Source organism: Canis lupus, chromosome 3 (assembly GCF_011100685.1).
Source record: "Canis lupus familiaris isolate Mischka breed German Shepherd chromosome 3, alternate assembly UU_Cfam_GSD_1.0, whole genome shotgun sequence".
NCBI classification, from domain to species: Eukaryota; Metazoa; Chordata; class Mammalia; order Carnivora; family Canidae; genus Canis; species Canis lupus.
Window position 1 is genome coordinate 23,388,461 of NC_049224.1, and position 72,089 is coordinate 23,460,549.

The following is a 72,089-nucleotide window of genomic DNA, read 5'->3' on the forward strand; positions in this document are numbered from 1 at the left end:
GGATCAGTTTGTTGATATTCATAAAATAACTTGCTGGAATTTTAATTGGGATTGCTTGAATCTATAGATCAAGTTGGGAAGACCTGATATCTTGCCAATATTGAGCTTTCATATCAATGAGCATGAAGTAGCTCTCTATTTATTTAGTTGTTGTTGTTGTTGCTGTTTTTAATTTCATTTAACAGAGTTGTGTAGCTTTCCTCACATAGATTTTGTACATGTTCTATTATATTTAAGCCTAAGTATTTCATTTTGGGAGGTTGAAAATGTAAATGCTACTGTGTTTTTAATGTCAAATTCTGCTTCATTGCTGGTATATAGGAAAACACTTGACTTTTGTGTATTAACCCTGTATCCTGTGTATCTTGCAATCTTGTTCTAATTACTAACTAATTCCAGGTGAGTTTTTTTTTTTGTCAGTTCTTCTGGATTTTCTGTGTAGATGATCATGTTATCTGGAAAAAACAGTGTTATTTCTGCCTTTCCAATATGTATACCTTTTTTGTTTGGTTGGTTTTTGTGTTTTTGTTTGTTTGTTTTTGCCTTACTGCATTAGCAAGAATTTCTGGTATGTGTGGAAAAGGAGAATCGAGCAAGTCATTTTTGTCTTGTACTTTATCTAATGGGAAAGCTTGGAATGTCTCACTATGAACTATGATGTTGGCTGTAAATTTTTGTTAGATGTTCTTTATGAAGTTATGAATGTTTCTCTCTAGTCTTAATTTACCGAGAGTTTTTAGTATGCATGGATGTTGGATTTTGTTAAATATTTTTCTATATTTACTTAAATGATCATGAGATTTTTTTAGATTTGTTGATAGATTATGTTAATAGATTCTTTTTATAAAAGAATTTAAAAGATTTTGTTTATTTATTCATGAGAGACACACAGAGAGAGACAGAGACATAGGCAGATAGAGACTCAGGCTCACCACAGGGAGCATGATGTGGTCCTAGATCCCAGGACCCTGGGATCATCACCTGATCAAAAGCAGATGCTCAACCACACCCACCCAGGTGTCCCCATGTTAACAGATTCTTGAACATTAAACCAGCCTTCCATACCTGGTATGAATTCCACTTGGTCATGGTGTTTAATTCTTTTTATATATTTTTGGATCTGACTTGCTAATATTTTGTTGAAGATTTTTGTGTCTCTGTGAAAGAAAGATACTGATCTCTAGTTTTCTTTTCTGGTGATGTCTTTGCCTGGTTTGGTGCTAAAGTAATTCTAGCCTCATAGAAGGAATTGTAAAATAATCCCTCTTAATATCTCTCGAAAAGTGATTGTAGAGAATTGATATAATTTCTTCCTTAAGCTTTTGGAGAATTCACCAGTGAACTCATTTAGACCTGGCTATTTCTACTTTAGAAGGTTATTAACTATTTATTAATTTATTTAATAGATATAGGCAAGTTCAGGCTATCCTTGTGTGAGTTAGGCAAATTAGAGTTCTCACAAAAATAACCCATTTATCTAGATTATTAGATTTATGGCTATAAAGTTTGTAATTGTATTCCTTTATTATCCTTTTAATGTCCATGGACTCTATAGGAATGTCCCATCTCTCATTTCTGATGTTAGCAATTATGTCCTCTTTCTTCCTTAGCCTGGTTATATAGAAGTATATTGATTTTATTGATCTTTTCAAAAACAAGCTTTTGGTGTTGTGCATTTTCTCTATTGATTTCTTATATTCAATTTCAATGATTTCTGCTATAATACTTATTTCTTTTTCTCTGCTTAGTTTGGATTTAAGTTGTTCTTTTTTTTTTTTCTAGTTTCCTAGGGTGAAAACTTAGATTATCATTTTCAGATTTTTATTATTTTCTGATATATGTGTTCAGTGCTATAAATTTCCCTCAAAACACAGTTTTTATAGCGTCCAATACATTTTTATGTTCTCATTTTCATTTACTTCAAAACAGTTAAAATTTTAAGATTTCTACTTTGATCCATGTGTTATTTAGAAGTGTATTGTTTAATCTCCATGTATTTTGGGATTTTTCCAGTTACCTGCTGTTGTTGAATACTGGTGTAATTTCTTTGTGGTCACAGGGCAGACACTGCATGATTTCTATTCTTTTCAATTTGTTAAGGTGGATTTTATCTCCTGTAATGTGATGTACCTTGGTGAATGTTCCATCTGAGCTTAAAAAGAATATTAACTCTGCTTTTGTTGGATGAAGTAGTTAATGAATGTCAATTATACCTAGTTATTTTATAGTATTGTTGGGTTCAATTATGTTTTTCCTTTCTGTCTGCTGGATCTGTCCACTTCTAACAGGAGTGTTGAAGTCTTCAACTATGACGGTTGATTTATCTAGTTTTCCTTGTAGTTCTAGCACATTTTGCCTCACATAATTTGACCATCTATTGTTAGGCTCACACATGTTAAGAGTTATTATGACTTCTTGGAGAATTGAATGTCATCATGTAATGCCCTCTTGTTCCTGGTATCTTTTTCTGCTTTTTCTGAAATTAATATAACTACTATTATATTTTGATTAGTGTATCATATATTTTTGTCCATTTTCTTTTAATCTGTATGTGTCTTTGTATTTAAAAAGGGTTTCTTGTATACAATATATGATTGGATATTGTTTTTTGATCCACTCTGACATCTTTGTCTTTTGATTTATGCACTGAGACCATTGACATTCAAAGTAATTCTTAGTATAGCTGGATTAATATCCACCATGTGTGTCTTTTGTTTTGTTTTGTTTTGTTTTGGTTCCTCTTGTTCTGTGTCCTGTCTTTGTCTTCCACTCGTTTTCCGTGTTGTGGTTTTAACTGAGAATTTTATATTCCATTTATTCTCTTCCCCTACCATATCTGTTATATATCTTTTTTTTTTAAAACTTAAGTGGTTCTCCAGAGTTGGCAATAAGTTCTTTTTCCTTTAAGGATTGATTGATTCATTCATTTTAGAGAGAGAGGGGGGCAGGTGCAGGGAGGGGCAGAGGAAGAGGGAGAGAATCTTTGAGCAGACTCCCCACTGAATGAGGAGCCTGAGGCAGAGCTCCATTTCAGGGCACTCAAAATCATGACCTGAGCTGAAATCAAGAGTTGGACACTCAACGGACTGAGACATGCAAGTGTTCCCAGCAATAGATTCTTAATAGCTAATCCAATTTCACTTTCAAATAAAACTGCTATAATTCACAGGTAATGTAATTTATAATAACAAAATAATGATAATTATTTCCTCTTGTTTTTTATATTACTTCTGCCATTTATGTCATTTACATATAAGCATACATAAGCATATATGTATTTCACTTATATGTAAGCATGTATATTTAAGCATGAGGATGGTTAGAGTGGAACGGAGTTGGATATTTACTATCCCCCAAGTTATTTAGGCTCTGATAATACAGTACGTTAGTAAAATCTTTTTAACTAGTTTTCCCTGGGGCAGGCTTTGTTAAGAATAATGGAGTGCTTTGGAGTATTTCAAAATGATTCCTTCCAAAAAAAAAAAAAAAAATGATTCCTTCCCTACCACTCCCCCACCATCATGGCTAGCAGGAGGGGATTTTTCTTCAGTGTTTCTTGTAGGAACCTAATTGAGCTTCTAGAGGTAAACTTCACAATATTTTGGCAAGTTTTCCGAAGTCTGGTTCCCCCTGGAGTTTTTAATTCTCAGTATTCACATTGAGTCTCCAGTAATTCAGTAATTAGAGTTCAGTTTTCTTCCCCAGACATTGGTTCCTATGACTGCAAGTGAGTCTCTACCTTGGTAAGCTGTGGCTCTTTGTATTTGCCTGTTTGTCTCTCTACTCTTGGGGGTCAGTGTTTTGCCCTGTCTTCTTCATCTCTTCTTTTTGCCTTTCTCTTCCTTCTTTCACTTAAAGAGGAGTTGTTATTTTTCAGTCTCTTCAGCTTTTTACTTGGCAAGATGAAGTGGCAACTTCCAAGCTCCCTTCTTGTTGAACTGGAAGCTGGAAGTTCATTATAATTTTATAGAAATATTTTTTTGGGGGGGTTTGAATAACTAGTGTGGAATAATGATGAATCATAATTTCAGATTCTCTTCTCCTTCTCCTTTTTCTACTATAGTTCATCTTTCTATTCAACCAGAGGGTAGAAAAAAGTGGCATATATAACAATTGTAAGGCATAATTATAATAATAATTAACTTTTGAATACTTTACTATGTGTATTTTGCTTATATTTTTTACCATTTGGTCTTTACAGCATCTTATGAGGTGGGTCTTTTAATTCTTAAAGATATAAAAACTGAGGCTTAGATAGTTAATTATTTTGCCTAAGTATACACCACTAATAAATTATCAGCTTTCTAACCCTAACTCTATTCTTGCTTCTCCAATTACATCTACTGACTTCATCAAATAACTTTCTCTTTTGATTAATAAATTTAAAATTCTCATTAAAATTAATCAAACTCTCATCTTGATGGACCATGTTGGAACAGAAAATTTCTCTCAGGTCTGGGAGAAATTAGATTTTTACAATGATTTTATTTTATTTTTTTACCAGTTGCATTTGACTCCTTTCTAATGCCATAATAATTTTATCAAAACTATCTGAAATTTAAATTTTGCTTGAAATATTCAAGCTTTATTTTAACATTGGTGACTCTATCTTAAATCATACAATCTTATCATCATAGGAAGAATCCAAATTGGATTTCATTTTAAGTGTACTATTAAAAAGTGTAGTTAAATTTTTATAAACAGTTGGATAACATTTCAGGAGACATTCTTATATCCTACTTCTTCAAGTGTCAGTTTTAATTTATCTAGCCTCAGTTATGGCAGGTATTTTTCTACTGTTACTTACTCTCTCCATCTTCCATTGGAATAGAGCCCCTCAATTTTTATCCTGAAGACCACATTGCCCCAATTCCTTTGCAGCTAGACATCTCCTGAACAATCAGTCATTAAAAACAAAGTGTTCTTGCTTTTGCAGTATAGTGACTTCCAGAAACCATTCTCAGCAAACAGCTTGCCTTAACTGTTCCTTCTGCCCTGATGCTTAAGATGCAGATGCTATTGTCTTTGACCTGAGGTGAAGGTGATACAATGAAATAATAGGGGTGTTTGAATCCCTGACATTATAGTGCAACCTACAAGCCCTAAGTTTGTTTGGCTTTTAATTGAGAGGGGAAAAAATCTTTATTTACACTTATGTTAGACTTTTTAAATTTTCTTTAATTTTGTCACAGTTTAACCTAATATAAACTGATTTAAAACAAAAATGCTTCCTCTGCTCTCACCATCTTACTCACCCATATTAGAACTATTATTTCTAATTAAAGACTATGTTTTCTTTCACTCTGCTGTGGAATAACTCTACAAAATACACCACCAAACTACATTTTTATTTTTAACTAGCATAATCCTGGGAAAATTCCTTTCTTACTAAATTTTAATTTTTTGTGTAGTCAATGAACTAGGAGATTCTTGCCTGTGTCTTGTCTGGTGGCTTTCCTCCATCCAACACTTAACCACTCTTGATCAAGAATTTTCTCAACAACATCAGGACACTCTGGGAAAAATGCCAAGTAACTGTGAAATTACTTCTATTGTAAGAAAATCTCAAAACTACTTCAGATTTTTAGGGTCTGCTATAAAATGTTGACCAAGCAACCTCTTGCACACATGGATTGGGTTAAATTAGGCTGTTTAAAAGGATTGACTCTCAGCCTCTATCTGCTTTGGGCTCAAGTATGCTAGATTCCTTTAGAATTCACAGGATATTAATTAGGCTGCAGGCCTTCTACATTAAAAAGAAAAAAACAAAATGCTAAAAAATGGTATCTTGATTATTGGCTTAGAGATACTGTAAAGAAGGTGAAATTTAAGTTTAAAATCAAAACATCTTAACTTTTCCTTAAATGTATACAGTGCTATCTGGTGGATGTGGAAACAAGTGCTTTTACTTCAAAGAGACAGTTTTATGTGTCTTTAAATTCAAAACTCCCTATGAATTGAAGGGGAATGTCAGGAGAATGCATCTGTTTAGCAACTTGCAGCTGGGGGAATATTCCTTAGGAATACTGCATTAGCATCAAAATGGCAATGCACAGATTGGAAGGATATTATAATGGTTCACAAAGTCTCACCCTCCTTCACTTAAGAACATGAAGGCAGCACCAGAAGCCATCTGGATTGGAAGCTGTTGGTTGTCTATGTTCTGATATTACCGGTGCTGACTGCAAAGCAGAAAGGAAAAAAAAAAGGGGGGGGGGGGGGGGGAGGTTCCCTGTATATACCTTCCAGCTGAAGGAAACACGGAACTTGACAAGTCAAGAGAAATAGCATTGAATTATAAGGATTCAAAGCCTACTTAATAAGTAACTGGGATTAGTGTTCTCTCTTCAGTATATTACCTTGAGTTCAGGGCTCCATTTGTGGAAGAGAAATGAAGAATAAGAGAAGCTGCTCAGTAAATGATAAAGAAATAGAAAATAAGAAAAAAAGCCTCGAGCCCAAGGCAAGGAAGTTGGCTTAAGGCTAAATCATAACTTCCTTTTCATAACCAGTGAAAAGTATAAAAGCCATTTCTCAGTGTCTGTATGTATAAAATGGACGAATGTTATGCCAAGCTATACATTTATAATCAAAGATAAATGTGCTGATAACATGATGGTACTGAGGCCGATAGCACTTTGCAAAGCAGAAAAACACCTTTAATTAAGAGCACTGTTAAATAAATTAGGTTAGTCTAGGAATATTGTCCGTCTGCAAATCACTGTTCTCTCTTCAAGTCAGTGCATTTATTTATTCAGTGGGGAGCAAATACCCTTTATCTTTCTAATTACATAGTGAAAATAACAGAATCTTGGGGGCACTTTTTTAAGAATCTAAGCTATATTCTATTAACTGCTTATTCTTACAGATTTCATAAGTATGATATATATATGACTTATAAGTTTAAGGTGCACAGGATAATTCTTTGGCTCTCAAATATTGCAATTATTGCAATAAATTTAATTAGCATCCTTCACTATACCCTTCTGATCCAGCTCCCAGTATGCTTTGTTTTAACCAAATATACTTCAATCCAGATAATTCTGGGTCACTCTCACCAGAAAAAAAAAAAAAAAAAGCACTCTCTTCCCACTTGAAGATCAGGCTGCAAAATAATACAAATAATAAATCACATTATTTTAAATAATCATAACTGACATTTTAACGGAGATTGGCAGCTTATGGTGTGCTATCATTTGCATTATCTCCTTTGATTATAGGCTGGTGTGCCACAATGTGTCTTGCATTTAATAGGAATTCAGAAAATATTTCTGGATTGATTAACCATATTATCTTCTTGCTAATGCAAGCAGTGAAATGTTCAGTAACCCTGGTTACATTATTACCTCAGCTGTCTGGTCCATCGTGATCATTTCCACAGGGAAACTGCCTCCAAGTACAAACACTACAGCTTTCCTGAAAAGGAGAGAAGATTTAGCCTGGCAATTAGACAAGGGTGTGGTTTTTCTGTGTGGTACAAAGGCAAAAACTGCTGCTTTGTTTACCTGGTGTACCAAATTCTACACCCACAGCACTTTGAAACCATGGCTTGTCCCATTAATATCCCAGTCACAGTGATTTGTTCTTACAACATTTTCCATCATGCTAAGCAATACTTAAGTGTGCTTTGGCATCAGATTGCTTTTGGGTTTTGTTCCATAATGTTTTCATTAAATGTGTATGCTAAAAGAGGAATGAGTCAGGGAATAGAAATTACCATTGGAAAATTGTAGCCAGGCAGGCTTCATAAATAATGCTTTGTTTTTGCTACTGATGTCAATCCAGCCAAGCCTTTCAATGCCTATCTTTGTTATTCTGAATGCTGCAGTTGCTAGCACCAGAGCTTGATCTCTCTTATTCTCCCTTTTTGTAAGAAAACGCAAATAGGATTGCAGATGAAACCATTACTGAAAATCAAAAATATGTTTTGCTCCAAGAAGAGAAGACCTCTAGATAGAAGTAGATGCAAAATGGAGCAAATTAGAAGTTTATTTACTATTACCATAATAAAAAAGAAGAGAAAAAACAGAAGTGTAAGCTAAGTGGAATGTTAGCCTTACAAAATGTGGTAAATGAGTTTCTAGTCCTTGTATTCATATAGCTAAGAAATACTACTGACAACAAAAGGTCTGTATTGTATCTTTTAGGAATGTAAACTTCCATACCAAAAACAAACAAACAAACAACAACAACAACAACAAAAAAAACCCACCTCACAAGAAATATGGGGAATTACATTAAATAATGTGTCTAGTTTTCAGGTACTTGTACTATGTCTTTTAATCATGATACTGGGAAAACTTTCAATAGGCTCCTCCGACAGACACCTAGGGTACTCCTCCGAGTGAGTTATATCCTTGTATGATTCCTTCAACTAGAATCCAGGCTTATAGGTAATAGAATGTGGCAAAGTTATAAAAAATTATTATTATTATTATTATTTTACATTTTGTAACATAAGATGCCACCTTAACCGACTAGACCAAGATACTCCTACTGGCCTTGAAGAAACAAACAGCCATGTTAGTAACTGCCTCGAAGGAAGAGCCATGACAAGGGCCTCTGGGCAGTTTCTAGGACTTGAGGAAGTCAAAGCCAACAGCCAGTAAAAAACTAGAGTTTGCAGATGCAAGGAAATTAATTTTATCAACAATTTTAAGGAGCTTGAGAACAGATTCTTTATAAGTTGCGCCTTTAGATGAGAACACAATCTGGTAAAAATCTTGACTGTAGCCTTCAGAGATGGAGCGGTGCACCCAACTAACCTATGCCTGGCTCAGCCTGTAGAAACTGAGATAATAAATGTATGCATTTAAGTGTGTAACTGTATGGCAATTTGCTAAGGGCCAATAGAAAATTAATATACCTAGTGTCATCAAATTGAACAGAATTATAACATTTTTGAAGCTTTTATTGTGTGAGAGAACATCGAAGTTCTACTCTTAGTGAATTTCTATTATACAATAGCGTGTTATCAACTATAGTCATCATAGGTGACTATCTATCATGTAAAACTAAAGTCACATAGTTTTACATTAGATCCTCATACCTTATTAACCTTAGAGCTGAAAGTTTATACCCTTTATTAACCTCTCCAAATTTTGTATCACACTCCCCCACAACCCCACCAGCTCCTGGTAACCAGTTTTCTACTTTCTGTTTCTCTGAGTTTGGTTTTTTATTATATTGCCCTTGTAAGTGATACCATGCAGTGTTTGTCTTTCTCTGTCTCATTTCACCTGGTGTAATACCTTCCAGGCCCATCTATATTGGCTCAAATGACAGAATTTTCTTCTTTCTCATGGATGAATAATAATCCGTTGTATAAATATACCACATCTTCTTTTTTATCCTTTCATCCATAATGGATACTTAGGTTGTTTCCATATCTTGTCTAGTGTGAATAATGATGTAATGAACAAGAGATTGCAGATATCACAATATCCTGTTTTTATTTCCTTTGGATATATACTCAGAGGTGAAATTGCTGGACCATATCATAGTTCTCTTTTACCTCCATACTGTTTTCCATAGTGGCTGCACCAATTTACATTTCCACCAACAGTGTACAGTGGTTTCCTTTGCTCTACAGTCTCTACACTTGTTAACTAATTTTAGCCATTTCAACAGGTATGAGGTGATAGCTCATTGAGATTTTAATTTGCAGTTGCCTGATAATTGGTGATGTTTATCACCTTTTCATGTACCTGATGGCCAAGTGTATGTCATTTTTGGGAAAAGGTCTATTCAATTCTGTCCATTCTTAATTGGATGTTTTTTTTTCCTATTGAATCATAAGAATTCTTCGTATATTTTGGATCTAACCCTTACATATGATTTGCAAATATTTTCTACCATTTAGAACAGTTGCCTTTTCATTTTGTTGATGATTTCCTTTGCTCTGAAGAAGCTTGTTAATTGGATATAGTTCCACTTTTTTTTTTTTTCTTTTGTTGCCCTTTGCTTTTGGTGTCAAATCCAAAAAAATCATTGCCAAGACCAATGTCAGGGAGCTTATCCCCTATGTTTTCTACTAGGAGGCTTATGGTTTCAGGACTCACATTAAAGTCTTTAATCCACTTTGATTTGATTTTCGTGTGTGGCATAAAATAGGAGTTCAGTTTCACTTCTTTGTGTGTGACTGTCCAGTTTTCTGAACATCATTTATTAATGGACTATCCTTTTCTCATTTTATATCTTTAACTCCTTTGTCATAAATGAACTGACCATATATGCAAGGGTTGATTGCTGGACTGTCTACTCTGTTTCATTATCTCTGTGTGTGTTTTCATACTAATGTCACACTGATTATTACAACTTTCTGATATATTTTGAAATCAAAAAGTGTAATGTCTCCAGCTTCATTCTTCTTCAAGATTGCTTTGGCTGTTTAGGGTCTTTGTGGTTCCATAGAATTAAAACAGTTGTAGTACCTGTGTAGACCTGCTACTGCAGAACAGAAAAAAATTGGTGAATGGTCTTTCCAGAATAAAATGAATGGTATCATCTTTGAGATTAAAGATGATAAATTTAAAGAATTATTTATAAGTTTCCAGCAATGTTAAAGTATTAACAGATATATATTAAATAATAGTGATGTAATATTAGTATTTTGAAACTATATATTACAAATCTATATTAAAAAAAGAAAGTAATATAAACTCCCAGGTGTTTGAAACACCTGACTAAACCTAAATCTGCAGAATCTTAAGACTAAATACAGATGCATAATAACTAAGGAAAAACTACATTTTCTTCAGTAAGAATTAGAAAAACTCACTGAGCAAATACTCTAAGTTCCTGTAAAGGATAAAGCATTAAGGATTTTGCTTTAAATTTTCATGAAATAGAATTTGGCTAGACATGGGGAGGAAAGCCTACTGACAGTAATATTTGCTAAAAATTGTAGAGCTGCTCAAGAGGTTGAAGAATTACTCTCTATTGAATGAAAAATGAATCAGTTACCATATATCTTAGATGATACATGAATCCCTTTCAGCTGCTCCAGGGACCTGAAAGCTCTTTGGTTCTCCTAGGGCTGAAGATTAGCCCTAGCTGTAGGCTCAGGGAGAACAGGTGAGAATGGGGTGCTCATATGGAAGCAGGGGATCCTCCTTGTTGACACATACCTTGGATGACCTGATATAGCAGAGCTGGGGCTATGGTGCCAATGCCTGGAGACATCGGGGGCCTGTGCTTCTCAGGGCTACTGGACATAAAAAACATGAGCTGGCATCTCACTGCTTTAGCCCCTTTTATTTATTTATTTAGCAAATAAATAAATAAAACTTTTTGGTGAAAAATTTCAAAACATACTTAGAAAAAATGGCCTTATCTTGAATACTTGAAATTTTCAATTGCCTTTGTTTTTTTAAGATTTTATTTATTTATTCATGAGAGACACAGAGAGAGGCAGAGACACAGGCAGAGGGAGAAGCAGGCTCATGCAGGAAGCCGGATGCAGGACTTGTCCTGGGACACCAGAATCACGCCCTGAGCCAAAGGCAGACACTCATCCGCTGAGGCTTCCATTTGTCCCTTCAATTGTCTTTTTAATGAAGATGTTTCTTTTATGGAACTTTTGTGTTTATCTATTGAGAACACTCCTGCCTTTGAATGACCTGGATGAGTTTCTCTTTCATAGCCTCCTTATCCTCCTCACCACCTTGATTTCAGACTCTATCTCTTGTTTTCTTAGCTCTGGTATCTCGGATAAATTATCTGTCCCATTTCTCTTTTCTTGAGTACTTCATCTGAAAATGGGGATAACATCTCACAGAAATGTCAGGATGAGACAAGATCATAAATATATACTACTCAAATTTTTCATCCTTTTTTTCTCACATAAATATACAGGTTTAAATTATGATTATGTTCAACTAAAAAGGTCCAAATTTTAAACCCTAAAACTTTCCATGACAGGGACTCCAGTTTTCTTTCAGGAGTAAAAGTCTTACTGCACCAGAGTAAATGCAATAAAATATGAACTCTCACATATTTTTCACATTGACATCTTTTTAACTTTTCAAGGATTACTTCTATGCCTAAGGAAACTGCTGTTGACCTTTGCTTGTACCTTAAATTTGCAGGTAAAGATTTGGAAGGTCAATGGTCTTTTATTTTTCCTTTTTTATTTAGCCAGAGAACAATGTAGGGACCTAAAAGTGGTAAAATATCAGAGCAGATTAAAGTGTCTGATATTGCTCTGATGTGCTGATTTTCACAAAGCCAACTTATGAAGCACTGTATTTAGTTGAAAGACTAACTACATCCTCTCTTCAAAGCACTCACTGTCCTTCTGATCACCTTTCATTCTCTTAAACAGGAGTTTGCATAAGTATATCTTTTAGTAATATTTGAGTTTACTATACTTGGTTTTACTCTTTCCATTTTTATCATAATGCTGAGATTGAGACTAGACAGTAAAAATCTTTTCTCCAAAAAGTATAAAGATAAGTAGACTGTTATCAACCAACTAAGTTATAATGTAATATCGGATAAGGTAATGTCCTATGTGAGTAGAAAGTTTTATATTATGGGTTCAGATAATGAAGATTGACAAAGCACTTTTCCAAGATGTAATTCTGATTAGAGAAGATGAGTAAAAATTAGTGTTTGAAGCACAGTAGAGTTTCCTGAGAACAGTCATCCCAAAACACGAATAAAATTCAGTTTGCACAGTGGCTCAGGAACTTTTCCATAACTTCACCCCATGAAGCTTGATTGACTTCTTTTATCTGGCTGTGAATATATGCCCACATAATTTCTCTAGTATAAGCAAAAGAAGAAGAATGCAATTTGGAAATATCTTTGTTTTATATAATTTAGAAGTAATCTGTTTCTTACTCTTAAATATGGCCTCTCTAATGTTGAAGTTTGGCATGGACAAGAAGCACAAATAGGGAATGACAGAGAAGAAATTGCTCTTTGCATTGGACATGGCTGTGATTTAGATAAGGAGGAAACGAAACACCCTGGAAGTACTTCAAGGCTAAAATGACAAAGCTAAAATTCTGACTGGTGATACTACTTCCCCCAAATCAAAACTTGCTTTGTTGTCAAACCTTTCAGTCAATAATTCTTTTTTTTTTTTTTTTTTTTTTATATTGAGACCATCTGTTTTTCTGGCATTGATTTGACCATTTTTTCCCCTACAAAATAAGCATGTTCAAATTTGAAAAACATTCTCAAGTTCCTTAAAATCTTTTATTCAGCACATCTTTCAATCCTTTATCCATTTTCTTATATGTGTCGTATATTCTTTGGTAGCTTCATTAGTTTCAAATTTATCCTTCTAGATATGAATCTTATTTCCTAATTAAAGGGGATATAAAAAAATAAAAAACAAAGGGGATATAAAAGAGAGAAAGGGGACGGAAAGAGAGACAGAGAACTTGTGATTAGTGAGATGAGCAAAGAGTGGAAGATAAGGTCTCTCTCTTTTTTTAGTTTGATATATTATTTGTAGTAAACATTTAATTCAAATTCTAGTTGGAGGCGAATGACAGTGAATAACAACTGCCAGCAAATGGAAGGAAGTAGAAAGAAAACATGAAAAAATAAGAAAAAGAAAAAAATCAGACTGGCAAAGAAGAAGGGAGGAAAGAGGAAAAAAAGAAAGCTAGACAGTAAAGCAGTAATATCTCCAACATTTGTTGAGGGTTATTTCTGTTCTGATCACTTAGTGATCAAAACAGTCCTGGAAGTGCTGCATCTTTAAATTTTGTAGATCAAGATACTGAGTCTCAGAGGTTTAAATAACTATTTGGTGAATTTGCAATGACATGGATGGAACTAGAGAATGTTATGCTGAGTGAAATAAGTCAATCAGCGAAAGACAATTTCTATATGATCTCTCATATGTGGAATTTAAAAAAAAAACAGGATCATAGGGGAAGAGAGGAAAAAATAAAATGAAATCAGAGAGGGAGACAAACCATAAGAGACTCTTAATCATAGGAAACAAATTGAGGTCACAGGAGGGGTGGGTGGTGAGAGTATGGGGTAATGGGTAATGGGCATTAAGGAGGATACATGATGTAATGAACACTGGATGTTATATAAGATTGATGAATCATTGACCTCTACAATACATTATATGTTAATTTATTGAATTTAAATTTAAAAATAACTATGTGGCAAAACCAGTACCTGCAGATAGGACTGTCTGATCCCAATGTATTGGAATGCTGTCATTAATTACAGCGTATTGGCTCTTTCTGGTCTGTTACAATTTGTGGTTTTCTCAATAATCTTTTCCTGATTTTTGTGATAAATACATTTCATAATAAACAAAATTTGGACAGAGTGAAGAACCACATAGCTTCCAGGAATAAGGAATAACTGCCAAGATACATTAATGTATGGTTGACCTTTCATGTAATCCTGAATGTAAGTTTATGTAGAATAACAGCCTGATTTTAAATTCTTAAGCTTTAAGTTTAATAAACATAAATACCCTTTCTCACCTAAACATATGTCAGTAATTCTAGGAAAGAATTAAATTTTAATCACTTGATAGCCCTGAAAGTTAAATTATCTAAATATAAAGAATTTATTATAATTAATATGAAGACAATTTAATTATGATAGGCCTTTTCTAGGCATCCAGAGAATATATTTAATAAACGTTTAAATCACAGGGCAGGGCAGCCCGGTGGCTCCGCAGTTTAGCTCCACCTTCAGCCCAGGACATGATCCTGGAGACCTGGGATTGAATCCCACGTCAGGCTCCCTGCATGGAGCCTGCTTCTCCCTCTGTCTGTGTCTCTGCCTCTCTCTCTCTGTGTGTCTCTCATGAATAAATAAATAAATAAAATTTAAAAAAAAATCACAGGGCAAAATTAAAGCATGCAATTGGAAATAGACATTTCAGAAGTCCATAATAAATTCAGCTTTTGAGAGTCACACAGCTGTCTCTATGTGCATTAAGCAATGAAGAAAGATTAAGCAAGAATTTATACGATAAGTCAATCTCTAAAGATTTCATGGAAGGAGTTTTGATAAGCATCCAAGGTTTCTGAAAGTTATTAGAATTTTATCTCAGACCAAATAAATTTTTAGTCAAAAAATAAATCAGTGTCCTATGAGACTAAGCTCTTATATATAAATTGGGATAAGTCTTACTGATAGTTGGGATGACATATATTTTTTGTATTGGTAATCATTCATTTGCTTATTAACTACTAAGTAACTACTAAGTAAGCAACTAAGTACTAAGTAATTACTTAGTAATAAATTACTAAATCCATTTGCTTATTAACTACTACTGTAACTAGCATAAGGCTTGGGCAATGAAGATAGAGATATTAGTAAGATATGGTGACTTCCTCCCAGATGGCATAAATCTTATAATAGACATGGCCATGTGGAAAACAATTACACTTCTGAGAAGTAAGTGCTAATAGAGGATATGAATAAGATCAAATTTAGAGGATGGACATTTCTACCAGAAGTTATGTTTGAGGAAAAAAGCATTAGCCAGGAAACAGTCTTCAGAAGAAATGCCATTTTAGCAGAATTTTGAGTATATTATTTGGATAAAGTAGGTTTTATCCAAATTCTTAACTGGAAGACCCTTCATTGCTAGGTGGTAATTCTCAAAATTTGTTCTTAAAAGACATAACTCCTGTTTCCCCCAAGAACTGCAGGTTGGTATTCTGGCAAATACTTTAAAAGCTGTTTTATTGTTTGTTTGTTTTAAGGAGGTGATCTAATATTTGTCTTACTTTCCATGAAAAAGCCATTTTTTTCTTCAAATGAGATTTCTTTTTGTAAATAATCAAAAATTTTAAGTGATAGGATTATTCATTCACTATAAACTAAACCTCTGAGGCAAAAGGTACTCAAAAGCCCTCAGCCCACAAGGAATTTCTGATCCTAGCATTTTCAAGCAGTTTTTCACTTTCCCAAGAAAGAAGCACGCTGACCTGCCCAGATATCTGTTCAGCCTTACTTAGCTTTCCAAATATCCCTACTTCATTCTTTCCACTAAAAACTCATCTTCACTCCCTCAACCTCCATGTCTCCCTAGTTGACACCATATTTTTGTCTCTTGAAGCTTATTTCAGCTAAAAGACTAATGGAACTTTTTCTGTAATGGCTCTCATAACTTTATGCAGTTTCTGCTTCATATAAATTCAGCTAGACTGTCTGAGCTTGTACGTGTGATTCTGGATCCTTGAACTTCCAGAGACTTTTCCCCCTCCTTTTATTGATTGTAGATACATGCAAAACAGTCTTTAGCATAGCTATAAATGCATCTCAGATTGTATTCTTCTGTAGAATTATATCTTTTAGCTTTATTTTTATTTCATTGTTATTGCTACAGGGACACTATAACAAAGACATATGGAAGAATTTTTTCAAACTATAAAGTATGAGTTAAAGAAATTCATTTTAGCATAATAAATCGTCAAAAGAATAAACTGAGTAGCAATTGTGGAATTTCAGAATGATTAAGTTTAATATCATACCTTCCAACCTTTATTATATAAATAGAGAAACTGAAGTTCAAAGAGTCTCACTACCCAAATTTTTATTCAGTGTTATTTCTTTTTATTTTAAACTCGGTAATTCTGTTTAAAGCATGATTTTTACACTTTCACTAAATATGTTTAATTTTGTAATCAAATTTTTATAGCAGAGTTGATATATTTCCCCCTGAATTATTATTATTATTTTTTTAGGTTTTATTTCTTTGTCAGAGAGAGACAGCAAAAGGAAAGACAGTGGCATGCAGAGGGAGAAGCAGGTTCCCCGCTGAACAAGGAGCCCAACCCTGGACTCAGTCCCATGGTCCTGGGATCATGACCTGAGCCGAAGGCAGACGCTGAACTGACTGAGCCACCCAGGCATCCTTCCCCCTGCAATTGTTTAAAGTTTCATTTATTGGCTAAAAACAAAAGCAAAATCACACACACACACACACACACACAAAAGCTCCCAAAATATGTGATCTTAAAGAGCAAATAGAATTATTTTTTTTCCTTTTTATAATGAATTAAGCATCTAACTTGAAAGTAGATAACTTATTAACAACCTCATGGAGAAAAAATAATAAGCAAAATGTTCAAAGTTTATATATCAATAGTCTGATAATTAGGGTTCCTCCTCATTAGTTTTTTTGTTGCTTACGCAGGAAGACTAAAGACGGTGTTTGCTTTTTCCTATTCCAAAAAGGAATTCAAAGTAGTTCATTAAAAGACACAGAGAAAGAACATGTATGAAGAGAGGAAAGCAAGATTCCAGGGAAGGTGAAGGGAAAATTACAGTGAAGTCATGATAAAGCAAGCTCACGTACTGCATATTGTAACATGACTTACTGCTCTAGTGGAAAACAAGACTTCTGACCTTCTTTTTTCCACTTTTTGTAACATTTATCCACTCACAGGTAGAATGACACCAGAGTGTAGTGCAGTCCTACAAGCAATATTCCTAGAGTGAACCTTCTGCTACATTTATTTTTAAAAATTTTATACCACATCTTCTTTATCCATTCATCTGTTGATGGACATCTTGACTCTTTCTGCAGTTTTGGCTATTGTGGACATTGCTGCTATGAACATTGGGGTGCAGGTCCCCCTTCGGGATCACTACATTTATAACTTTGGGGTAAATATCTAGTCATAGAATTGCTGGGTCTAGGGTAGCTCTATTTTTAACTTCTTGAGGAACCTCCATACTGTTTTCCAGAGTGGCTGCACCAGCTTGCATTCCCACCAACAGTGTTAAAAGGGTCCCCTTTCTCTGCATCTTCGCCAACATTTTTTGTTTCCTGATTTGTTAATTTTAGCCATTCTGACTGGTGTGAGGTGGTATCTCATTGTGTTTTTGATTTGTATTTCCCTGATGCCAAATGATGTGGAGCATTTTTTCATGTCTCTTGGCCAGTTGCATGTCTTCTTTGGAGAAATGTCTGTTCATGTCTCTGCCCATTTCTTGGCTAGATCATTTGAGTTTAAGGTGTTGAGTTTGATAAGTTCTTTATAGATCTTGGATACTAGCCCTTTATCTGATAAGACATTTGCGAACATCTTCTTTCATTCTGCCAGTTGTCTTTTGGTTTTGTCACCTCTTTTCATTGCTGTGCAAAAGCTTTTTATCTTAATGAAGTCCCAATGGTTCATTTTTGCCTTTGTTTCCTTCCCTAGCAAGAAGTTGCTGTAGCCAGAGTCCCAGAGGTTGCTGCCTATGTTCTCCCCTAGGATTTGGATGGATTCCTGTCTCACTTTATGTCTTCATCCATTTTGAGTCTATCTTTGTGTGTGGTATAAGAAAATGGTCCGGTTTCATTCTCCTACATGTGGCTGTCCAGTGTTCCCAATACCATTTGTTGAAGAGGCTTTTTTCCAGTGGATATTCTTTCCTGCTTTGTTGAAGATTAGTTTTGACAGTAGAGTTGAGGGCCTATTTCTGGGTTCTCTGTTCTGTTCCATTGATCTATGTTTCTGTTTTTGAGCCAGTATCATACTGTCTTGATGACAACAGCTTTGTAATATAGCTTGAAGTCTGGCATTGTGATGCCATCAGCTTTGGTTTTCTTTCCTTAAAAAAAAAAAAAAAAAAAAAAATCTATCATCTATCTGTCTATCTATCTATCTATCTATCTATCTAAGAAAGAAAGAGAGAGAGCACACACAAGCAGGGGGAGTGGCAGGAGGAGAAATAGGCTCCCCATTGAGCAGGGAGCCTGATGTTTGAAAAAAACACAACGAAATATTATAACTGTGAATGAAAACTCAGATCAGACAAAATGGGTTGGGAGGGGAGATTTTTCTCTTTTCCTTGTGACTAAATTCCCCTTTTCATTGTAAATGGGAAAGGAAACATTTCTACCTAAAAACTCTTAGCTTTTCTAACCTCATTTAAGCACCCAGAACTGAAAAACTCTAATTTTTACACCTTGCTCTAGTTGTCTTCAATATATTTATTGGGTTTTTTAAAAAAATAATTTATTTGACAGAATGAGAGAGATGGAGGGAGAGAGAGCATGCGAGGCAGGGCAGGGGGTAGGGTAGAGGGAGAGAGAATCCTTGCCGACTCCTTGCTGTCCAGGGAGTCTGACCTCTGCAAGTGTGTGTGTGTGTGTGGGGGGGCTCCATTCCAGGATCCTGAGGTCATGACCTGAGCAGAAATCAAAAGTCTGATGCTTTTCTGCTTATCTGCCTGACCGACCCAAGTGCTTATATTTGAAGTTTTTATCAGCTAAGGAGATAGGACGTTGATTTAAGCACCTGTTAACTCTGTTTTCTGTAAAGTAAGATGTTTCATGGATTCTGTGGTCCTGTAATGTTGTTAGGGGGCGTTACCTATCTCACTTCTTTAAAAATGAGTTATTTATGATCATTTATCTCAATATTTTTGTAGAATACAAGTGTTTAGATTATTTTAATATAGAAATTTAATTTTTCCTTAGATTCATTAGAAAAAAAAAGTAAGTACTACTGGCCTTTAAGAAGATGGAAGCAAATTTTCTATTTGGTTTTGGCTATGGAAATAGCTATCAAAATCTATTTTGAAAGAATAACAGAAATGAATTTTTGATTTGGAAAAAAAAAAAAAAAAGAACAAGAGAAAGTGCCGCTATGTAAATGAACGTTTAGTGATTGAATCTATCAAAAGAAGACCATGGAGAGCATTATTTGAAGGATCAGGAGCCAAATGGGAATCAGATTATCACCATAGTGACCATATAATCAAGATATATGGTCACTTTAATTATAACCCTGCCTTGCCTTCACTTGAATGAATTACACCTTTGCTGATTCCTAAGAACTACACTTGTTCTTCTCCCAGCATCGAAAGGTGGGAACTGACTTCATCAGAAGACAGCATCTTTCTAGTCAATCACAAAGCAAATATTACACATGCTTCTCCCACATGTTACAAAAAGTAACTATGAAAGCTAAAAATGTCACTCTATGTATGGTAATTTATTATAGTAGCCCCAAGCTACTTGGAATTAAAGCTTGATACAATAGCTTAAAAATCTTAAAAATATTATCTCTCATGAGTACATGGATTGAATGGGCTCAGTCTGGCAATTCTTGCTTGGGATCTTTCATGAGGTTACAATCAGATGGGCTGGGGTTTTAGAGAACTAGAAGCTTAACCAGGCTGGACTCCAGGATGGCCCGCTAACATGGCGGACCTCTTATGCTGGCTACAGGCTGGCAACTCAGCTAAGGCTATAGATTAGAGCTTCTTCATGTGGCTTGAGCTTTTCACAGCATGGCAGATGAATTCCAAAAAGTGTCCCAAAAGCATCCCAGATTGAGCTTTCCACAAGCCCTCAATTTAAAGCTGTAACATTCACTATGACCTCACCTCAGAAGTTCCAGACAGCATTCCATTTTATTCTATTGGGCAGTGAAATCAATTGCAGTCCAGAGTCAAAAATTAGTGAATTAGTTTCTACTTCAAAATGGGAAAAGAAACAAAGTATTTGTGGCCAACTTTAATCTTCCACACCAGGTTACACTTTTTAATTTTTAATTGTAGTGTAATCCCAACATTTGGGTCTAGTCCATTTTCTTTTATAATATACTATACCATACAGCCTGTTCCAGGAACTTGGCTCCTTGATTTTCCCTACACAACCAATACGCTAAAACGTCCCTTCAAAACCTAAAATGTAGTCTTCAGTTTGTCACTTCTGGCAAATTCCTATTTAATTAAGTCTTAGGACACAGTTTCTGTCCCTGCTTTTCCATTAATCTTTTCTGTTTTAGTCTAGACCAGTCACATCCTCAGTGTGTGTGTATACTAGCAAGGGGAGCCCATTTGAGACTGAGACCTGGAGTAGATACGGCAACTGGGTGAGAAGCTGTAATCGTCTCTGGCAGTAGCTGGCATCAGCCTTCCGTTTGCTTACTCACAATCCCTTCTCCTTACATTAATATTGCAACACGCTAAGTGGCTGGGCATCTGTCTTACTGTTCAGAACAACCTGATCCACTGCCATAATGCTTGTGGATCAATATACACTGTGGCTTTGATCTTGCTGCTTACTAATGGAATCACTTCTACTTTGTGGCTTGTAGTTATGAGTCTCCACCTAGCCTCTCCCCTTCTGCTTTACTGGTAGACTGATACTTGATAGTAATAGCACTGTCATCAGTGCCAGCTTCCAGAGGACAGTTTCTACTGAGCTCCCCAGTGGTGCTGGTACCACCATCACTAGAGCATTTCTCACTTCTTTAGTGAAGGCAGTGTCTCCAGCAACTTCTGAAGAACAAAGTGAAATAACGGGTTCCCAGGCCATATGCAACTCCCTCCTAACATTTCTGAGTCCATGGGACGCTTGGGTGGCTCAGCAGTTAAGTGTCTGCCTTGGGCTCAGGGCATGTTCCTGGAGTCCTGGGATCGAGTCCCACATCGGGCTCCCTGCATGGAGCCTGCTTCTCCCTCTGCCTGTGTCTCTACCTCTCTTTCTGTGTCTCTCATGAATAAATGAATAAAATCTTTCCAAAAAAAAAAACAAAAAAACAAAACAAAACGGGATGCCTGGGTGGCTTATTTGGGATGCCTGGGTGGCTCAGTGGTTGAGCGTTTTCCTTTGGCTTAGAGTGTGATCGTGGGCTCCCGGGATCGAGTCCCGCATCAGGCACCTTGCAGGGAGCCTGCTTCTCCCTCTGCCTATGTCTCCACCTCTCTCTGTGTGTCTCTCATGAATGAGTAAATAAAATCTTAAAAAAAAAAAAAAAAATTCTAAGCCCCAAGGCCTCCTGATGTGGAAGAAAAAAGGATGAAAGGCTGTAAGAAAGGAAGGAGGAAAATACAGAGTAAATAAAATATATAGTAATAAGAGCTTAAAATGTAACAAAAAATGTAACATACAGGCATAATTTAAGAGTAATCTCAGATTGAACTATCAGGTAAGGGCTCTCTCATGAAATGATATTTAATCTATGAAGTGAATTAAATAAATAAGCCAATTATCTAAACTTAATAGAAGAAAGTTTTAAGAAGAAAATTTTAATTTATATATGTAGCTCAGAACTTTCTTAATCTTCAAATTTCATATTTTCATTTCCTTCTGGATTTCTCCACAATGACCTTGCAACCTTTAAAAATCTGAATCAGTAACACCCTACCCATAAACTTGCTTGCGGTGTTAGTTTCCTAGGTGTGCCATAACAAATGGCCACTAACTAGGTGGCTTAACACAGTAGAAATCTATTTCCTCATAGTTTAGGAAGCTAGAAGTCCAAAATCAGGTTGTCAGAGTTGGTTCCTTCTGGAGGCTCTGGGAGATAACATGTTCCATCCTCTTTCCTAGTTTCTGGTGGCTGTCAGCAATCCTTGGCATTTCTTGGCTTAGAGCAGCATCATCCATCTCTGGTCCATCTCCACAAAGCCTTATTTCCTGTGTGTGTATCCCTGTGTGTCCTGTCCCCTTCTTTATAGACACCAGCCAATGGATTCAGAGTCTGTCTAAAACGTAAAAGCAATCAGAATTTGTTCAAACATTCACAAGTATCTACAGCATCTACCCAGTTGCCAGAACCTGTACCTGGAGAGCCCATGATCTGCTTTCACCCTATCACTATGGATGGACTCTCCCCATTCCACTATATTCATTTCTTTCACTTGTGCATAAGATTTCATCCTCCCCGCCTACTCGAGGATATCATTTTAGGTGTTCTTCTCTCTTCAAAAGCATCACCAATTTTTCACACTATAGAGAATCATTCCTATTAGCATATAAACATTCTGTTATTTTTCTCATGTAAGGACAGTTTGTTGTGGCCCCACTTTTTCTGAGTTCTAATATTCTGATTTTATTTACAGCAAAACTTCTTACAAGAGTTGTTTCCATACTCTGCTTTGTCTGCAGTTTTTCTTTGCTCTTTTAAAAGTACCACAACCAAGCTCCAACTGTCGCTAAGGAAAACATTATTTTCCACATTACCAAATCCAATGGTCAGTTCTCAGTTCCCGTCTTACTTGTCCTACCAATAGCATTCATCTTTCTTGAAAGACCTGTTTCACTTGCACCCATGACTATATATTCTCAATGGTTTTCTTTCTACCTCTTCCCAACCTCTTCTTACCTCTTCCCAACCTCTTCTTACCTCTTCAACTTCTCAGAATCCTTCGCTGTCTTCTGTTCACATTTCCAAACTCTGATTATTGGTGTCCCAGGGCCTGGAGATGGAGGGGACCATGTGACAAAAAATGAGAACAGCCTCTAGGAGTCCCAAGAGGCTGTTGGCCAAGAGCCAGAAAGGAACTGCAGACTTTAATCCTACAACAGTTCTGCCAATATCTTAATAAACTTGCAAGCAGATTCTTCCTCAGAGTCACCTGAGGAGAACGATGCTAAGTTGATACTCTGATGGTTAATTTTACTTGTCAGCCAGTCTGAGCTATGGTATGCCCAGAGATAGCTGGTAAAACATTTCTGGGTATATCTGTGAGGGTGTTTCTGGAAGATATTATAGCATTTGAACTGGTGTACTTGTAAAGTTGGTGAATTGAGTAAAGCAGATGGCCCTTCCCAACATGGGTGAGCGTCATCTAATCTGTTATGGCCTCCAAGAGAGCAAAAGGTAAAGGAAGGGCAAATTCACACTTTGTGTTTGAATTCAATCTTCTCCTGCCTCGGTGCTCCTGGTTCTTAGGCCTTCAATACAGGCAAGACTTAAAACCCTTTTCTCCTCTGGTTCTCAGGCATTTGCACCTGGACTGTATCACTAGCTTTCCTGGTTTTTCTAGCTTCCAGGTGGCAGACTGTGGGACTTCTTGGCCTCCATTATCATGTGACCTAATTCCTGTAATAAATCTCCTTGTGTGTGTATGTGTCTAATAGAATATAACTCTATCAATCCATCCTACTGCCTCTGTTTCTATGAAGAACGTTAATATACACATTAACTTCAGCCTGCGAGACCCTACACAGAAAACCCAGGCATGTTATTTTTGAATTTCTGAATTAGAGAACTGTGAGCTGGATGGATGTTGTTTTAAGCCACTGTATTTGTGGAAATTTGTTAAATAGCCATAGAAAACTAAATATAGCACACATAAATATGTGTTGAATTAATCACATTTTATCACTAAAATCCTTTCAAAATAATTTATATTTGTATTATGTCATGAATGCTTTTATATTAAATAAAGTATTCAAATTCTCTACTTCCTGAAGTATGCTTTTGTTTCTTATCAAATGTATAGTGTTATTTTTCAGTTTCACAGCATTAAAAGATAGTTATTTGATAATTTAGAGATTTATTCAGTACAACATATCTTGTTTCTTAAAATTAAATTTTATTTACATTTTCATTAAAATTTTTGTTAGTCAATGATGTGTTTGAATCTTGACACTTAATGTATAAAGACAGACTTAGATTTCAGCCTTATTCACAATCAGAGGTCAGATTTTTTTTTCACAACACTGGATACTAATGACAGCTATTCCATTTATAGTTTGGGTGATTGTAATTTGAAAATGATTGAGCATGGCAAATTAGAGTGCATATGCATAATAGGTTTTTACCTAGCACCTACTTTCCAACTTCCCATCTATTCTGCAATCTAACAGTCAAGTGTTACATTTTAATCACACTTTCTGACACAAGCTTTTCCTCTTTCTGTTGAAAAATAAATTAGGTCTTCTTTCCACCTGCATATCCTGTCATAAGGACTTAGTGATATCTTAGTGTTTTTACTTTAATTTGATATGAAAACCATCATTTTTGATCATTTTTTTTACTTTTCATATAATCTATAAGTAACTATTGGCTTATTACTCAGTTTTAGAAATGTTTCATGTTAATAGCATAATATAAAGATCAATTAGAGAATTGATTTAAATGTTCAATATCATATGAAAAAGTCATTTTATCATATGAAAAGATAAAATATGATATGAAAAATGTTTTCTCACCATTTTCCAGAGAATTAAAAATGTGTTATCATTGGTTCAATTGTTCTTCTGCTTGTCAGCTGTTTGTATAAAAAAAAAATAATACCACTTATCTAAAAAACAGGTATTATTATCTTCAACAGGTATTACTCTTTTATTCAGATAAAATTTCAGATAAACTAGTCTTCATAGTTCTTATTTCTCTTGGTTAACTGCCTTTGAGAACAATGTACATGTTTTTCTCTGGGTAATAATTAGCATATGGTTTCACTCATGTGGAGGATTTGCAACAGTACAGAGTATCATAGGGGACAGAAGGGAAAACTGAAAGGGAAGTCATCAGAGAGAAAAACCATAAGAGATTCTTAACTATAGGAAACAAAGTGAGGTCCTGGAAGGGAAGGGAGTGGAGGATGGGGTGATGAGCATTAAGGAGGGCACATGGCATGATGAGCACTGGGTGTTATATGCAACTGGTGAATTACTGAACTCTGCATCTGAAATGAATGATGTGCTATATGTTGGCCAGTTGAATTTTAAATAAAAAAGGGAAGAAAGTGGGATCCCTGGGTGGCGCAGCGGTTTAGCGCCTGCCTTTGGCCCAGGGCGCGATCCTGGAGATCCAGGATCGAATCCTGCGTCAGGCTCCCGGTGCATGGAGCCTGCTTCTCCCTCTGCCTGTGTCTCTGCCTCTCTCTCTCTCACTGTGTGCCTATCATAAATAAATAAAAATTAAAAAAAAAAAAGGGAAGAAAGAAATTAAAGATAAGGACAGATAGCCACATAACTACTTGTTGGAATTTACTAGCACAGCAACTTAGATCTTACATTTATGCTTTTGCTGAATACTCTGCATCAGAAAGGTTTTTAAGAACAACCTAGCATATGATGTTGTAGAGTGTAAGATTGAGCAAATGGCAGTTTAAATTGTGGCATTCTGATTTTTTTTCTGTTGGAAATGAAGCCAAAGTTAGAGTTATCTTGTCTGCATTAATCTGGATTAAAAATGTATGGCTTCGCAATTTGGGTATGATTTTTAGAGAGAAAAATTGAATATTGAAAAAACATTATAAATGTAGCATTAGTCTTTTTCTCCAGCCTCTCTTACTGAAGGCCTTGCATTTACAGTTGGATATTTCTCACTGGCTATTAAATACAATATGAATAAAGCCTCTGAAAGAAATCCTAATCTTACCCCACATTCCTAGTGTCAAGTTATCTAGATTTTCCTACCATTTTGGAATCAATGTACCCCTTATATGAAGGCTAGAGGTATTACCACATCTAGAGTTTCTTCATTTATATGTCTACTACTACCTGAAGATTGAGACATACTTGCTTGCTGGTATAAACACAAATCTTGACCAAAAAGTTTTAAAACTGTATTTCCTACTAATCATTTTAATTCAGTTACACATGCCCATTATGTTCTACTTTGCTCATCTGTAACATGAGAGAGGGATTTCAGTTAATATCATTAGTGTAAGAATCTTTCTAAAAAGTGATCAGTAAATAGTCACTGTTCAGTAACATCATCAAAGCACTACATAAAAATTGCTTTATTATTGAAATACCCACACTAAAGACTGTTAATTAATTTGTTTAAGAACACCCCTTACTCAACATCCTGTCCACCTCCATATTATTAGATTTCTGTTTCTGTTTTACAGAATATGCCAAGATCTCCCACAACTATTACATCTAATGACTCATGAACTGCTATCTGCAGAGTCTGCACTAGATCCAAATAAAATTGAAACCTCATATGAGTTTTCCTGATACTGATATATTCAACTGCTAGATCTCCTTGTTGGTGCTTCTTCATATCTGCAAACCACTTAATATCTTATCTCTGTCTTGCTTGGCCCTTAGACATCATGATCAGGATATCATGATCTATAAGTGTTCTTTTGCTATGTGTCTAGATTACATCTACGCATTCCATTTTTTTGTACAATGAGCATTGTTTTTTAACCTCTATTCTGAATGTAATCCTTTCATTATACCCCTGAATTTTATACAATGTCATGCAATCTTTTGAATTTAGGATTTACATAAATGAAAATAACTTTAGATCCCTACACAATCATTTCCTTTTAAGAAGTCGGGTGTATCTAGGCCTGGAAACAATCCTCAATCTCAGAATCATTTTGTAAATTCCTTGTTCAACACTCTTGCTTGTAGAATCTCATTCACCATTAGTTAGTAATGTCTTAAGACTAATTTCAGGTAAATTTTAAATTTATATATAGCAAGTGGGTTTTCATAGCTTAAGATTCCAAGCAATATCTTTAAATTCTTTAAGCAAAGGATTCATTTTCTTATAAAAGGATAAATGAACGAGTTGATCTTTGTCTTCTAAAACAGCCAGATAATGACTTTGTGTTCTTGTAAACTACACACTGGTCTGTAAATATCACCTGGTAAAACCCGTATATTTGTTTAAAATATTCCTTTCTTAGATACATTTTAGAAATTCAAATCAGCCCTTGATTTGCATGAAAACTTTTAGCATTCTTCTGAAAACAAATAAAAATGGATAATTGAAAATATCCATTTTCTTCTTATAAAAATAACTACTTTAAACTGCCAGAAAGTTTATTGATGTTTCAGGAATTGGGACTTTTTGATGAACAATATGTGTAGCATGAAAAGAGCTACTAAACCTTCCTTTTTGGCTTCTTCTCTGCCTGTATTTTTTTCTTTCTGCCTTTTTATATTTCTCCTTCTCTCAAATATCCCTTTCTCTGCCTATCCCTATTTCCTCTGTCTGATATCTCTTTTTACACTTTCTGTGCTTTGTAGTTCTCTTCCTTTCTCATTAAGTGGCATATAATATGTAATGTAGAAAGCGATTTTCATCTTGGACTTATGAAATATTTTCTTCTAAAATAAAATTACTTTTGCAAAAATGAAAAACGGTTAGGTAGGCAAATGTTCTTGTAGTACTTTAGGGCTTCTGAAATCCTTTCACTCAGATACTTAATCTTAGATTAGTTTCTCAACACAGCACCCTATACTCCAAATCTTCACCTTTATCCTGTCACTCCAGTAAAACTTAATTCCTTAGAATCACTAGAGTGCCCAAGTAGTCCTCAGATTTGTCTTAACTTTTATAACCTATTTTAAAAATCACTTTACTAAAATATAAATGACATGCAATAAATTTCATGTTTTTAAAGCCTATAATATAATAAATTTTGAAATATGAATAAACTTATAAAACCATTAAGTTAATTAGCAATCATGATAATTAACATATTCATTACCAACTCAAGTTTCCTTAAACATCATTTTAATCTCTCCCTCCTATACCTGTTCCTTCATGTCCAGGCAGCTATTGGTCTACTTTATGTCACTATGGGACTAGTTTGCTTTCTCTAGAAGTTTATAAAAAGTGTTAATCTTTTTTGTTGTTGTTGTCATTGCTTTTATTCACTAAGGAAGGTAATTTTTTACTTTGATTCATGTTATTGTATGCAAGGTTTATATAAGTAATTTCTAGCACATGAATTATCAAGTTGACTCCATATATCTCATCACCTTGGACTGGTGATTCAGCACAGTACCTCCAGAATCTATCCAGTCACCTTCAGAGCATTTGAACTTGAGGTATAGAAAGAACTTGAGGTATTGCACAGTTAATAGCAGGAGCACAATCTACAAAATATGCAGAAAAGGAGACAGGTTTCCTCTGCTGCCTCATACTAGCAGCACAGTACGATAAGACCAATGATCTAGCCTATAATTTAAAAGCTTAACATTTAAGTCTTCATGGATTCCTAAGGACAACTCATATTTTAAAAATCAATGTTTCATTTGAAAAGTGTGTATAGGTATTTTTTTCTAAGGTTATACACACACACATTTAAATATAAATACACATAAACATATTTTTAAATTCTTCCCTAGGGGAATCATATCACCATATGATTCTGTCAACTAAACCTGCAAACAAATGAGGTCTCCTACACATTTATTTCTACTGTTTGGCTTTTTAGGCAAAGAAGCATTCAATCTACCTTCCTAGAATTATTTTACTTCAAGATGATAAGTTAGCTGATGACAGAAAAGTTCTTTATTAGAAGAATTTCTGTTATTAAAGGTGAATGATAGGGCAGCCCCGGTGGCTCAGTGGTTTAGCACTGCCTTTGGCCCAGGGTGTGATACTGGAGACCCAGGATCAAGTCCCACATTGGCTTGGAGCCTGCTTCAAGCTCCTGCATGGAGCCTGCTTCTCCCTGTGCCTTCTCTGTGTGTGTGTGTGTGTGTGTGTCTCATGATTAAATAAATAAAATCTTAAAAAAAAAATAAAGGTGAATGATACAATGAGAAAAATCACCATTTTTAATCCTTAGTGAATCATCAGTATATGCAATAATGATTAGTGAAGACTATGGCCAATAGATGGGAACTTTGTAATGGATAAAAGGCTGTCACCATCTGAATGCACTGATTAGTATTTGCATCTGTAAATGTGGAACACCTATGCATATGTACCTCATGATATGATGCATTTAAAATACACAGATTTGCCTAGAAATTCTAATTCATAAAACTGAACCCGAATAAAATCAAGCTTCAAGACCCTACAAGCACAAGAGCATAAAGGATGTATAGAGATGACACCAGGAGGGCATAAAAATACCAAATGTTTCACATTCTGAAGAACTATACAACAAATGATTGAATGCATTTATTAATTAGTGGCATTGAAAAGAGAGAGGGAAAATTTTCTACAATTCTAGAGATGACCAGTAAGTAGACTTTTTTGGATCTTGATTTGAACAAGCCAACAGTAAAAAGACAACATGATGAAATTTGAATATGGGCTAGGTATAAGAAGAAAGAGGTTAATAAACTTAATTGTGTTTCTTGTAACAGTGACATCTGGTATGTAAATAGTTTTTTCCTCTTCATTAGAGATACACACTGAAATATCTGATGGGATGATACAGTGTGTGACCTTACTTTGGAATGCCCCTGAAATGTGACTCAGTTCATGATGTCATGGGTCATGGGACCGAGCCTCATGTCAGACTCCACACTCAGTGGAGATTCTCTCCCTGTCTCTCTCCCCCTACTCATATTCTCTCTTTCTCTCAAATAAATAAATAAAATCAATTCTCCTGACACAAGCAAGCTTTTAATGATGAGCCAAATGGAAATAAGTACTGAAATTGAATGGTAAGTATGTTTATATGCCTTTATTATAGTCTCACTTATTTTGTGTGTTTGAAATTTTCTATAATCATAAGTCAAAACAAAAGACTGTGTTCTCTGTCACTACCTTTCATTTGTCCCCTGAACTGAGCTGGATGCTCAGTGAACTGTCTTGATCCTTTGAAGAATCAAATATTCCTTTTCTTTTCTCTTTCTCCCATTTGGCTGGATGGTCCCATGACTACATAAGTTCCTTCTCTGATGCTCATTTCTAATAAATTCATTAATTTCCTTTATTTTCTTCCTTAGCCATAGATTCTACCATATATATAATCTACCATTTTCTATGTCTCCAAATATCTTTTTGTTAGTGGAGCAAGAGCAGCAACAAATGACAATGTTTACATTTACCTTAGTTTTTGATTTGTATTTCATGTATTAAGACTTTAATTAAATATGTATAGATTGATGTATTGATAATTTGGGTATTAAATATCAGAATGAATATATTAATGAGATACTAGGAAAAATAATTAAATATCACAGTGTATATGGAACACAACCACAGAATACAAAAAAAGTCTTACTGTAAGTGAGCATAAAAGTCAAACACCAGATTCTATTTTTTGACTCCACAGGAAGAAATTTCTGAAAGTATCTGGGGTCATTAAAATCAAACAATGGAAATGTAAGACTGCCATTAACTAAATAAAATATAATGTATTAATCGTACATGGGTTATTGTAACCCTCTATGCCCATCTATTTAAAGTTTTCTATTTTAATTTTCATAAGCAAAGGTATTTAAAGATTCTTTGAAATTTTATTTCTGGCTGGATTGAGGCATGGTTTTATAACCGAGGTGTTTATTATTTTGTTTTAAGGATAGTCATTTTCATCCAGAACAGTGTCACCTATTTAGAGCAACGATAAGATATATGCTTTTGTCTAATGTAAAGCCAGAATGAATATTTGTGTCTTCCTTGATTAAAATGCTATTAAATCTTCAGAAGATGCTCTGTTAAGTCATGGCTATTTTGTTACTTTAAATCACTGTGTACTTGAATATACTTTTTTAATGTATTTGAAAATAAAGCATTCCTTTCCTGAAAATAGTCCTTTATATAACAACTTTCATTTTCACAAAGCAACTTACTTCATTAGCAAAAGCAAAAGCAAATCAAATAAATTAAAGGACTATCAAGTTGCTAATGGCATACTGACAATATTGAATAAGATTCAAAGACTCTTTTTAACAACAAGGGGAAATATCCTTTTCAAGGTTATAAATAACTTTGGAGAACACAGTAATGTTTTTCTTTGCTCTATTAAAAAAAAGCATAATGGATAAGCTTTTTGAGAGGAAGAAGTATTTTTAAGAGAACAGAATATCGTCAGGAGTGCTTTAAGAGTTACAATGAATCTGGTTGTGTTAGAGAAGCCTAGTGCAAGTTTCCTCTATAGGAAAGAAATAGCACAACTTATCTAAGCACCAACATAACCAATTCATCATAAATTCAAATCATGGAGGAACTTTAAGTAGTCTTCTGGGAAGAGCTATTAGAAATAGCTGTGTTTTGAAAGGTTAATCATTCCATGAGAAATAAAAAATATTGATGTAATATTAGGTTAAATCATGTACTGCGTGGTGTTCAGGCATGTTTGAACCATTAAATATTACAAAATAAATTATTTTTCACAGATGATCCAAAAATCTGTGCCTTAGTTTTGTCGTGATATTTGTACTTTACAAAAAAAGAATGTGTGAAATGCACTATCAAAAATTCAAGCCACATAGTATTAGTCTAGTCTGGAAAAATCTGTCTGAAATATAATTTCATTTAGTTCGATATAAAACATGTATAACTTAATTAATAGCCTTTCCTGGTTTTTTAGAAAAATCATTAATAGGGTATTTCCAAGAGATGGCTTTATTGAAAATCACTTTTTGTATGATTAGAAGTCTCTAAAATATATTTTTATTTTATCATCTTTTAGCATTTATGATTACACACATATAATGTTCAAAACTTGCATATATTTAAGAAAAAAATGAAATACAAAACAAAAAACAAAAACTTTCCCTGATGTGTACAAAAGAATTATAAAAATAAATTAGAAGATAAAATTAGTAAATAAAATTAGCAAATTACATGTGTTAATCCATTAGCTTAAACTATTTCTAAGATTATCTGTTTCTAGGATTATAGCCTAGAGGCAATAAAAATTCAATGAAGTTATACAAATAAAAAGGAAATAAAGCTTTGCATGCTAATGTCTTAATTCATGCCCATGTAAAAAAAAAAACAAATATAATAACACACAGACGTTTCAAAAAGTTCCAAAAAGTAATGAAGTAAATAGAAAATGGAAAAACAGGGAAACCCTGGGTGGCTCAGTGGTTTAACACCTGCCTTTGGCCCAGGGCCTGATCCTGGAGTCCGGGGATCAAGTCCCACGTCAGGCTCCCTGCATGGAGTCTGCTTCTCCCTCTGCCTGTGTCCCTGCCTCTCTCTCTCTGTCTTTCATGAATAAATAAATAAAATCTTAAAAAAAAAAAGAAAATAATAAAACAGCCTTATTACTATTTTTTGTCCACTATCTCATATTTCTTATTTTTTATATACTCTTCAAATTTTCATATGAAGCTTCATATAAGCTTTTTCTTCCCTCCAATGCCAATTTTACATAACTGGAAACTAAACTAAAGTTTAGAAACACTAAATAATTTATCCAAGACCTCGAAACTTCTATGTGTGTCTTCTTTCTTATTAGTACCAGTGTTCTTAATTACCAGTAGCATAGCATTGTCTGTGGACAGGGAATTTAGTCTCTCACTCTGCTCACAAATAATCTTTAACAAATTGTTGCTTCATATATTTTAGCCTTGGTTTCTTTATTTGTTAAAGAACTAAAGTTAGATAAACTTTAGTATTTCTTAGTATTAAAAACATGGCATTGTGAATTTTTTCCCTTATTAGTGTATAAAATGATTTAAATCGTTGCATAGTCTCAGTAGGGATTAAAAGTATGTATTTAATAGTTCATAGATTATCTGATCATTCTTCATAACAGGTTTCATGAATTATGGACATTCATAATTATTCCACCTTTTTCCTATATCTACTCTCCTCTCTCTCAAATCTGGTGCTTCAGTTCTCAGAGACTCACTTCATCTTTAGGTAATCTTTAGAAATATGTTTCCTATGTGGAATTAATTCTGCTTCTCACTCATATGTATTGATTTATTCTATATTTTAACTAATGGGGCCATGAAGGAGAGGTATAATTCCTGCTCTGAATAGTGGCCCTGAACATTTACTTTCCAGGCTAAGCTGCCCTGTTTATGATTCTTGGTACAACATACGTTCTATACTTTCATTCTCTCAATTGTTCTGCTTCTTTGAAGTATTTTAGATTACCTAAAATCCTTTTGATGTATGACTCCCAGAACTAAACACAATATGCTTAGCCACAGTCAATAGTCTGTTTATTCTAAGTAATATAAATGAATTTGACAGAATGCATTACATTAAAGGAAAAAAAATCAGACATTACTTCGAGGAGTTTAATATAATGGTGTTTACCTGAATTTCAATTTAAAACCATTTAAAAATTAGAATAGAGTCGAAGGTACAATATGCACAGTAAGTGAGTCATAGCTTCAACATTAGAATGTTAAAATATTCAAAGATTTATGTCCTGCTTCATAAAAAAATAGTTTACTATTAGCATGCTCTCATTTATCTTCCTAACTATTAAAATGCTGATATTAGTTATTATAAGCCTTTTACTCTAAATTTAAAGAATTTAGACAGGGTAATTAATTTACCCACACCACTGTCTCTTATTTATGTATGAAAAAATATCTTTGAGAGAAATTGTGTTGTTACTAAACATACTGAATTTCACTTTATTCAATGTCAGAAATGTTTAAAATGATATACCTGGGAAATAGAATGGAGGTTAGACAAATCTGTATGATTTGAATTTACTCAAATAAGTTGATAATGGAAAACTATGAATCAGGTGAGAGCTTAAAGAAAGATTTATATACAAATGATTAAATTCCATTGGTATCATTGTAAGCATATATCTACTTCAAATTCATGCTTATTTATAACTCAGTACATTTTCTGGTACTGCTCCAATGGTCATCATTTTTCTCTGTGAAGAATATATTAGATACTCTTGTTCTAGTGAACTTTTATAACTGAACCATTACCTAAAAAATAAAAGTATTAAATCCAAAAAATTTAATGTAATCATATCAATCCCCTTAATTCTAGCAATTTAGCATGTAACAGATTTCATCACATGTTTAAAAATCAGTCTTTATTTTTTTTTACCCTTTATTTTTTTATTTTTTTAAATAATAAATTTATTTTTTATTGGTGTTCAATTTACCAACATACAGAATAATACCCAGTGCTCATCCCATCAAGTGCCCCCCTCAGTGCCCGTCACCCATTCACCCCCATCCCCCGCCCTCCTCCCCTTCCACCATCCCTACTTCATTTCCCAGAGTTAGGAGTCTTTATGTTCTGTCTCCCTTTCTGATATTTCCCACACATTTCTTCTCCCTTCCCTTATATTCCCTTTCACTATTATTTATATTCCCCAAATGAATGAGAACATACACTGTTTGTCCTTCTCCGATTGACTTACTTCACTCAGCATAATACCCTCCAGTTCCATCCACGTTGAAGCAAATGGTGGGTATTTGTCGTTTCTAATGACTGAGTAATATTCCATTGTATACATAGACCACATCTTCTTTATCCACTCATCTTTCGATGGACACCGAGGCTCCTTCTACAGTTTGGCTATTGTGGACATTGCTGCTAGAAACATCGGGGTGCAGGTGTCCTGGTGTTTCATTGCATCTGAATCTTTGGGATAAATCCCCAACAGTGCAATTGCTGGGTCATAGGGCAGGTCTATTTTTAACTCTTTGAGGAACCTCCACACAGTTTTCCAGAGTGGCTGCACCAGTTCACATTCCCACCAACAGTGTAAGAGGGTTCCCTTTTCTCCACATCCTCTCCAACATTTGTGGTTTCCTGCCTTGTTCATTTTCCCCATTCTCACTGGTGTGAGGTGGTATCTCATTGTGGTTTTGATTTGTATTTCCCTAATGGCAAGTGATGCAGAGCATTTTCTCATGTGCGTGTTGGCCATGTCTATGTCTTCCTCTGTGAGATTTCTCTTCATGTCTTTTGCCCATTTCATGATTGGATTGTTTGTTTCTTCGGTGTTGAGTTTAATAAGTTCTTTATAGATCTTGGAAATTAGCCCTTTATCTGATACGTTATTTGCAAATATCTTCTCCCATTCTGTAGGTTGTCTTTTAGTTTTGTTGACTGTATCCTTTGCTGTGCAAAAGCTTCTTATCTTGATGAAGTCCCAATAGTTCATTTTTGCTTTTGTTTCTTTTGCATTCGTGGATGAATCAGTTTTTAAAACTAGCAAAACTGTCTGGGAAAAAGCCTGAAAACAATCTGAAAAAAATAATCTATATAGTATGGCCAATTAAGAAATAACATGCCATGATCCAGAATATTCATGTATTATTTTAGCTACTTTTCCTGAAAATTGAAAAATGTCATTATAAATTTTATTTATTTTTTTTCATTATAAATTTTAAAATAGAAGGAAATATAATAAGATCCTGAAATGCATCCATGTAAATAACACTGGGAAATTCTATTAGGAAGAATCATACTCCTGTAATTTTTATTTTTCTAATGCCCAATATCACAAAACCTAATTTCTCTAACCTATATCTCCATGCAAATCACCCATTCATTTTTCAGATATACTTAACATTCAGTAACTTCTACATTTTGATGGAACTATGTTTCACACATACTTTGTTACTCCTGATTGTTTTTCAAGATAGTTTTCTGGATTAGCCTTTAGAGTTTTGAACTTAGAGCATGTATTTTCAAAACTAAACTATTTTCTATTGTCCTTTGAGCTTACTTGAATGATCCCTAACAATGGAGATTTCTGGGGTGACACTCATCTTTTTTTGTACTTGGAAGAACTTAAGTTTAAAAAACTAGGTGGAGAGCCCCTGGGTGGCTCATTGGTTGAGCATCTGCCTTTGGCTCAGGTCCTGGGATAGACTCCTACATCAGGATCCCTGTGGGGAGCCTGCTTTTTCCTCCGCTTATGTATGTCTCTGCCTATCTCATGAGTAAATAAATAAAATCTAAAAAAAAAAAAAAATAGAAGATAGGTGGAGATTAAAAAGAACAATGTGCCAGACATAAAGTCAAACTATATCAATCCATAGGAAGATATAGAAATTTTGCTTTCATATACAGTTTTTAAGGATAAATGGAGGTGTGGCATTGGAACAAACACCTAGGGATTAAACATAAGGATTGAACAATGAGTAGCAATTTTATTAGATATAAATTCTGAAGTTCTAGGAGATAATCTATAAAACAAAGTTGAAGTAATGGATGAAATTGGATGAAAATATGACTTTTTTCACATTTAGCTATGGTGAATTAGCTTAAATCAGACTAAGGTTTCTTCAGAAAATAACTAGAGAACTGTAAAAAAATACATGTATATATAAGAGACCTCTATTTCAAGACTTTAGATAGCAGCAACCAAAATTGAGGGGTCAAGATCCAAGAAAAAGTACAATGACATAAACCCAACATTCCAAGCATTGTCTCTCACTCTCTCATTATCCCCTTCATACATTTGCCAATTTGATACCTCTCTGTTAAAGATGTTAAGGGGATGAACAGACTTTGAGAGTTAAGTGATGTTGAAGGACAAAAATTAGAATTTAAGACTGCCATGAGGAAGGGCTTTGAAAAATGTGTGATTTTCACTTAGAAAACCTGAAGGTCTGTATCCTAGAAGTAATGGAATGTAAAAATATACAAGCCCATGGAAAAACCAAAACCTTTTAATATAAATAAGATGTATGAATAGGAAAATTGAAGCACAGATTTGTCTTCACAAATACTTTATGCCTTAAATTAACTTAAATATCATTTGGATTAAGGTGATATTTATTCATTTTAACTACCTGAAACAAAATAATTCCTCTCCTGAGAGAGTAACTATCAACCAGACCCTCAAATTACCTGAACAGTTTTTTTTAAACACAACATGCTGTATTCAAGCAAAAATTATCACAGATGAGACTAAATGACACAACCAAAACAACAAAAGTGGACAAAGAAACAATCCCAGTGAAGATGGCAGACACAAGTTTTAAAATAACTGTAATTAGTATTTGTCAGATAGTAGATAATAATTCTAGAAGAAAACTGGATTCTAAATTTAAAAAAAAATCAAATGAGAAACTTAGAACTGAAAGCTACAATTAAAAATTAGATAAATGAATAATCATAGCTTAAATGGCACAAATTATATTAGTAAGCAGAAAATAGGTTAGTAGAAAATATTCAGACTGAAATCAGGGGAGGAAATAGAAAACAAAGCAAAACTGAATAAGATCTATATGGGAACACATTGACAAAGTTTATTATATATTAGAAGGAAAGAAGAGAAAAAAATGGGTATAAGTAATATTTAAAGATATCAGGACCAAAATGTTACCAAAACCTGTCAGAAGATATCAAGCCAAAAATGAAAGAATCTGTGCCAGTAGATTTTTTTTTTTAAGCAAAAGAAATAAAACCTAGGTACATCATGGTCAAGATGGTCGAGGGAGGAAAAAGAGAGAGGACATGTTAAAAGCAGCCAGTGAATGATACCAAAATAAATAACCTGAAAACAGTAAGACTGGCTGCTGACTTTTCAATGGGAATGGAGGAAACCCGAAAAAAATGGAAAGATGCTTTCAAAGTTTTAAGATAAAACCCAAACTATAATTCAAAACTTAACAAAAATATTCTTCAAAGGTAAAGGAAATACATTTTCATAAAAACAAAACATGAGAGAATACTAAAGAAATCTTTCAAAGCAGAAAAAAGCCCCAGATATCAAAAATGAAATAAAGATGGAATAAAGAACAATAGAAAGGGTTAACATGTGCATAAATACAAATGAACATTGAGTGTATAAAACAAAAATGAATTATAAATTTTTAAAATACATGTTGAATTAAACACATATATTTGAGGGCACCTGGGTGTCTCAGTTGGTTAATCATCTGACTTCAACTCAGGTCATGATTTCAGGGTCCTGGGATCAAGCCCTGTCTCTGGCTTCCCACTCAGTAGGGAGTCTACTTCTCTCCCTCCCTATGCTCCCCCCTGCCTCACTGGTGCTCACTCGCTTGCTCTCTCTCTCAAATAAATAAATAAAATCTTTAAGAAAACACATACATACATTTGAAGAGGATAAAAGGCTAAGGCTCTTCAAATATTTGGGAAGTAGCAAGGCATTAATGTGTATATGTACATTGTAATTCCTGGGATAATCACTAAAAGATTAGTAATAGAATAAATAACTTACAGGCTAATAGAAAAAGAAAAAAAAGCAGTTGATGAATAATCCAGCAGAAGACAAGAAAGTAAGGAAAAGGACTATATTATAGATGAAGAAAAAGGAGAAAAGGTAAAAAAAAAAAAATTAAAAAGCACATGCAAATGTGTAGTAAGTGAATTAAATTGAAATAGAATAAACATTCTTAAAGTGATATATATTGTTAAGATTACAAAAGAAAAAACAAGTATACATTGCATGCAAGAGTCATACCCTAAGGATACAGAAAACCAGAAACTATAACAATGGACAATGATTACTAAGATAATCTAACAACAAAAAACAAATAGGTGTAGTTACAGAAAAATCTGACAAAATTGACTTTAGGAAGTATTACTATTTTTAAAGAAGGACATTACATAATGTTAAAAAGTTCAGTCCCTGGGCGATATTATAATTCTAATGGTATTAGCACCATATGCATAGATTCAAAATATACAAAGCAAAACTGACATTAATAAAAGGAACCCGAGACAGATCCACTATCACAGTGTAAAACTTTAACAAAATCTCTGACAGAAAAAGACAAAAATTAGTAATGCAAAATATTTAAACAACAGAATTAAGGAGCATACTCTGACTCACATGTTTATATACAAATTCCCATCCATTTAACTGTAAAGTGACTGCCCAGTTGCCTAATTTTTAAAACCTCATTTATAATTATGGGATGGAAGTAGGAAAGGAGAATTATTTCCATCTTCTAATGGTCCACGATTTGTGTTTTCAGTCTGGTTCTCTTGGCTTTGTGGCCGGTAGCCTCCTTAATCTGGTCAGGAGAAATGCTTGTCTGGATCTCCACAATTCAGTTTCCTTCTTAGGTAAAGGGTCTGCAAGGGTGAGATGCCCACCTGAAACTTATGCCCTCTACCACTCTCTAGATCATGCTTAGGGTACCTGGTTCCCTGTATCTGCCCAATAGTCCCAAGGCTTCTTGTAGAGCCTGTAAGACCTTCTTGCCTGCATTTCTTCTTCCAGTGATAGGCTACATCTGCATATGCACACTTCTGCAGAGCGATGGCCTTGACTGTGCCTTGGAGGCAGAAGTTGTCAACAGAACTTGCATTTGTGAGGTATCCACACAGGCATGCATTAGGTTGGTTATGAAGAAAACATGAGCTGAGAGTAGGAAGAGAAGGTGGTGGCAAACCACTGGCTGGGAATAGGGCCAAGAGTCACACTCTTTCCTCTAAGTTATGCCTTGGAGTGACAAAATGTTTGAGAATTCTAAACTTAAACCTGGCCCTCCAGGTTATTATAAAATCATTGTTATTACTTATAAAACATTATATATTATAATGTTTATTATAAAGTATTATAAAATTACTGTTATAATAGTAAGAAGATAAAACATTTGATATAATAGCTAGCTTGATCTATGACTTTAAATATTCATGTATGGTTTATATATTAGTTCTCAGTGTATTAAATTTCCTCAAACCTAGTGCCTTAAATAACAACCTTTTGTTACTTCTCCCCTTAAGCCACTCTTTTGATGCAGGCTATGTTTGGCTGATCTGTGTGTGGTGAGCTAGCTGACTGGCTGGGGGCCACCTAGCTTAGAATGGTCTCAACCGACATGATTCAACTCTGTTCGATGAAGCTAGCCCATGAGTGGTTCCAGAGTTAAAAGAAAAAGAACAGATGTAGCAGGGTCTCTTAAAGCATCGTCTTAACTGTCTCTGTATTATTTCCACTCACTCTGTTGGCAAAAACAATTCATAAGACCAGAGTGCAAGTCATGGGGAAGGAGACACTCTTTCTTCATGAGAAGACCTACAAGCTCAGGTTGCAGGGGTAAAGATAAAGAAAGGGGCAGAAAACTGAGGCCATTTTTACAGTCAATCTACCACAGTCCTTGGTCTTCATTTATACTCTTGCCCCAGGCCAACATACCTTGGAGTCAGGCTTCCTGTAGTTGGTGGAAAATCCTCCCAAAGTTTGCCAATAGGTTGCCTGTCAGTCCTAATTTTTACTTTTTTCTACTAGGATTCCTCTGTTTTGTGTCTTTATAGTTCTTTTAATAAAATTCAGTGTCTGTATCTTAAGCAACTAGTAAGAGTTTAAATAGGCAGCTCCATCTATTTGTTTAATATGAAAATACAAGTTTGGCAAATACAGAGGAACTTATTTTACATTATAATAATTTTTAAAGACTTCCCCATTATTGCAGTGATCTAGTGACTGCTATTTTTTACTTCCAATGTATATTTAATTTAGGGGTATACATATATTTACCTTGGAATGTTTGCCATTCTCCTGTGTTCTTATCAAACAATTCTTTGATGTTGTGCTTTGAGCAATTCATTTTTGGTATCCATAATGGACAAAATAAAGGTCAACACAGATGCTTTGCCATAAGGGGACATAGCCCAGGGGATCAGAGAGATAATGGAATCTGAGAGCACAAATCAGTATTATGGCAGAAATTATTCCCAAATCAGCAGTGTTATTACAAAGGCAGTATCATTTAATAATCCTTTATTTTTCTAATACCAGTTAAGTCTGAAAGCATATAAATAATAGAAAAAGATAAAAAAAAATAAACACCGTGAAATGCAATGGGGAAGAAAAAAACCCCAACATTTCCTGCAATCAAAGAAAATAAATCTTCGAAGCACTGACAGTTCATTTAAATAAATCCACTTAAAAAAATATCCCCAACGTATTATTTAAAAGTATTTTATTTACATCAAAAAGTTATCTTCTAACTATGAAAGTTCTTTTTTAAAGTCTTTTAAAGAATGTAGATCACTACAGTTTTGAATAATAGTTTTATTTCATTATCAAGTCTTTTCAAAGTCCTTTAAAGAATATAAATCACTTCTATTTTGAATAAAATATGTATATTTTTTGGTTATCAAGTCTGGAGAGAAACTTCTCCAAAACAGTAACCTTGGAATTACAGGTTGGTTTTTGTTTTGTTTTATTTTGTTTTGTTTTTTTCCCATCAATTTGTCTAATTATCTGATATTAATCTTATCTCTGTTTTATTAGAATATTTTACCAGAATATATTTTTCACAATAAGCTGTTTTGATGCTCAGTTAAAATAAAATGGCCATTTGCATTTACAATGGTTTTTAGAAATCATATTAGATTTACTATCATTTGGGGATTCATAAATCTAGTTCAATTTTAACTTTAAATCAGATATATTTTAATCTATAATTTTTTTTTTTTTTTTTTTTTTTTTTTTTTATGATAGGCACACAGTGAGAGAGAGAGAGAGGCAGAGACATAGGCAGAGGGAGAAGCAGGCTCCATGCACCGGGAGCCCGACGTGGGATTCGATCCCGGGTCTCCAGGATCGCGCCCTGGGCCAAAGGCAGGCCCCAAACTGCTGTGCCACCCAGGGATCCCTTAATCTATAATTCTAACAAACTTTATTATATTTAAAGTAGCCTTAAGTATAGCTTGGTTAATTGTGTTTAATTTTTTAACTGCATTTCTAAAGGAAATATATTCAAATTCTCTTTATAAAAAACAAAATATTTTCAAGTTTTCCAGAAGTTTTTAGCATCTAATAAATTATATTTGTATCTTTTGAGATTCTTACATTTTTCTGCGCTAGTAACAATAAATTTTTCTTTAATTTTTCAAATAAAATAACACATCCATATTAATTATTCAAATATACTTTTAAATTAGGATTTTAAAAGTAAGCTGTTAAATATGTGAATATGCCAAATTGTCTTAAGCACCAAAAGATACTCCAACTTAGTTATTTCTGTGCTGAATTCTAAAATTTTTAGGATTAAATAGACTTACTAAGAAATAGGAAGACCACCCCAAGTAGACTAGACTCAGTCACAGCTGTCTTAGGTTAGACAGCAAGACCATTACTTGGCAGGAAATCAGTATTTTCCACCTCCCTCTGAGTCTACCCCAGGCTGAGTCCTATTTATTTTTACTATAACAGGGATTCTATATAATACCAAAGAGATGCTCTCTCAGCTACTGACCCTTAAAGCTAATTTACATATAACCTCATTTTCATTTTAATCTTCAACCTCGTTCCTAGATTATAGCTATCATTTTTTGCTAATTGCTTGGACTTCATTTTTCATTTAATTGGCTTTGAGAACCTGTTAATACCTTCTCTCCATTTTAAAGACTCCTCACCATCGTACACTTGACACACGTATCATTCTTTCGTGTCATTTTGAACTCTGCCTCATTTTGCTAGCAAGAACTCTATATTACTTTCCATATACTTTTTCTGTCTTGCAAGTCCACAACTTTTACTAAGATGAACTCCCACTAGATTTCACAGGTATCTTGTGACTTCTTCTGACTCCATAGTTAAACTAAAGCTGTGTTGAAAACAGTAATAAATGTTTAGTCAGGAGATAGCCTTACCTGCCATTCAGAGCCTGCTTGTGTAACAGGTACTGTAGCAGAGGTATTCTGCCAGAGATTAAACTATTTTTCCCTCTTTTCTAGTGAAAAGATTGCCACAAAACTATCTTGGAATCATTAAAGATAGCCTCCTTTAAAAAGTTGGAGAAGAAAGGAAGATAATAAAACCCTTTGTGTTTTGAGAGTTGAACAGTAAAGTCTTTGAAGCCACTAGATAGAGTGGGGAATGAGGGATGAAAAAGTCAGATAACCTGTTCTGGGATTTTTGTAGAGGATGCTTCTGGAATCAGGTGATGCCCTTATAGATGACTCTTTATGGGAACTAAGAAAGTCTGTATTGGGAGCTACAACTTAGGTTGGGGTGGAGGAAGTCAGTTGGCCAGTGGAGAATCACAGGCACCATGTTAAAGGGCCTCATTATGTTGGAGCAAAAGGTCAAAAGCAACACTTTAAGGCACTGAGACAACATCAAGGGGGACTGATGGGCCTTTAAGGCTTTCTTTGTTTATCTGCACAACTTGGAATGACCACTTTTGAACTGTGGAAGTGATCAAGTACTGGGACAATTCATGGTGTTCTGAAGAAAGAGTTCATGGGTTCTTAAACAAGGAATTGGAAAAATAAAAGGGAGGTGATCCTCTCTGCCTCAAATTTAACAATCAGTTAATAAATTTAATCTGAGAAACTGCTATGTTCTAAATATCTGTATCTATTTGCTTATAATGACATGGATGTTGGGAGTAAAGCTTTCAAACTTTCGTAAGGTGGATAACGTGTGACAGAAGAAGGAAAATGATAAATAATAGAATGCCTTTCCTCAGCCAGACCCAGGGACTGAGTCACCCACTACAGGGAGAAGGAGTGAGGGCAGAAGGCAAAGAAACTGTTTTCAGAAGGGACATTTTGAAGTTTTGACACTAACAGCGTGGATGTAGAGCCCATGTGCTGATATACAATCCAGACTTGGAAAATGGCTCCTTTCCCCCCATATATGTACATAATTTTTATTTTCTGTGTAGTATGATGTTTTGATGTCTTAAGCAACCTTTCTTGCTGTGAAAAGACTGTCCCTCCTGGGGCTAGTCAATTCTTAGAGATAGCAATGGGCGCAGCTGGGAAGCAGGTCTTTGATATGCAAACTAACCTATCTGGAGCCATAGATTTCTTGTCTGGCCTTGCACCCCAGCAGGCAGTATTTCTCTGCCTTAATCATCCCAGGGCCAGGTGCTAGGCAACTAGAGACCTCCCAAGTTTGCTGGAATTATTCAGACTAGTCAAATCATAAACTGTTTACCCTGCCTTGCCTTATTTTTCTGTAGAAACCTCAGTGAAGGACATGGCCTAAGCACTCCCTTTGCTCCTGTCCCTTCTGCCTCCTGATCTATGTTGGTGTCATCCCCTGTGGCCCTGAGCAGCATATGTTGACTCCCTTCTCTGGGATCTGTGAATATAATCAAGTCATTCCTTACAGGCCTTGCCCTTGATTCCCCCTGCAGCTGTAACAACTTTACCATGCTACATCCCACATGTACATTTTTAAAACAACTTCCCCCACCACCACCTCTGACCCAGGCATTTGTAAATGGCAGCTCAGAGGTCAACATACCTACCTTGGGAGAAGAGGGATTGCCCTAGAAGAACAGCACTGACCAACATTAGCCACTGGGATACCCAGCAGAACACTTCGGCAAAGCAATGCAGAACCAGAGCAGACTTCTTTTTGATTCCCCTCAGATACCTTCTAGAGACTCCCAGAAATATTTTGGAGGGATTTTGAAGTAAGACATGGATTTCCTCAAATTATGCAAAAAAAACAAAAAAAACAAAAAAACAAAACAAAAACAAAACAAAACAAAAAAACACAAGCCAGCAATATTGGGGAATTTATATTAGTGTGACCTGATTGGACTTATAGGCTGGGGAGGAGTAAGAACGTTCTGACTTCAGATCAGTTATTGAATATGTATGTGCAGTTCAAGGCATACTTGGTTCTGTACTTTTCAAGGGTGAATAAAGGTTTTATTTTGCTTTGGCTTTTTAAACATAATTATTAAAAATTGATTTAAGGAAGGTCATATGAGTGTGAACAGTTCACTATCTTCTGTACTTGGTGTCATAAACTCTGTAACTGAGTATTCCCAGTGCTGTTCAATAAATGTGTATTAAATTAAGGTGGAATAAATGTGAAAATCCAAGATAGCATAGGAATAATACCCAGGGATAAACTTAGAGAATTTAGCAGAATTTTCTAAAAACAAAAATTATGGGGATAAAAGGAATTTTGTTTTGATAGGAAGAGATTGTTGTCAATTATATAGCCTAGTTATGTTAAAGCACTATTGATTCATGATATGTAAGTGTGTATTGAGGAATAGAGTGGTTTCCTAATTTTAGTGAGGGACCTGTGCATAACAGTGAAGTCTCTGAAATTTTATCCTGCTTGTAAGTGAACAAGTTAGCCCACCCCAGTTTCATGGATTCTGGCACAAGACACAAGACTTCTGGTCAGACACAAAGGACTTTATTGTGCAGTATGCATTAGTTTCATGTTTGTGTCAGCTCCTTTGTCCTAAGTCCCACGTGGGTAACACAGAGGATCTAGTTGGATGCTCTACACATGGTAGGACCATGTTACCACTTAGGAAACCATAACCACTCAGGAAAATACGAAGTTTTATAATGGACAATATGATAAATGGCCTGGCCTTTGCTCTGGAGAGCAAAATTGTTTTTATTTTACTAACTTTTCTTTCCTTTTTTTTTTTTTTTTTTTTTTTTAAATACTTTTCCACAGGGCAGTTCTCTGGGTTCTTTTTTTTTTTTTAAGAGTTTTTTTGTTTGTTTGTTTGTTTGTTTTAAATTTATGATAGTTACACAGAGAGAGAGAGAGAGAGAGAGAGGCAGAGACACAGGCAGAGGGAGAAGCAGGCTCCATGCACCAGGAGCCCGACGTGGGATTCGATCCCGGGTCTCCAGGATCGCGCCCTGGGCCAAAGGAAGGCGCCAAACCGCTGCGCCACCCAGGGATCCCAGTTCTCTGGGATTCTAAGGATGTTCACTACATAGCATCATTGCAAAGATACTCTGGATTGTCTCAGCAAGATATGCAGAAACAAGAGACACCCGTTGGAATTGATCTCCCCAAAATATCTACCTCTCATATGAATATCTTGCCTTCCAGCAGTTTTCCCATAAGTATGCCTCTGTGTAACCAGTCTGATACCTAGTTTCCAATAGCAGAGCTAGGATTTATACCTATGTGTTCTGATTCTGATGTCTGTGAAAGGACACAGTAGGGATTGGGGATAGTTTGTGTGCTTGGTACCAACTAACCAGTAGAAAAAGGACCAGACTTCTAGGTTAAAGCACTGAAATTAATAAAGTAGAAGAAGAACTGCGTGAACTAGATATCAGGAAGTTGGAGCTTCGTTTTTGCTATTTTCATTTTCCTATTTGCTATTTTCATTTTCCTAGGAGTTCTCCAAAGGTGTATAAAAGATCAAAACTATGTCTTATTGTTAAACTTGCTTATAGTTTACTCCATTTTAAAATATAAATTTATCCATGCAACAAATGTATATGTAATACTACTGTATACTAAGCTTTTGTTCATCCATATTTCACTATATTTTCAATATGCACTGAAGGGATTAAAAATACTGGTTAGTTAGTGTTAATCCCAGTAATTATTCTAGATCCTTACTCAGTACTCTCACACATCATTTTAGAGACATCAGAGCATAGTGATTATGAAGGTGGATGGCCTATGGAGTGAGATTGCCTATGTTTAAGTCTTGGGTCTTGGCCTGAGTCACTAGCATAAGCATAATAAGCCCATACCATGCTATAAAATATCAAGGACACTCAGGAAGATTGCTTCAAGAGAACCAGAGAACAAGCGAGCTACAGAAGGCTATTTTGTGATGGTGCTTCATTCTCTAGACTCTGCTTACTTCCTCAAGTCTCAGATCTAACCCTCCCCGGGCTCCTCTGCTGTCTTGGCAGACTCCTACTCAATCTGAAGCAGATCCACTCTGATAGTTCTCTGCATCCAGCTCCCACACCCCAGCCCACTGCTTCCTATCTGTCCCCACCACCACCACTGTAATGCTTATCACACTGCATTGGAATTACCTGTTCACTGTCCAGCCTCCTACCCAAAATGTACTCAACAGAGCATCTTCCCTTCCTGGCTCACACATCACATCCACAGAGTACTAGGGAAGCATCATCTTCCCTTGGTAGAAACATTACTTTGTGTGTTAGTCTGTATTTTCCTCTCTTATGACTCTCCTGATTACAGCTCTGATTCTCCTTCCTCCCATTCATTTTTAGACTAGTGTTTGACCTAGGGTAAATATAAAACAAACTAACAGAGTTTATCAGTCCCAGTTGTTAAATCTAAATATACTGTAGTCTTAGGGAAAAAAAAAAAAAAAAAAAAAAGCTCTCTGTGTCTCCTAAAGTATTTGCTTTGACATTCCTAATTTTATGCTATTGTTTTGCTTTTAAATGTATTTTCGAGTGATTTGACCATATTATTAGTTTTCATGAAAGAACCAGCTCATGATTTTTCAGTTCTGCCTTTTTTCCCCCTCTGAATCATAATTCATTGATCTCCCCTTGCATTTTTCTTGGTTGCTTTATTTCTAATCTAATCATGCTAGAGAACACTTCTGGTAGTTGTTCCAAGATTTAGTATGGTTCTCAGAACATTTGAAATAATTTAAATATAGAAGTAATTTAAATATAGAAGTAATTTAAATATAATATTTAGTTTCTAAGATCCCTAATGTGTTAATCCCATTGTTCGTATGAAGGCTAGGGCAGATGGTACTTAAAGTAGCTAAGGGCACCAAAATTATGGATGTGGACAGAAAAAGAGCAAAAAAAAAAAAAAAAAAAAATTAAGAAGGTGATTCAGAACAGAGGTATTTCTTCTATTTCAAGGAGTTTGAGAGTCTTGCAGTGTTCAGAAGCTTTGCCTCTCTGGAGTCAGACCTGTAGGAGTTTTCTAATGCTGACAGATTTATGGGGCTTTAGGTATGGAGAAGGCTTTGCTCCCCAAAGGACAACCATTTAAATAGAATAAAACAATTTTCATCCTTGTTTCTTGGCCTTTTATGAAGCTTTTTATACAGATAGGAAAAATACTCTGAACATAGAAGTTGCTGCTTAATTCTTTGGGAATTGAAAGAAGAGAAACACTATTGCTAGTTCAGTTTTTTTGATATCTTGACTTATTCTGAAGTTTGGATTTAGTGTTTTGCATTTGATACATGTTCTAAATCAGTGAATACATGCATTGTACTTATGTTTTATATATTTTCTAAGAATATTTATATATTACATATACATATGCATACAGATGTATGAATATATATTTTATATACTCATGTATGAATACATACATTTTGTCTATACATATGAACATAGGAAGTGTATGTATGTAATATATATATGTTAAGATATAGATGAGAATAAAATCTACAACAAATATAGATTGTAACATAGAAAGAGATGAGGGATATTTCTCCTGATATTGTAAAACACAAACAGTAGGTGCAGATCAGTTTCTGAAATGCTATATATTCAGTGTTATTAACCAATATATTTTCTAACCCAGCTGCATATTGCAAGTTAAATACCATAATTTAAGTTTGGTAAAGCAGTTGTAATGTATGCATACTGTTCTTCAACATATAACAGCTTCCTATCAATCCAGAAGAACAGTTTGCCAAGATCCCAAGCAAGAAACACGTTGAAATTACTTATAATTATGAAGTTTAGTATCAGGACATAGAAACATGACAAAGGGGAGTAATATACCTCATTAGACTCACAGAAAAGAAACCCTATTTCTCCTAAATGTTGTGCAAATGGCTTTAATTACAGCAACTGAAAGTTTTGCTCAGCAGTCCTCGAGACAGCAACTTTAGTCACCTCTAAAAATAAGATTTTAAATGCTTTGGTGCTCACTAAACTCTGTGCTTGGGAGGAATTCAAGACCCCTTCAGTTAAGGCAGCATTCTCTAGTCTACTTTTTCCAGACTGAGGACAATGAGGGCTTTGCCTTCCTTAAAAGGAACCCCACAAAAAAAACTGCCCTAAATGGGGACGGGGACATGAATTTTGGAACCCCTTTTTAAAAATTAACTATGAACATGGCAGGCATCAATGATTCCTGGACTTATTTTCAATCCATTCTCTACACACATGTTGATAGAGAGGGGGAGACCTCTGCTTCCCCTGTATCTATATCTAGTTTATATCTATTTTCCTTGAGACATAGAAAACCAGACTATTCCAAATCAATGTCATTGAGATAGCTCCCTCCCCCCACCCAATTAAGAAAATATTTTATTTTTATTAATTTTTAAAAAGATTTTATTTATTTATTCATGAGAGACACAGAGAGAGAGAAAGGCAGAGACACAGGCAGAGGGAGAAGCAAGCTCCATGCAGGGAGCCCAATGGGGGACTAGATCCCAGGTCTCCAGGATCATACCCTGGGCTGAAGGCAGGCGCTAAACCACTGAGCCACCCAGGAATCCCTTAAGAAAATATTTTAAAGGATTCACAGGTTGTAAATTTCTGAAAGACTCTTTGTGGTCTTTGTGGTAAATTTGGATTTCTAAATCCTAAGTTTGAAATCTACTCATACACATTCTTTTCAAGAGAACTTCAGTATCCTAAGGAAATATTAGTGATGTTAAAGTGAGAGTTAACTAATTCTCAAGACTGTAACAAAGCAGGGAAAGTAGCTTAAAATATTTGGAGGATACGGAATCCTAGAGTGTACTACCCAAGAAATACTTTAAACATTAATTTGAATTGTTTAAAAAGCAAATGAGAAATACTTATTTCTTTTTTTCTTTTTTAAGATTTCATTTATTTATTCATGAAAGACTCAGAGAGAGGAAGAGAGAGCAGCAGGCTCCCTTTGGGGAGTCTGATGTGGGACGTGATCTCAGGACCCTGGGATCACCACCTGAGCTGAAGGCAGACACTCAACCACTGAGCCACCCAGGTGCCCTGAGATACTTTTTCTAACTTAAAAATTAGTAATAGACTTTATTTATAAGGAGTGAATTCTCCTTTAAGGAAATCTTTCATATTATAGCAAGATAGGATCTCAAAATCTTTATACTCCTTTAAGTCATTGGGGAATAAATCCTCTCTCAGGTAAGAATAGCAGTTTCCACTATGACTTTTTAAATGAGTGAAGGTGAATTATTATATTTTTAGAAGATTCCAATTATCTTTCATTATTTTCTTTTATTTTTCTCCTACAATTGTTTCTTGTCAACCATATCACACATACCATCTACCATGCTACTTACCCCTTTGAATGGTTGAACTCAAAGTCCCTTCCAGTTGACTAGAATCTGTCAAATGAAACTGATATTTGAACTTCTGCATCTGTAATCTGAGCACTACTACTAAATCTTATTTCTGTATGCAACCTGCCCTTCGTAATTCCTAGTGAGACAACAGAGCAGATTTAATGACATCCTGGACCCCTTGGCAAGGCACCTCTGGGGGCATCGCAGACTTTTACCATATGGTGTCATAAAAATTGCCACCTCTGTAGTTATACAACATATGTTTTTTTATTGTTTTGTATGATGCAAACACCAAACTACTGTTACAGAGTTCAAAAATGACTACAATAAAACCTTTCACACTAGTGTCCTCTAATCATGAGAAAGAGATTGGAATCAGCACCATGTATTGCCATGCCTCCATACCCCAACCACCTCACCAATGTCTCCAAATTATACATGTCATAGGAAATTCAGACTCTCAAGGACTGTAAAGAGATAGCAAAATATTTGCAAATCTGGTAGAGCAGAAATGGGTCCTAAGTGTAGTTCTAATTAGCATTTCTCAGGATACCTGGGTGGCTCAGCAGTTGAAGTCTGCTTTTGGCTCAGGGCATGATCTGGGGATCCAGGATTGGATCCAGAATTGACTACCTGTGGAAATGTGACCAATTAGTGTGAAATGCATGTTTAGCAAATGTTAGGTACTGTATTTGAACCAATAAATGTGAATCCTTCTGCACATTAAAAAAAAAAAAAAAAAAGAAATCGGGCTCCTTGTATGGAGCTTGCTTCTCCCTCTGCCTGTGTCTCTGCCCTTCTCTCCTTCTCTCTTTCTCTCTCTCTCTGTGTCTCTCATAAATAAATAAAATCTTTAAAAAAACAAAACATTTCTCTTGACTGAGATTGAGCATAGAATATGCTTTAAGAGCTATTGGTATTTCTTTGCCAGTGAATTATCTGCTTACCCCTTTTGTCCAGTTTTACTGAGTGGGATATCTCTTTTTTATTAATTTGTAAATCCAGATTGAAAAATCAAAATTTAAGTATATAGTAAAAAATTAGTCCATTGCTTATAATATGAATTGCAAATTTCCCTCTTTGTTTTTGTTTTGACTCCTGTTATGGTGTTAATATTTGTACGTTTAGTATATGTGTCTATACTTTAGTCATATTTATCAATTACTTATTTCTTGGGTCCTTCCTGCTGTGTCATTGTTAGAAAGGTCTTTAATGTTCTGAGATTATAAAGTACTCTAGTACTTCTTTATTGCATATTTATAGGTACATTACGTTTAAATTATCAAAATGTGTTCATTAGGTAGATAGATTTTTTTCAGTTTATTTCCCAAATAACTACTCAGTAATACAATAATCGTAGAAAAAGCCACATTTCCATATTCAGCTCTTCCATATATTTGTGTCCATGGTGTCCAGAAATGGACATTATATGTTCTTAAACCACAATTTTAATTATTTATAGTTTATGGTTCATTTTAGTATTTGTAAGTTAGTTCTTTGGCATTACTCTTCATTCCCCCCACACCCACCAAATTCCCTGACTACTCTACCTCATGTATTTCTTCATACGATTTTAAAAGATTTTGTTTAGAATCACAATATAGACTTCCTTTATTGAATTAATTTTACATTTAAAAATTAGCTCAGACTGACTTGATATCTTATGTTGACAATGTTATATGTCTTTCCAGTTATTTAAATATTTTTAAGTCCCTTTTTATGTTCTTAAATTTTCTTTGGTTGATTATTTTATTGTTTTCCATGCATCTAACTGTGTCATTTACAAATAATGATAATTTTATTTGTTTCTTAAAATTTTTGTCTTTAACATTTTTTCTCCTGATTATATTGGATACTACTTCCAAAACAGTGCTAAATAGTAATCGTGATAATGGACACTCTCTTCTTCTCCCTAATCCTACATTTCAGAAAATACTATGAATTAAGATAGACACATTTTAAAAAATGAATTTATTTGACAGAAAGAGCAAGTTGGAGAGCACAAGCAGAGGGAGCAGCAGAAGGAGAGGGAGAAGCAGGCTCCCTACTGAGCAAGGAGCCCAACTCAGGGTTTGATCCTAGGACCCTGGATCATGACCTGAGCTGAAGGCAGGTGCTTAACTGACTGAGCCACTCAGACGCCCCATAATAGACACATTTTTATGTTAAAATTTTTTCTTTAATAGTTGCCCTATAAATAATGTTCAAGAGAAACAATCCTACATGAAACTAGATGAACAGGAACATTTCACCATTGAACACATGAGAAGTCGTAATAGTTTTCTACCTCTTATCTCTTCTCTTTCTGATACAAACTCCATGCAGCAATAATATAATTTTTTCCAAAACACAAATATCAGCAAGTTACTCCTTATCAAAATACCTGTAGTGACTTCTTATTATTGCAGGAAAATATCCAAACACCTTAGGATTTAGAGCACCGTGTCCCTCACAACTTGGCTGTAATTAATTTTTGCTTCTCATTTTTCAAAGATTTGCAAACAAAAAAATTCTGGTCTTGCTAAGCCAGACAATTTTTATGCTTTTAAGTATGTGCTTATGTAGTTCCTCTGTCATGCACTTCTTTCATCCCCAATTTTATCAGCCTTCTTCTCTGCCTGATTTCCTAAAGAACTTTCAAAAGTATAAATTCTTCTCTATTATACTACATTTTTTCCCATTACCTCCTTCCCACACACTCATCCATGGAAGATGACTTACTGCCTTAGGTATGCTTTTACACTGGTTTTTCAATCTTCTTGTTATATTTTTTATCAAATTGTAACAAGATAACATTTATCTTAGAATAGTTTTCTGTGCTAAAAAGTGATAATAGTGAAGACAGTTACAGTGTCTTAGTCATCTATGTATACCTCATGCCTAGTACAGTACCAGTAATAGAGTAGATGTTCATTATATATTGGCTTTTGAATTAAAAATGGATTTAATATAAAAAATGGACTTAATAGATGAAAATAATTGGGTAAAAAAGTACCTCTAATTCAGAATATTTAATGGGCTGCCCAATTAGCATTAATAATATATTAGAATGATCAAGCATATATTGTGTGAAAATATGTGTTATCATAATAAGTGATTAATGATATATTTCGAGAATATGGAGATACATTACCATTAGTTATGTATAGACATGTAGGGCTTTCTAAATTTGTATTTACAGTCTTTATATAGACTAGATAAAACTAAGTGCATTATTTTATAAATATGCACTGCTAAGTGGCTCTTAAAATAAATATTGTATATAGTTTCTAAAAGAAACAACTACCATCCGCCATTTTACTTATTACCAATTTGCCAAGAAACATTGCTTAATAGAATATACAAAGGCAAGCTTTGTAAAACCATTATGAACAATAGGATATATGGAGTCTGTATAAAGAAGATTTCCTGGGGCACCTGAGTGACTCTGTCAGTTAAGCATCTGCCTTCAGCTCAAGTCCTGATCTCAAGGTCCTGGGATCAAGCCCTGAGTCAGGCTCCCTCTCCCTCTGCCCTTTCCCCTGCTTGTGCTCTCTCTCTCAAATAAATAAATAAAATGTTTTTTTAAAAATTAATATGATTTCCTAAATTATGGAATAGTTGTGTGATGACTTGAGTCACTATTATATAAACTAAAACAAAGCCCTTTTTTAAGATTGCAGAAATATCAACTAATTTGAATATTCAGAAGATATCAATGTGTCTTGGAGACTCCAAAATAAAGAAATACATATTTCATTTCTTCTTGTGACAAAAATACCCTTAGAGTGGCCTAAAAGTCACTCATAGCTTAATTTTTTTAATGCTAAGAGGGTCATCACTGGTACAACTAACCCTTGTTTTTCTCTTGTAGTTGACTGAGAAATATTCTGGCATAAGTATTTTTCTTTTTAACCTATTATGTAGTGCCTAACATAAAGAATGTTATTTTTTAAAAAAAATAATTATTTGTGAGAGACACAGAGAGAGAGGCAGAGACATAGCAAGAAGGAGAAACAGGCTCCACGCAGGGAGCCCGATGTGGGACTCAGTCCGGGAACTCTGGGATCATGCCAAAGGCAGACACTCAACTGCTTAGCTACCCAGGCGTCACCATAAAGAATGTTATAATAGATGTTCCATAAACATCTACTGATTACATTTCAGTTAATCATATGGAATAAGATGTACTTTTAGCCATTCATAGTAACTTTCAATTTCACAACATGAAATTTTATTTAAGAAACTTGCAGCCTTAGTACAATGTAAGTTTTCTTTAACTTCCAGAGAAAATAATTCAGTGAAAGATAGATGCTCAAATGAAAACCAAAATTTTAGCTGCTTAGTTTTTTCCTGACTTTCATGAACTCCAGATATATCTACCAAATCCAGCAGCTACATCTTCTAATCCAAAATTGATATAGATGGTAGATTGGTGAGTTTTTGACAAAGATTAAGTCCTTTTTCCAATTTCCTGAATGAATATGAAGAAATCACTTCATTGTAGGTTTTTTTTGTCTGGGTATGGGAACTAAAAAAAAAAAAAAAATAGTGTTTAATGCCACAAAAGAGTGAAAATCATACTACCGATCTAGGACTTTAAAAAATGCTTGTAGAAACACACTAGGAAGGAGTCATACCCATGCATACCTAGTTCCTCCTGTGTGGCAGAAATACATATCTGAATATCATCTTGTTAAAAAGGCAAAACTAAGAAATGGGAACAAAAAATGAAGTGACATAATGGAAGAGGAGATGACAATGAGGGCCTTTAAAAATATATTTATATAAATGTCCCCAGAAAGGAAAAAAAAATCTCCAGAATGCTAGAGATGACTGAGAAAGCTGTCTTACTCCAAAACTTGTTTTATGGAGAAAATGCCCAATACAGTTAGGCAGGCCCTAACTTGTTTACACATTGGTCAATTAACATAATTTGAGAACCTCAGTCTCAAATATAGTGAACAAGTCTCAACTTCATGAGTGTTGATAGAAGTCTTGAGATTCCTGGATCAGAGACAATGGCATTTTTTTTCTCTCAACACATCAAGCAGCATGAGCGTCAGCATACTTGGCGTCTATTCCTCAAATCCAGTTTCCCACAGAGTAATGGGATAAGGGTCAGGGGCACCTGTACATGCAGTGAATTGTGTTATAGAAGAGAAAATCTGAGGTTAAGGAACTCTAATCTTTTATACTGGTGGAGGGTGCCATCTTAATCTTCCAATGCTTTTTGTTACAAAAATAGCCTTAAAAATATATTCTGGAACATAGGTGCCTCAGTGCTTCTGTTTGCAAGATGTCTATGAGGTTTATGGAAAATTATCTCCCAACCTTTGGTATTATTAATCAACTAATGTAGACTCTAAATTATGAAGTGCTTGACACTTAACTCTTATATCTCAAGTTATTATTATAAAGATGTTACCCTACCATGTTCAGTTTTTGTTAAAATACAATTTTTATAATCTTGTTATATAGAAGGAACCAATCTTTCACAATTTCATGCCTGTCATATTTTGTTTTGTTTTGTTTTCTCTTGATCTTAATTGAAAAACATGAACTTCTTTGTATTGAATACTCTCCCAGATTATTCAGGTCAGTTTGATTTTTCTTCCTGTTTTAAATATGTCAACTTCAAGGTCATCTGACACCGAATATTTCCAAATTCCTTCCTCTAAGACAACCAATTTTCTATATTATGAACCACATTGCAAATGGACATTATAAAAGATTTCTGAAACTTAAAATATATGCTTTTTAAAGCTTAAGGAAAAGGGGTAAAATAATGACAATAAAATCTTGTAAGAATTGGGGCACCTGGTGGCATAGTCGGTTGGGTGACCGACTCTTGATTTCAGCAAATCATGATCTCATGGTCATGAGATCAAGCCCTGTATCAGCCTATATGCTCAGCGTGGAGTCTGCTTAAGATTCTCTTTCCCTCTGCCCCTCCCACTCATGCGTGTGCTCTCTCTCTTTCTTTCTCTCCTCTCTCTCTCTCACTCTCTCTCTCACAAATAAATGAATCTTTTGAAAAATATTGTAAAAATTACCACATATGTGTTTAACTCATACACACATACATACAAACTCAGTGGTTCTACATTTGGGTTCTAGAGTTAGATTACCTATATTCATACCAAGGCTCTACTATCTAGAGCAGAGTAATCTAAGTTTCCACATGTGTAGACATAGAGATAGAAGCAGTTGCATACATATATCATAGGATTGCTGTGAAAATTAAATGAAATAATATTGCTGCTTTTAATGTATTACTTAGATCTAGCAAATGCTCAGCAAATGTTAGTTATCACTGTAATACAAAGTGATGCAGAAGAATAAGCTTCTCAGTCACCAATGACCAAATGCATAGACTTTTCAGACTTCAGTATCTTTATCTAAAAAGTGAGAGGTACTTGATCTCCCATGTTCAAAACCCAAGATTCGGCTATTCTTTGACTATAATTATATGTGATCTTTGTTCTGAAATGTCAACATTACAATGAAGTCTAATCATGAACAACTAACAAAACACGATTATTGTAAACTTACTATTGTCATAATTATTATTATTCAGACAGCTGTAATTCTTGGTTCCTAGTGCTTATTTTGTTCTTTCTCACTGCTGGATAATATTGTTTACCAGTCATCATATTATTTTTTCCTCATAAAAATTCTTGAGTTAAGTACTATTTTTATTATTTCTTTTACAAATGAGGAAGATGAGGCTTAACGAAGGTTAATGAATTGACTAGGGTCATATAACTAGAAAGAACTAAGAATAAAGCCTGAAGAATAAAGCCTGAAGAATAAAGGAACAGGAATGCATTTTTAAAAAGAAATAGGATAATTTGGATGGTGGGCATAGGTTTTCAAATTACTGTTTGACACTACATTATAAATTTCTGAGCAAAATTCTGTTCCTCAAAGACAAGAACCATTTATTTTGTTTCCTATCTTCCTTAGGAACTTCTATAAAAGAGTAGACTTTCAGTGAAAAGATATTGACTGATGCAATTAGTCAGCCTATTCTCCTAGCATTATTTTGCTAATACGTTTGCTTCTTTTTGTTTGACGCAAGGGAGTTCTTTATTTATTTATTTATTTTAATTTATTTTTTATTGGTGTTCAATTTACTAACATACAGAATAACCCCCAGTGCCCGTCACCCATTCACTCCCACCCCCCGCCCTCCTCCCCTTCTACCACCCCTAGTTCGTTTCCCAGAGTTAGCAGTCTTTACGTTCTGTCTCCCTTTCTGATATTTCCCACACATTTCTTCTCCCTTCCCTTATATTCCCTTTCACTACTATTTATATTCCCCAAATGAATGAGAACATATAATGTTTGTCCTTCTCCAACTGACTTACTTCACTCAGCATAATACCCTCCAGTTCCATCCACGTTGAAGCAAATGGTGGGTATTTGTCATTTCTAATAGCTGAGTAATATTCCATTGTATACATAAACCACATCTTCTTTATCCATTCATCTTTCGTTGGACACCGAGGGTCCTTCCACAGTTTGGCTATTGTGGCCATTGCTGCTATAAACATCGGGGTGCAGGTGTCCCGGCATTTCATTGCATTTGTATCTTTGGAGTTCTTTAAAAAAAAAAAAAAAAAAAAAAAGTTTCACTGAGTAGATGAATAGTTAGCTAGGGTGGTGACCAGAACCCGTTGTATTGATTACAGTAGCCCTAGTTGTGAATGGAAATTTTGGCACAGAAGTGACAGTGATCATTGACTTCTATGTGAATATCAAGTCGTTGGCAATACATACGTAAACTGGAGATCAGAAACTTAGTGCAGAAGGTCAGGTAGGCATCTGTCTTTGCTAAAGACATACCATGTTCTGATAAACCATGGCAGGCTGAGAATGTCAACATTATCCCCTGGAGTTAAAAATCTGGCAAAACCTAGACGATCTCTGTCCTAGATAAAGAAACTGTTTTGTTTTGTTTTTAATTTGAAGTGATGATTTCTAAATTGTCTCAAATCCTCAATTACATGCACTGTTTTTTTTTTTTCCTCAAGCTTAAGAGGAAAACATAAATACTAGCAAAATAAAATGCTCACAAATTGGGAGTGGGTCATGTTGACATAATGTAATTTTCCTTCCAGCTCTTAACAGGAAGCATTGAAATGATGCCCAGTTTCCCAAATCATAGAAACAATGTAGAATATTACCAGTTTAGGACTGATATGCAGACAGTCTAACAAGCACAGACCTCTCATTACTTTAACCAACATTATGTTATGCAAGAACATGAGCTCTTATGTTATTTTGCTTAAACCGTTGTTGTTGTATTCTCTTCCAGTGCTTCATAAAGCAAGAGTAAAACTGGAGACAAAAATTCACATTTGAAAATAAAATTTAATTAAATTAAATTTTTTAAAATTTATAAAAATTCACATTTGATTATCAAAAACTATAAGATATTTCTATATTATCTGACATCAGAGATAAAAAAAAAAAAAAAAAAAAAAACTTGCCCTTCAGAGATATTAACTAACAGGGTAGGTCACTGGCCAAGAAGTGCCTGAGCCCCAGTGATGGCCTAAAGTTCTGTCTGACAGGTTCACAGTGTCATGGCCTTCAATAAAATCATATGTGTTTCAATAAATATCACCCCAGAGGCTTATGGGCCTGTGGAGGACCCTCCAAAATAGTCCTTGTTGATCTGGCACAGCAAAAAAGAATTTCTTACCACTAGACTTTTCAAACTCTTTCTAACTTGATTTCATAAGGAAGTTAGGAGTCATAAACAGGTTATTGTAAAAGGAAATAAATAGAATAGATACTAGCAATATCTTCTTTATAAATTACTATTAAATATATTTAAGACTAAACTTGTTATACTTGCTGTCAGGTCTTTAAGGAATAAGCAATTAGGAAGTTATATGTTGTGTATGATATAAGGGCAGAGAGCCTTGATGCTCTATTTGTACGTGGATGACTGGAAACATTTCTAATTCTCAAGATTATGTATGCCATTGACTCGTTGTTGATCCACATTTTGCATATTTTTTTATAATTTCAACTTTTGTGAATTTTGTTATATATTTAATGTTTATTTTGTAAAATCATACTCTTCACTGACCCAAGTTATTAAGATAATTGAAATATAAATCTTATGGTTCTAAAAGAATATTCAAATTAAATATAAATAAGTCAGTATATTTCAAATAAAGTATACAAAATATATCCCCTGGTTTCTAATAAATAGGAGGTAACCAGCCTAAAATGTAACAATTAATGACTCTGGGAACAGCCTTAATTCAATGATATTCATAAATGTCAGTTTGCTATCTTCTTCCTTATTCTGAAAGTGTATTCATGTGAAACAATTTTCCTGATATGCCACAAAGAAAGAAAAATATAGGACCAGTCTTCCTCTTATACTCCATTAAAAAATTCAGTCACCAGTGATGTTGCTAATTAAAAATAGACATGATACAACACAGAAATAGTTTGTAATAAAAAATATTGTCTATATTTTTATTTTTATACCAAAAATGTAAATGCATAAGGTTATAATGTTTTCTGATGCTTTTATTCAAACTAAATAAAAATGGATTAATTTCCATTTTTGCATTTATCAAGTTTACTAAACATTTTAATCTTGTACTATTTTTTTATAACAAACCATTTTGTGTGTGATTGATTTGAAGTAGTACCATTCAGGGGCACCTGGGTGGTTCAGTGGTTGAGTGTCTGCCTTTGGCTCAGGTTGTGATCCTGGGGTCTTGGGATCCCATCATGCATCAGGCTCCCTGCAGGAAACCTGCTTCTCCTTCTGCCTATGTCTCTGCCTCTCTATGTGTCTCTCATGAATAAATAAATAAAATCTTTAAAAAAAAAAGTACTATTCCCTCTTTATGTTATAAATTGAAAATGATCCAGATTGCATTAATTCTGAGGAAACTTCTTGTGGTAGGCGGATGTTCCACTGACCTCCTAATTCTGGTTACCTGGTGTATATGCCCTGCATAATCCACTCCTTTTAAATGTGAATGGACCCAGCAAATATGTCAGTTAACTTATATGGTGAATTTGAAGGGATTTTGCAAATGTAATTAAAGTCCTTAAACAAATGACTTTAAGTTAATGAAAACGATTATCCTGGTGGTCCTCACCTAATTGAAGGGTCCACTAAAAGAGGATCTAGAGGTCCGAGACAGAAGCAGTTTGAAACAGCAGAGCCTTTTTCCTGTTGGTCTTGGAAAAGTAAACTGCCAAGTGCAGAGAAGGGCACTGAGAGAGGAACAGTGGGTAGCCTCTAGATGCTGAACTCCTACAGGTCAAGGAACTGAATTCTGTCAACAGCAAGCCAGCTTGGATAGAATCTAAAGCTTTCAATGAGATCACATCCTTGGCTGCCAATTTGATTTCAGTCTGGTGAGGTCCTGAGTAGTGAGGCTAGATAGCCTGGAGATGATAAGTCTGTGTTGATTTTAGGAGTTTGTGATCATTTGTTACACAGCAAAGGAAACTAATGAAGCTAGCTACAACTATTTTCTCTTACACTAAGCTATAAAGATTCATTTGCATGCTCTTTGCATTAATATAGGGAGAAAATAGCTGGAGGTGAACTTTCACATTCTTTACCTTGTCATGAAATAGCCACCCTTTTTACCCTCAACACTACTTAACTCTTCCCCAGTCCAAACAGCAAAGTTAAATACGTGGACTTCTGTTAACAATTAAGCCCCAAAGCAAAAACCTGAAAAATTTTAAGTTATACAAAAGAAAAAAATGACCAAAATTGATGGTTAGGAGCTAATAATATGTCTTAGTTTATCCGGTGGGTTCAGTACAAGTCACATCCCAATTTTTTCCTAAGAGACTGAACTTGAGCTTTCTTTCATTTCTAAATTCCTCAAAATATGAAATATAATATCTTCAAATACATTCATTTCAAACAATTGCATTTCAACTGGACCAACCAATTCAAATGCCCCATGAGATGATTACATCGAAATGATAGGCTAAGTACATGGTGAAAATATAACTGACTTTCCATGCTGAGAAAAATCACTTGTCCTTCAGTTTTTCCAATCATGATATTATCTGTGACTCACTAAACAACATAATGAGGATTATTTTATGCATGATGATTTTGATGTTCCAAGCCAACTTCTAAAGTATTTTTGAATTATGCAATAGAGTATATTTCTAGAAAGATTCCTTTGTAAAAGCTGAATTTTGTAAATGGTGTATTATTTCTTCATTGACATTTTAAGTATATTTCCAGAAGAGAAAATGGCTATAAGATAATCATGCTTTCTATAATGTGCACTGTTGTTTTCTTAAAAAGCCTTAATTGAAATATAAATTTAAAAATTTGAATGTCCTTAAAATAACCTTAGGTAAGCTTAATGTTCTACAGAAATGTCTATGTCATATAGGAAAATATGAAAATTCTAAATTTAATCTCAGAACCAATAAAATTAATTTAGTTGATTGAACCAATTAATTAATTATTTCAGGTTCTCTGTTACAAGTTCCTAAACACCTTCCTCTATTTTAAAAATTGGCCAACTATATTTTAATTACGTTTTAATGCTTCTCACCATTCCCTATCATAAGACTGTGAGTACCATTAGTAGAGAAACTGCCTGGCTTTTTCAGCACAGGGCCCTTTAAGTCAAGAACAGTGTGTAGCACCAAAGAAATATTTAATGGGAAGATTGTGTGACCAAAGAGGGCATAGAGGAAGGGAGGAAGGAAAAGAGGGAGAGAAAGAGAACAAAGAAAATATGGGAAGGAGGTAAGCAGATATAGGAAGACAACGGGAAGAATTAGGTAGATAAGGAAAGAAGGAAGGAAAATAACATGAATTTAGAGAATAATCCATTTCTTAACAGTAACAAAATCTTACACTTTAATTAATGCCTGCTCATAGAAATTTGTTACATCTTCCAATAAATATTACCTCCCTTTTACACATTTACATTCTGTAATTCAAAAACACATTCATGAAGTTAAAATATACAATAAGGAGTCCACATCAATTTTCAGAAATAAGTGCCTTAACTTCCCCCCAATCAGTTTTGTTGAGATATAATTGACATATAACACTGCATTAGTTTTAGGTGTACAACAAAAGGATTTAGTATATGTGTATATTTTGAAATCATTACCACAGTAAGTTTAATATCAGTCATCTAGGAGTTAATTTTTTTTTTCCTTGTGGTAAATTCTACTCTCCGGACAACTCTGAAATATATAGCGTTGTATTGTTAACTATAGTCACCATGCTTGATAGTACATCCCCAGGACTTATTTTTCTTATAACTGGACATTTATATCTTTTGACCACCTTTACCCACCCTCCATTCCCTCCACCCTGACCTCTGGCAATCACCAGTCTATTCTCTGTATCTTTGAGCGTTTTTTTGTTTTTTGTTTTGTTTTGTTTTTGTTTTTAGACTCTACACGTAAATGAGATCATACAGTGTCTTTCTCTGACATTTCATTTAGCAAAATGCTCTCAAAATCCATGTGTGTTATTACAAATGGCAGGATTTCCTTCATTTATGGCCAAATAATATTCCAGTGTGTGTGTGCATGGAAGTGTATGTGTGTTTCAAATTTTCTTTACCCATTCATTCATCATTGCCACTTAGGTTGTTTTCATGACTTAGCTATTGTGAATAATGCTGCAGGGAACATAGGATGCAGGTCTCTTTTCATGATAGTGATTTTGGGGTTATTTTGGGGAACAAATATCCAGAAATGGAATTACCAAATCACATATTAGTTTTATGAGGAATCTTTATACTGTTTCTGTATACTGTAGAGTGGTTATACCCACTTACATGCCAATAAACAATGCAGTAAGAGTTTCTTTTTCTCCACGTCCTTGCCAACAGTTGTTATTTGTTGGGGGTTTTTTGATGATAGCCATACTAATAGTTGTGAGGTGACATTGTGTTTTTGTTACATTTCCTTGATTTATGATATTGATCATTTTTTTATGTACCTATTGGCCATTGGTGTATCTTCTTTGGAAAAATATCTATCCAGTTTCTCTGCTCATTTTTTAAGGGTTTTTTAAAATTTATTTTAGAGAGAGCACAAGGGGGGGTGGTGGGCAGAGGGAGAAGGACAGAGAATGTCCAGCAGACTCTCCACTGAGCATGGAGTTCCATGTGGGGCTCGATCTCATGACCCTGTAATTATGACCTGAGCCAAAACTAAGAGTTGGACACTCAACCAACAGAGCCACCCAAGTCCCCCTCCCTACCCATTTTTTGATCAGATTCTTTGTTTTTTTGTTTGTTATTGAGTTGTATGAGTTCTTTATATATTGTTAATATTAACCCCTTATCAGATACATGGTTTGTAAAAATCTTCTCCCGTCCCATAGGTTGCTTTTACGTTTTGCTGATGATTTCCTTTGCTATGCAGGTCTCCAGTTTGATGTAGTCCCACTTGTTGATTTTTTATTTTGTTGCCTTTGCTTTCAGTGTCAAATCCAAAAAACTATTGCCAAGACCAATGTAAAGGAACTGGCAAGGATTTCAGACCTAAAGTTCAAATATTTAATCCATTTTGAGTTATTTTTTGTGTATGGTGTAAGAAAGGAGTCCAGTACCATTCTTTTGCCTGTGACTATCCAGCTTTTCCAAAACCACTTACTGAAGAGACTACCTTTTCCCTATAAAGTGAATTGACCATATATGCATGGGTTTGTTTCTAGATTCTCTATTCTTTTCCACTGATGTATATGTCTGTTTTTATACCAGTACCATACTGTTATGATTACTATAGCTTTGTAGATGTGTTTGAAATGAGGAAGTGTGATGCCTCAAGCTTTGTTCTTTTTCAAGATTGCTTTGTCTGTTTACAGTCTTTGTGGTTAGAATAATACAAATTTTAGGATTGCCTGGTTTATTTCTGTAAAATATGACATTGGTATTTTGATAGCAATTGCACTGAATCTTCAGATTACTTTGAGTAGTAAGGACATTTTAATGATATTCTATCACTCTATGAGCACAGAGTATATGTTGTTCTATTTGTGCCTTTTTTAAAAAAAGATTTTATTTATTTATTCATGAGAGGCACACACACACACAGAGAGAGAGGTAGAGACACAGACACAGGCATAGGGAGAAGCAGTCTCCAAGCAGGGAGCCCGATGTGATTCCGGGTCTCCAGGTTCACTCCCTGGGCTGAAGGCAGCACTGAACTGCTGGGCCACCCGGGCTGCCCTATTTGTGCCTTTCTTTATTTCTTTCATCAATCTATTACATATTAGTTTTTGGTGTGCAAACTTTTCACTTCCTTGATTAAATTTATTTCTAGGCATTTTATTTTTTGATGCAATTTTAAGAGGGATTTGTTTTCTTCATTTCTCTTTTTGAGAGTTCATTATTAATGTGTAGAAATGCAACTGTTTTTTTAACATTGGCTTTGTAACCCATAATTTTACTTGGCTTTGTTTATTAGTTCTTTTTTATTTATTTTTATTTTTTATTTTTAAATATTTTATTTATTTATTCATGAGAGACAGAGAGAGACAGAGACACAGGCAGAGGGAGAAGCAGGCTCCATGCAAGGAGCCCAACATGCGACTCGATCCCAGGACTCCAGGATCACACCTGGGCCAAAGGCAGGCACTAAACCACTGAGCCACCCAGGTGCCCCAGTTTATATGTATTTATCCTTCGTTTTGTTAATTTGGTGTATCATATTGATTGATTTTGCATATTGAACCATCCTTGTATCTGCAATAAAACCCACTTGATCACAGTATATGATCCTGTTAGTGTATTATTGAATTGTTTGCTAATATTTGTTTTAAATATCTACATCTGTTTATTTCTCTACCTAACATTTTTTTTTAAGATCTTATTTATTTATTCATGAGAGCTACAGAGAGATGGGAGCCTGATGTGGGACTCAATCCCAGGACTCTAGGATCATGCCCTGGGCTGAAAGTGGTGCTAAACCGCTGAGCCACCCAGGCTGCCCGTTTGCTAATATTCTGTGGAGGATTTTGCATCTGTGTTCATCAGAGATGTTGGCCTATAATTTTTTTGGCTTGTAGTGTTCCCTTTTGGTATCAGGGTACTGTTTGCCTCATAAAATGAGTCCTTTTTTATTTCTTGGAAGAGTTTGAGAAGGATTAGAATTAACTTTTCTTTAAATGTTTCATAGAATTCACCAGTGAAGCCATCTGGTCCTGAACTTCCCTTTCTTGGGAGGTAGGTTTTGTTTTATTTTGTTTTGTTTTATTAGGGAAGCGGAGTGGGGGAGAGAAAAAAGGAGAGAATCCTAATCAGGTTCCACGATCAGTGCAGAGCTCCATCTCACAACCCTGAGATCATGACTGGAACCAAAATTAAGAGTCTGACTCTTGACAGAATGAATTGCCCAGGTGCCCCTGCTGGGAGGTTTTTGATGACTGAGTGAATCTCTTTCCTAGCAAGGGGTCTGCTTAGAGTTCACATTTCTCTGTGATCTAATTTTAGTAGATCGTATGTTTCTTGGAATCTATTTTTTAAAGTTGTCCAATCTGTTGGTGTATACCTAACTGTTCATAGTAGTCTTTTGTGATTCTTTGCATTTCTGTAGTGTCAGGTGTAATGTTTTTTCTTTTATTTCAAATTTTGTTTGAATACTTTTCTTTGTTTTGTCTTAGCTTCTCTCTTGTAAAATGAAGATAATAATAGTTCTTATGTCATTAGATTTTTTGAGAATTAAATGAATACAGAAAAAAGAACTAAATATTGCTTGACACATAGCAAATGCCCAATAGATATGATTATTTTACTGTTTTTATTCTGTTACTCCTCTGAATTATTATTATTATTAGAAGAGTGGTGTCATTTTTGCCTTCACCCTCACTCTGAGTGGCAGAGCCTGGATTTGAACAAAGGTAGATCGATCCCAAAGACCACATTCTTTCTATTACAGTAAGATGTGACCACTCCACTTTCGGGATGCTTCCAACTATGACATATTATATCCTTAACGCGATTGCTGTAATCTAAATGTGTATTCATGACGTTCTGATTATCACATCTATGCCATTTGGAGACTGTTTCTACTTCTAGCCATTGTATGGATATGGAATTTTTTTTCAAAGTTGAGAAACTGAATGACTTGCAGTCATTATATGACTATAAAGTGAAAATGACAAGTCCTGTTACTAACTCCTTTGTATGGAATCATTTTTGCTATTGTTTTTTTTTCTTCATAAATATTTCAAAAGCATTCAGTGAGTTGAAGACGGAATTCCTCCTTGCTGAAAATCCTTTTGTTTGAATTTTAAAAGAGCAAAGAGACTCTAAGCTTCCCCCTTTTTTCTAACTTTTCCCACATAGTTCACAATTTAAACTTATGTGACTATTTTAACCAGTGACTGTTGATTAGAGCTAACAATATTTGAAATTCGGTATTTTAGCTGTTTTTCACTTAAGCCCTTAGATATGATTCCCTGGTTTGGTATTGCATTATCCCAAGTCAGTCTGCCCTCAGGTAATGCTGACCACCTCTCTAAGAGCACCAAATTGACATATCTTCTCAGAGAAGTCACAGGCTTCTCTAGGACTCTGGTGGCCACAATTGCCGAAACATCCACATATAATTAGAGAGCCTATTTAGATGAAAGTGAGAAAATAAGTTCTCACTCCAGGGATTAAGCTAAAATGTTCAAGTGTTTACCATAACATAGCATTTTAATTTTTGTTGTTGTTATTATTTATATTAATTTTGCTTCAGGGATAAATAGCACTTATACCCTATGATATGAGATTATGCCTGGGACTGTTCCTGGCACTGAGTATTTTTATATATTTGCATGGCTATCTGTGTATATAGCCAATAAATGAATAGAGAATTTTTAAAATGCTCAAAATGGTAAGGGTACTCATCTTTTGCTTTAATGACTTTAATTTGTTCCCGAAAACCATAGCTCTTTGGTAGAAAAAGTTGCTAAGTTGAAAAAAATCCATTAATTCTAATGAGAAATATTATTCCCATTTAAGATATCCAAATATTTTCACATCATCAATCAAACAATGAAGATGCATTCTATAAATAATTAATAATTTCTATACATAATTAACAATACTGTGTACAAAAACCATAGCATAAATAAAGGGTCTTGTACTGTTTTATAACATTGGCTTTGTTATTATTTAGGTATGGAGACCAGCAGAACAAAAGATGACTGACATTAAGATAATTTATTACTCACAGTTCCCAAGAGGAGGGGACACTTCCCAATACAGGGACCACACAGGGAGTCACCAAGATCTGTCAGGAGGCAGCGGGAGAGAGGAGAGGATTTGAGCAAGAGTCTTTATTGTGGTATCCACGGGAGAGAATGGGCAAGACAGGATAAGTAGATTTAGTATTAGCTAGTTTGAATAATTTTGGCAGGCACTGGGCAGAGAAGGTGTTCCTAGTTGTCTGATAACTGCGTCTAGGGTGATTTGTGCAGGGAGATAGTAGTAGTCCTGAAGGTAAGAGCCCCATACAGACAGTGGTTGGGGGCATGTGTTCTGGATTTATGAATCCTTTATTATCCCTGGCTATTGACCTACCTGGGAAAGGGTAGTCCCTTGCATCAGTAAGTTTTCAAAATGTCCAAGTAACAACTCTAGAACTAGAAAATGTGATATTACATGAACTCACTACAGGAGAAAGATAAGACGTGATTCTAGGTGATGGAGGAAAAGTACAGAGTCATTCTTTGAAAAATGTAGTTTTCTTGCTGTGCATTCTTTTTAACCAGTTGAGGCTCCTGGTTACCTACTTTCAAACTACATTTAAACTATTTATTTTTAAACTACATTTAAAACAGAACAGTAAACCTTTTATGGCAAAATAACAACAAAAGAGCACTTCAAAAACATGTGGAAGTAAGAAGTTGCTACCTCTTAATTACTCTCACCTGGTGTGAATGTACACAGGAAGCCATCTTGGGCCCATCCAAATATGGTATGCAACTTAAGTTCTGTTCCTTATAATATCTTCAGATTAGAAAAGCAGTATAGGGGCGCCTGGGTGGCACACTCAGTTGTGCATCTGCCTTTGGCTCTGGACATGATCTTTGGGTGGTCCTAGGATCGAGCCCCAAGTCAGGCTCTCTGCTCAGTGGGGAGTCTGCTTCTCCCTCTACCTCTGCTGCTCCCTCTGCTTGTACACATTCTCTCTGTCAAATAAGCAAAATCTTTTTTTTTAAAGCAGTATAAAATAAATGGTGTTTTTGTCTAAAAGAAGAAGTAGAAATATTACTTTTATAACCTTTTTTGATGTGTTGTGGGTGCAAAACCACATTACACTGAAAATTAGCTGTTGTCCAAAATGACACAACTTTTTAAGAATTTTTATTAACAAATTATCACTTACTGAATCAAAATCTATAACATTCATAATATATTGATAAGCTTGTCTAGAAAATAAAAATTTTCAATACTTGCCTTACTCTGGCTTTTCTTACCATGTGTTGCAGTACCTGCTTTCAAGTCAAACCTGGATTGATCTCTTTCTAGTTCCTTCTCATGCTTGAAAGCATTCTTACAGTTCTCTTATATGGCAGTTCCTAAATGTTGATTTTTTTATTTTTTTTGAGACAAAGGATGTCAGAATATGGTGTGAAGTAAGCTACTCAGATATCAAAAGCTTTCTATAGGTCTAAGTGCTGCACTTAGTACCTTAGCTATGTTTCAAAGACTTCTACCTCCAGTCCTGGAGAGCCTCAACAACAGTGAGCACCCTGTGCTTATTATATGAAGGCAAATACCAGTATTCTCTCTACTATTGCCCACTCTGTTGCTGTTTTATCTCCCATGTGATTCTTGGGGCCCTACTTGCTACTTAGTAGTTACCCTTGAATAGTAACTTTGCTATTTTATTACCTGCTTTCCTGATAATCATCAAACATCTGAAATTTTCAGTTTCACTTTTTTTTTTCATCATAGCTTTTCTTAGAATGGTCAAACATTTTTTTCTTTAACTTTCTGAATACATAACCAGTTCTAAAATGAGTCAAAAATCTTTAGATAATTATATAGGTTAAAATTTTCTTGATGTTGTCACTGGTGATTCACAGAACTCTGCAGTGATCCTTCCACTCTGCTTGATTCCTCTTTGAAGACTTTTGTCTATTTGTCAAGTATACTGTCTGGTTGACAAGGCTATTGTATTATATTTGTCCTATTAGTTCTTCTTCACTTCTTAGCCTTTCCATAAAAATCTTAATGAGACATATGTATGTTTCCAGTCAGGCACCCACAGATGTAAAGCTGCAATCAATAGTTTTTCCTATCTCCTCAGCAAAATGATCAACTGTATTTTATCAAATATAAACTTAAGGGCTTTTAAAATGTTTCCACTGGTTATGGTTATCAGCTCCTGCCCATCCTCCCTACCCCATCCTTAACCCTACCCTGTCTATCCCTTGTTCAGAACTCTTAGGGATGGATAAGGATACAAATTCTCAGAAGATGGATGATTTATTTGGGTTAACACATGTCCCTATGAGTTATCTCCCTTGTAAACTGGTTGGAGAAAACACATTGTTTAGAGACCATTTACTTTGTGCAAGGCACTATGCTAGGCACTCTGAGGAAGGGATATTCCTTTGGTTGGCAGCTGTCTCAGGTTTGGAATTATAGATGGACAAGGGGGTTTTGGAGGGGGTTCTAGGATCAACACAGTTCTGAAAGCTTTACTTTAAAAAAAACTAACTCATACATAATAATATATATAATGTCTTAGCTTGATCATGAACATTTCGTCTTCTCTGCCCTCATGATTCAATCCCATTTTACTCTAACTTTCACTTGTGCATCTGGAAAAGATGAACAATAAGGGAGGGAAAAGAAAAAACCTTTAAAACTATGCTTTGCATTCCTTTCTCCATCAGGACGTACCTTGTTGTGGAGAGATAATCATTCCTTCAGTAACCTGCACTGTTGCAAAGGAACAGCATTCTTGAAACCCCTTCTCAGAGGCACAGAAAGCAATTTCACTAGATTTCCATCCCATTTAATGAACTATCTGGGTAGTAAGTACACTGTTACTCCTTTCATGATGGGACGAACACAATTCTGCCATTATACATAAAACAAAAAATTCATTACTTTAGTGACTTATTTCCTAATTCATTCAAAAATTGCAATCTGAACACCCTGGGACCACAACTTCACCCTGAAAAAGAAAGATGCAAATTTTATTAAATTTTTTTCTTCTTAAAAATGAGGGACAATATTTTTTAATAAGTGAATTAAAAATATACTATTTGTCCTTTTTTACATAAAAATAAGTTTCAGTTTGAGTAATTCAGAACATTGTAATAATATGAAGAAGGCTAAGCCATAGGGTTTTTAAAGGAGCCAAATTTTGTACAGAAAAAGACAGGTTTTTTTTTAATGTATTGTTTCAGATGCCTATTGTATATGTAAGTCAAGAAAGCAGCTGTGCACATGATCGTGGAGTGTGGGCAGATGTTAAGTTTGGAAATAAGGTGAGAAGTAGAGATTTGAGGATGGTAAATCTACAAGTAATCTTTAAACTGTGGCCTGAGTAAGATCATCTATGGAGAATGTGAAGATTAGGCATCCCAGTGAAGTTATTATTAAAAAAGAAGAAAAAAATTTAAAAACAAAGATAATCACTTCGAACTTCATAACTTCCTAATAATTTGCAAGAGTTTGATCAGCTTGGACTGCTGTAACAAACTTACATAGAGGGGGAGGCTTAAACAATAGACATTTCATAATACTGTATTGCATATTTAAAAGTTGCTAAGAGAATAAATATTAAAAGTTCTTATCACGGGATGCCTGGGTGGCTCAGCAGTTGAGTGTCTGCCTTTGGCTCAGGGTGTGATCCCAGATCCAGGTATCGAGTCCCACATCAGGTTCCCTGAGAGGAGCCTGCTTCTCTCTCTGCCTCTCTCTCTCTCATGAATAAATAAATAAATCTTCTAAAAAGTAAAAAATAAAAGTTCTTATCACAAAAATACTCTATTTGTGGTGATGGATGTTGACTAGACTAATGGTAATCATTTTGTGATACATAAGTATATTGAATCATTATGTTGTACACCTGAAACTAATATAATATTATATGTGAATATATTTCAAAGAAAAAAAGAATAGATGACAACAGCAGAATACATGTTTCTTAAGTGCACATGGAACATTATCCAGGATAAACTTCATCTTAGTCCATTAAATAAGTCTTAATACATTTTAAAAGATTGAAATCATACAAAGTGTCTTTTCTAATAATAATGAAGTGAAACAAACAAAATATAGACACTTACTCTTCACAAATCTGGAGGCTAGAAGTCCGAAGTCAGAGTGCTTGGCGGAGTTTCCTGATAGGAACCCTCTTCTTAGCTTGTCTTCTTACTACATCCTCACATGGCAGAGGAATGCTCTGATCGCCTGATCGCTCTTCTTCTTATGAGCACCCACACTCAAGACGTCATCTGCCCTAATTACCTGCCAAAGGCCTCACCTCCTAATACCATTGCACTGGGGGTTAGGACTTCAATATATGCTTTTTTAAAAAAAAAAATTCAATTAGCCAAATATAGTACATCATTAGTTCCAGGTATAGTTTTCAATAATTCATCAGTTGCATGTAACACCCAGTACTCATCTCATCATGTCAATTTATGCTTTTGTGGATGGAAGGGGCCAAGTAACTATTCATTCTCTAATGTATGCCCCTCAGGTTATTTACATTTGTGCCCATATGGTAGAAAGAGTGCTTATAATGATGTGCTACTGTGCATTTCTTTTCAGCTCCATGTTCAGTTTGTCATTGCACTTATGCCTTGAAATCAGCCAGAGTGAAAGAATTCATATCATAGACTTTGGAAAATGCTACAAGCTAGCTTCCTCCC